Raw genomic sequence first — 72,089 nt, forward strand, 5'->3', positions numbered from 1 at the left:
TGGAGCGGGATCTCTTCCCTCGGGATCTTATCATTTGTTCAATTCACTGACGTCCGGCCGTTCACAAACAATGTCAGGGACAGAACGTTCCGGGAATGTCAGTTATAGAATGTCGGGGACAGAACGTTCCGGGGAATGACAGTTATAGGATGTTGGGGACAGAACGTTCTAGCTAACCCCTTGACCTGTCCATGACCTTTCCCCCCTACCCACCCCACCAACATGATGTCCTGTGCCTGGACACACTGTAACATTAATGGGGTGAGTGACGGAGGATGCAATCACAGGAATGGGAACTAAAGGCATTGCCAGATCAGCTGAAATGGTTAGATATACCACATTCTCAATCCACCTCCCAGAACCAGCCCGGACACCATACACCCAGAGGAGATATCTGTTCACCGTGGTTCACTGTACAGACCAGGCCAGTGTACTGCTCAGTACAACCCAGCAATCTGTCCAGATTCCCCCATTACACTGGTCAATACAATCCAGCAATCTGTCCAGAGTGGAACACTGCACACAGATCATGTCAGGGCACTTATCTTCAAACGCAGGCTCGACATCTGTCCAGTTTGGGAAGCTGTGATAGAGAGAGAAAAGCTGCAGACGCTGGAGTCCAAAGTAGACAGGCAGGAAGCTGTGAGAACACAGCAATGCTGACAGCATCAGGAGGTGTAACCATTCTGTAAGGATCCTGAAGGAGGGCTACACCTGAAACATCAAATTCTATATCTCCTGATGCTGCCTGGATTGCGGTGTTCCTTCAGCGAGTATTCAGCATGGGAAGCAACGCAGACCACAGCAGTGCATTGATCTATAAACCCGGACTAGATATCTGTCCAGGACGGGGAGCTGTGCAGACCACAGCAGTGCATTGATCTATAAACCCGGACTAGATATCTGTCCAGGACGGGGAGCTGTGCAGACCACAGCAGTGCATTGATCTATAAACCCGGACTAGATATCTGTCCAGAGCTGAATATGTGTTGCTGGAAAAGCACAGCAGGTCAGGCAGCAGCCAAGGAACAGGAGAATCGACGTTTCAGGCATAAGCCCTTCTTCAGCAACCGGCTATCTGTCCAGTACGGGGAGCTGTGTAAACCACAGCAGTGCATTGATATATAAACTCGGACTAGATATCTGTCCAGGACAGGGAGCTGTGCAGACCACAGCAGTGCATTGATCTATAACCCCGGACAAGATATCTGTCCAGGACGGGGAGCTGTGCAGACCACAGCAGTGCATTGATCTATAAACCCGGACTAGATATCTGTCCAGTACGGGGAGCTGTGTAAACCACAGCAGTGCATTGATATATAAACTCGGACTAGATATCTGTCCAGTACGGGGAGCTGTGTAAACCACAGCAGTGCATTGATATATAAACTCGGACTAGATATCTGTCCAGGACAGGGAGTTGTGCAGACCACAGCAGTGCATTGATCTATAACCCCGGACAAGATATCTGTCCAGCACTGAGAGCTGTGCAGAACACAACAGGGCACTAATGTCTAAACCTGAAACAAATATCCATCCAACATTGGGAGCTGCACAAACCACATCATTGTATTATCTATAAACCTCAACTAGATAGTCTGACCAGCACAGCGACCTGTGCAGTGATCACCCATGCATTCATCTGTAAACCAGGAGCAGCTACCCTCCCAGAATGTAGGATTATGCACACCTCCGCATTGCATAAATCTGTAACCCAGGAGCAGTTACCCTCCCAGCGTGTAGAGCTGTGTACCCCACCCCAGTGCATTAATCTGTAACCCAGGAGCAGTTACCCTCCCAGCATGTAGGACTGTGTGTACCACCCCAGTGCATTGATCTGTAACCCAGGAGCAGTTACCCTCCCAGCATGTAGGACTGTGTATACCACCCCAGTGCATTCCTCAGTAACACTGAGATTCCTGCCCAGTGTGGGGAAACTTGCAGCCCGGGCTGGAAGTGTCAGGATGTGCAGCTCCCACCCATTTACAGCTCGAAGTCTCCATTGTGCCCTGACAAGGGGGTGCTGTGTGTGTGAACATCACTGCCACAGAGACACGGCGGGGGAATCAGTTTAAATATCATCACATGGGACGGGTTTGGTGTATAGACAAAGATGGGGAGACTGAGACACAGTGTCATGGAAGGATGTGTTCCCAGGTTGCAGAATGCTGAAATATAGACACTTCGATAGCATCCTGTAACATGAGCCTGTCTTCCCAGGAAAGATGGGAAAAAAGGATTTTGGTGTGAGGTCAGATGAAACAACAGCTGCTGTGTGGGTTTGAAATTACGTTTATGTAATTGCTGTAGAGTTGGAATGGGGAAATAAGCAGTTTAGAGAAATGGGGTCTCAGAGTTGTGAATAGTTGATGAAATTTGTTCACTTTCAGAGTTAAAAAATAAATTGATATTTTTGTTTAAACAGTGGAATTTGGGAGTTTTCTGTCACTCATATTTTAACAGTTTACAAAGCCAATTGACCATTTCTTTATGTTTAGTTTATATTACCAGATGAACTCACTGTTGTGTCCTAACAATTGCTGTGTGTATCTGTGTGTCTCTGTGTGGGGCAGGTCTGCCAGTCTCTGTGGTGCCTAAAGTGATGCAATGCCACCCTCTGCTGGCCTCCCCACGCCACTGCACAGGCATTTGCAGAGGGTGAAAACCAACAGGGATACATTCAGAGAGGGGGAGGGAAAGGGCAGCTGCTCACACACCATCCAAACTGATGTATTATCCATGGACTGATCTAAATGTCCTTTAAACGTTGTAACTGTTCCTGCTTTCACCACTTCATCTGGAAGTTCATTCCACACACAAGCCAGATTCTGTCTTACATAATGTCTTACCTCTCCTGACTTTTGTAAATCTTTTTCCTCGCACCTTAAAATATCCCTCAGTTTTGAATCCCCAACTCTAGGGAAAAGACATCAGCCCTTCGGCTTATCTGTACCCCTCAATATTTTATAAACCTCCGTAAAGTTACCGCTTAATTTCATATTCTTCAGTGAAAAAATCCCAGCCTACACAGCCTCTCCTTATAGCTCAATCCCTCCTTTCCCAGCAACATCCAGGTTAAACTCTTCTGAACCCTCTCCAGTTTAATAATATCAAGGTCAGTAATATTAAAGTGAAGAGTCAAGGTATTTTCTTAGGGCACAGGGAGTCCAAAACTAGAGGACATAGACTTAAGGTGAGAGGGGAAACATTTAAAAGTGATCTTAGGGGCAGCTTTTTCACCCAGAGGGAGGTGTGCCTATGGAATGGGCGGGCAGGATGACCAGACTGGACACAGTATTCCAGAAGAGGTCTCACTAATGTCCTGTACAACCACAAGATTTGACGTCCTAATTCCGATACTGAAAGGTCTGACCAATGAAGACAAGTGTGTTAAACACCTCCTTAATCGCACTATCTATATGCGATGAAAATTTTAAAGAATTAAACCTGACAGCCTAGGTCTCTGTTCCACAACACTGCCAAAGGCCCTGCTTTTAATTGTATAGGTCCTGTTCTTGTTTGATTTACCAAATCCAATGCCTCGCATTAATCCAAACTAAACTCCATCTGCCACCCCTCAGCCCAGTGAGTGATATTACTGCCACCTCCCCCTCCCCCTTCAATTTTAAAGTGCCCATCCCTCTCCAGGAGGCCTGCACACTCCAGCCTTGATTGTCACAAAGACCCTGAGCTTGGGTTGTCTTGTGTGGTTAGGGGGAGGAGGGACAGATTGCAGACACAGTCAGTGGGGAGGAGAGGCTGGACAGTAATCAGCGGCCTGGTGTCGCTTCATGGTTTTAGGAAGAGGGCAGTCACACGTTAGAGGTGGGTAAGAGTGATCGGTGTTTTGGGACCAGAAATTAAACTCTACCTTCGTCTCTGGTGTTCAGTAATAAATATCTATTTGAGACCCTTCATTGGGCAGAGTGTGTCTGCAGGATTTCTTTCCTTAATATTGCAGACTACAGATAATAGTGATTAAAGATGTTTATAGCAATGGTAACCTGATTATAATAAATCCACACTGAACTGAAAGTGGGCACTAAAATATGACCCAAAATCTGGGTATGATAGTGTGGTGGGTAGTGTCCCTGTCTCTGAGCCAGAGCTCTGGATTTCATTTCAATTCCTGAACTTGTGTGGGAGTATTCCTAGCTCTGGACTAGAAGGCCCGGATTCAAATCCTACCTGTTGCAGAGGTATGTCCCAGCATGACAGAACAGTCTGATGAACAAACACACAGGAGAATACTGTTCCAGCTTTATGGGTATTGTCGAGTGATGCTAGTGTCCCTTTCTCTGGGCACAAAGGTCTCGGTTTAAAGCCCACAGAAGTGTCTCATGATACATCTGAACAAACTGATTAAAATGGATTTAGAATTGTGACTTGATGGAGAAGGAAGAGGTGTCAGTATTGAATTTCAGAATTTAGGCCCAGGATGACGGAAAGTACAGCTATTCGTGTTGATTGGAGTCACATTTCGCAGCAGTAAAGGTTAATAAAATCAAAATAGCCATGGATAGGGTGAGTAGTCAGGGGTTTTTCCCCAGGTTTGGGGCGTCCAAAACTAGAGGGCATTGGTGGAAATTGAGAGGGAAAAGGTTTTGATGCGGCCGAAAGGGCACCATTTCACACAGAGGGTGGTGTGCTTATGGAATGAGCTGCCAGAGGAAGTGGTGGAGGCTGGTACAACTACAGCATGTAAAAGGCATCTGGATGCTGACAGACCTGCCGAGCTTTTCCAGCAATTTCTGTATTTCTCTTAAAAATGCATTCAGTTTAACACAAGTATTCTGAATAACTTAAACAATTTTAATTTTTAATGACGCAGCGTTATATAAACATATCTTCAAATCGACCAAGATCATTTTCTGCTACGGGTCTGTCTCTGTGTATGACAGCAGCAATGATGCACCTACATGGAACAGGGAATGTGATGGAGACATAGTTTGGACAATGTACAAGGAGACCTCACATGGTCCAGTTTGGGAGAGGATGACATTACTGTGTGATTCAACTCAGAGAGGGAGAAACTGTAATCTGCCTGAGAAGGAATACCGATTGCACTCTCTCTCCTTCAATGTTCCTCATCACAGCAATGTGTGCGAGCTAAAAAAATACTCTAAACTCATCGTTACCATTCTTATTTTTATGGAATCCCTGCAGTGTTGAAACAGGTCCTTCGGCCCAACAAGTCCATACTAACCTTCCCAAAAAATTCCCCTACATTTACCCCTGACTAATGCACCGAACCTAGAAATCCTTGATCACTACAACAATTTAGCATGACCAATCAACCTAACCTACACACTTTGAGCTGTGGTAGGAAACTGGAGCACCTACTAGAAGCTCACACAGACACGGGGAGAACGTACAAACTCCACACACCCAGGCTAGAGTCGAACCAAAGTCCCTGGTGTTGTGAGGCAGCAGTGCTAACCATCGTGCAACCCTTTGGGTGCTCCCTGACCAGAATTCATTGGAATCTACTCACTGCCTAAAGCAAAGGGAATTCAGCCAAATTCAATTCTCCCAGGATGAAATCCCATTGCTAGCAGCTGTGTGAGTACAATATCTTCAGAAGCAGAATACTGTTTTGAACAATCTTGCAATTTTTCCTTTGTCGTGAGTTCCATGAATATCTGGACAACGTTCTTTCCAGTTAAAATTGGAGTGTGTGTGTGTGTGTGTGTGTGTAATATTGATTATATTATGGCAATACACAAACGGTTTACCATTCATCTGTTAAAATTGCCCATGGTATTCAGGGATGTGTATGTTAGGTGCATTAGTCAGGGGTAAATGTGGGGAAATGGGTCTGGATGGGTTATTCTTCTGTGTGTCAGTGTGGTCTTGTTGGGCTAAAGGGCTTGTTTCCCCACTGTCGGGATTATATGAATCACCCGGAACCCTCTCGATTCGATTCCAACGTGTAACTCACTTCCATGTATGTGTGACTGGCATGTTTCAAAAACACCCCAAAACCTTCACTTCTATTCCACTTGATGGAGTTCAATTTAGATAAACATGAGGTGCTGCATTTTGGGAAAGCAAATTTGAGCAGGACTTATACACTTAATGGTCAGGTCTGAGGGAGTGTTGCTGAACAAAGATACTTTGAAGTGCAGGTTCGTAGCTCCGTGAGAGTAGAGTGGCAGGTGGATAAGATAATGGAGGCAGCGTTTGGTATGCTTTCCTTTATTGGTCAGAGTTTTGAGTATAGACATTGAGAGGTCATGTTGTGGCTGGACTGGACCTGGGTTAGGCCACTGTTGGAATATGGCATGCAATTCAGGTCTCCTTCCTATCGGAAGGATGTTGTGAAATTTGGAAGGGTTCAGAAAAGATTTACAAGGAGGTTGCCAGGATTGGAGGATTTGAGCCACAGGGAGAGGCTGAACAGGCTGGGGCTGTTTTCCCTGGAGCATCAGAGGCTGAGGGGTGACTTTATCAAGGTTTATAAAATCATGACGGGCATGGATAGGATAAATAGACAAAGTGTTTTCCTTGGGTAGGGAGTCCAGAACTAGAGGGCAGAGGTTTAGTGTGAGAGGGGAAAGATATGGAAGAGACCTAAGGGGCAACTTGTTCACTCAGAGGGTGGTCCATGAATGGAATGAACTGTCAGAGGAAGTGGTGGAGGGTAGTACAATTGCAACATTTAAAATTCAGCTCGATGGGTATATGAATGGGAAGGTTTGGAGGGAGATGGGCCAAGTGCTTGAAAAAGAGACTAGAGTCGGTTAGGATATCTGGTCTGCATAGACGGGTTGGACCAAAGGGTCTGTTTCCATGATGTACATCTCTATGACTGTATAACTCTGCGATTTTGTGACTCACGACTTGTTATCTGTTATTCTGTATGTAAACCACCCTGAACCCCTCAATTCGATTCCAGTCGGTCCCTCACTCCTGGGTATCTCATATGCTGTATGTAAACCCTAAACCCCTCAATTAGATTCCAGTCTGGAACTCACTCCTGGGGATCTGTTATTGATCTGTGTAGTGATCCTTGTTGGATGTTTGACCGAAGACAAGATAAACTAAATGGTCAAATGTTACATTGGGAGCAGGAACACAGAAAGCTGCTGTACATTTGTGTCCTGTTACATATCTCCAAGTTTCAGATTGGGTCTGAATTCCTGTCACAATGGGGAAAGTCTCAAAAGCTGTTTCTTGTCCTGCATGAATGCATCATTATAACATGAATTCCATTGTAAGGTAGGAAATGGAGACAGCTTCTGGAAGGAGTCTGTATCTCTCTGTGTGTGATTCTGTGTGTCTGTGTTTGCACGTTTATGTGTGATTTTGTGTGCGTGTTCAATGTTTTATGTTGTTGTGGTTCTGGTCGCTGAGCTGGGAATTTGTCTTACAAACGTTTTGTCCCCTGTCTAGGTGACATCCTCAGTGCTTGGGAGCCTTCTGTGAAGCGCTTCTGTGCTGTTTCCTCCGGCATTTATTGTGGCCTGTCTCTGCTGCTTCCGGTTGTCAGTTCCAGCTGTCCGCTGCAGTGGCCGGTATATTGGGTCCAGGTCGATGTGTTTGTTGATAGAGTCTGTGGATGAGTGCCATGCCTCTAGGAATTCCCTGGCTGTTCTCTGTTTGGCTTGCCCTATAATAGTAGTGTTGTCCCAGTCAAATTCATGTTGCTTGTCCTCTGTGTGTGTGGCTACTAAGGATAGCTGGTCGTGTCGTTTTGTGGCTAGTTGGTGTTCATGTATACGGATCGTTAACTGTCTTTTTGTGCAGTTGTTTTGTGCAGTCCTTGCATAGGATTTTGTACACTACAGTAGTTTTGCTCATGTTGGGTATCGGGTCCTTCGGTCTGGTGAGTTGTTGTCTGAGAGTGGCTGTTGGTTTGTGTGCTGTTATGAGTCCTAGTGATCGCAGTAGTCTGGCTGTCAGTTCAGAAATGCTCCTGATGTATGGTAGTGTGGCTAGTCCTTTGGGTTGCGGCATGTCCTCATTCTGTTGTCTCTCCCTTAGGCATCTGTTGATGAAATTGCGAGGGTGTCCGTTTTTGGTGAATACTTTGTATAGGTGTTCCTCTTCCTCTTTTTGTCGTTCTGGTGTGCTGCAGTGTGTTGTGGTCCTTTTGAATAGTGTCCTGATGCAACTTCGTTTGTGTGTGTTTGGGTGGTTGCTTTCATAGTTTAGGACTTGGTGAATTCTCCGTTCGGTGTTCTCTGTACCATCACGTCTAGGAATCGGAGTTGGTTGTCCTTTTCTTCCTCTCTAGTGAATCGTTTTATGTATTTTCGAACTGTATTGATGTTGCCAGTCTCTCTTGCTTTTCCTAATTTATAAACTCAGTGTCATCGTTTTGCTGATATAAAATGGTGGCTGTGGACAAATCTAAAATGACTGCCTGACTGATTTGTGTCCGGAATACTTTCAGCAAGGGAGAGGGGGCAATGTGTCAAAAGTCATTTCCATTCATTGATGCTAGCAGAGATAGGAAATGGAGACAGCTCTTTGAAGGTGCTTAAAATGTAAATCCCAGAACCTGTTTACAGTGAATGCGGAGAGACAATGTGACATTCCAGTAAGGTCTGCCTTACTTTCCAAGCTCCTAATGTATGAAGAAACATAATATACAAAACCTGATAGAGCTTAGTCACTGAATTGTAGATTTGCAGATTTGGATCAGAAGCCTGCCTGGCTAGGCCTCATCCCAAAGTGAAGAGTTTCTCAAATCCCACACTGAACTTCTATGGGTTCAAATTGTGTGTTGTCGACAAATCAAAGAAAGTAATGCACCTGCAATTGAACAAAACTCTTTCTGGAACTTTGTGTTTTTATTTGGTTTACGTATCTTTCAACAGGATTGAAGATAAATGAGACAGTGAGAGATAGGTGGCACTGTAACCAGAATGGCAGTGCAGTATAAAAGGTATATTAATACTTTCAGTGAAAGGGGAAAACAGAGGAGGATAGTCCTCAAACAAGGAAAGTTGGGAGTCAGTAAAGTTGTGTAGTTTGTGACTGCATTCTGTTTATGTGAGTCAAGATTTGAAACCACTTGGCCAATAGTGCACTTTGTGAGTCACTCCCAGTTACAAGTTATTTCATATAAAAAGGTGAACATATCCCTCGATTAGATTCCAGGCTGTAACTCACTCCGGGCTCTCTGTTATTCTGTATATAAACGACCCTGAACTCCTCGATTAGATTCCAGTCTGTAACTCACTCCGGGCTATCTGTTATTCTGTATCTAAAACTCTCTGAACCCCTCGATTAGATTCCAGGCTGGAACTCACTGTGGGCTCTCTGTTATTCTGTATATAAACGACCCTGAACTCCTCGATTAGATTCCAGTCTGTAACTCACTCCGGGCTCTCTGTTATTCTGTATCTAAAACTCCCTGAACCCCTCGATTAGATTCCAGGCTGGAACTAACTCCAAGGCATCTGTTATTCTGTACATAAACCATGCTAAACCCCTCGACTAGGTTCCAACCTGTAACACATTCCAGGCTATCTGTTATTCTGCAAATAATCCACCCTGAATCCCTCGATTAGATTCAGGCTTTAACTCACACTGGACTATCTGTTATTCTGTATATAAACCACCCTGAACCCTGCAATTAGATTCCAGGCTGTAACTCACTGCGGGCTACCTGTTATTCCGCATATAAACCACTCTGAAACCCGAGATTAGATTCTATGCTGTAACTCACTCTGAAATATCTGTTATTCGTACATAAACCACGCTGAACCCCTAGATTAGATTCCAGATTGTAACTCGCTCCGGGGTATCTGGTATTCTGTATATTAATCACCCGAACCCCTCCATTAGATTCCAGTCTGTAAATCACTCCGGGCTATCTGTTATTTTGTGTATTAACTACCCTGAACCCATTGATTTGATTTCACTTCCTGACATGTTAAGCTCATGTTCCCAACACAATCTAATCTCAATAATGATTAATGTATCACTGGTCCTCCTATCTGCTGGCACTACCATCATGTTAACTTTCTGATGTTTACGTACATGATTACCTGTAGCAGTGAGTCGCAGGTAGACAGAATGGTGCTGAACACATTTGGCACATCTGCCTAAATCAGTCAGAGCATTGAATATAGGAGTTGTGGTGGTATGGTGCATCTGTACAGGACGTTGTGAGGCCACTTTCAGAATACTGCGTACAACTCGGTTTTCTGTAGAAATGACTTACACGAATGTTCCAGGACTGGAGGCTTGAGCTTTAGGGAGAGGTTGATTAGGTTGAGGTGTTTCCCCCTGGAGTGTGAGAGGTTGAGAGGCAACATTATAGAGGTTTATAAAATCATCAGGGGCATGGATATTCTGAACAGCCACGTTCTGCTCCAAAGGATAGGGGAGTCCAGAATAAGACAGCATAGGTTGGAGGGGAGAGGGCGAATGATTTAGAAGGGACCTGAAGTTAAATATTTCACACAGAGAGTGGTGTGTGGACCGAAAGAGCAGTCAGAGGAAGTGGTCAAGGCGGATACAATCACAGGAGGAATATTGGCCAAATGCTGGCAAATGGGACTAAATCAGATTTGATATCTGATCGGAGAGAACAGATTGGATTAATGGGTCTGTTTCCGTTCTGCATGACTCTCTGATTCTATAAGATGGATGACGAATAATTCTGAAAGGACTTTTCAAGTCGGAATTCTTTTCAGTGGAAGGTTATCGTGTCTCTATGTTCACATTGATTGAAAGCTGCGTTAGTTAAATATTTGACAGAGAAGTGAGTCATGCACAATGGGACGCAGACAGGAAAGTGGGGCTGAGACCACAACCTGATCGGCTACAATTTTAGTGCCTGGTGGAGAAGGCTCAAAGTATCTAATGACCCACTCCTGCTCCTCAGTCCCATGTTCCTGTGTTCCATTCAGCCCCTCAAACCTGCTAGACAGGAGCAGTTGGAGGTTACTTACTCCTATAACCTGTTGCGCAGAAACACAGGAGACATTTCAGCCCCCTCTGTACTGTCCCACACGGTTTGAAGTGAATTGGGAATGTAATTGGAAAACCCAGGCTGGGTATGAAAGAGGCCCCTCATCTCTCTTCACAGAGCTTTCCCTCTCTGCAACTTGTGCTTCATTTGTTGGTCATGTTGTAGACCCAGATTCACTGTGAATACAGCCCCCATACCTCACTCAGGGATGCCTCACAAAATCCTCTGGTCTCCCTGTCTGCAACATTCAATAACAGAACATTAATGAAAATAACACCCACCAACTTTCCAATAACAGAATGGGAGAACATCAGAAACAGGGGCATGTTGTTCACCCCCCAAGCCTGCCTTGCCCTTCTTTAAGATCATGACTGATCTGCTCTTGGTCTCAAATCCTCTTTCATATCCAATTCTTCATAGCCCTCAACTCTCTGACAGGTCAATTTCCATCTACCTCATCTTCAAATACGTTCAGTCATCTAGCTCCCCGAACACCCTTGAGGAGAGAAATCCTGACATTCAATCCCACCTGTTTGAAGAAAACTCTTGCTGCTCCTATATCATGGCTTATTGATATGAACAAAAGAGATTGAGACAAGGGTTCAGGTAAAAATGACTGGCCCTGATATCAAGGCAGTGGTTGACATCTGTTGACATCAAGGAACTGGACTTATTGGGAATCAGATCAAACTCTCCAGTGTTTGGTGTCAAACATGGCACAAAGCAAGATGTTCATCATCTCTGTCCTGGGTCACCTCTGTGGGAGATTCTCAGGGTAGCTTCATCTTCACAAATATCTTCAGCTGCTTCATCAATGTCTCCCCGCCCCCACCCTCCCCACCATAAGATCCGAAGTGAGGATGGTCACTGAAGATTCAACAATGTTCAGAACGTTTTGTCCCCCGTCAGCTCCTGAATTGGTCTGTGTCCATGTGCAGCAAGACCCAGGCTCCATTGAGACTTGTGCTGTTAAAGTATCAGTAACATTCATGTAACAGCACTGCCTGACACTGCACATTGCCACAGTAAAATAAGAATTCATTCATCACCTAACACTGGTTTCACAGGAATATGAGGAAGCCATTCAGCCCATTGACACTATTGGAGAAGAACAGGGACAGCCCATTCAGTGCCTCCAGCCTATTACTCAGGAAGAGAAGGAGTCTAGTGTGATGGACCACACCAGAGCCCCTCGAAAATATTTGACGGCAATAGCCTAGACTCGAATGTTTTCTTATTTTAAAGGAAATGTAAAGTGTCTGTTCCAGATGCAATGTGACTGGTCAGACTACTCGGTGTGAAGCAAAACACCATCTATTTAAATACGAAAGAAGAAATAAAACCACAGAAAGAGGAATTTAGAATAACGTAATTCTATTGGATAGTTTAACAGAATAATAGATCTAGGAACTATTACTAATGAACTGTTCCAATATAGGGAAATCCCATAAACACAGCCCTTGGCAAAAAGGAATATTCAGACACAGAATGTCACAAATATTTCTCCAATCCAGGAATTAAAAACAGCATCAAGAGAACTTTCAGACAGGGTAGCAACCAGGAAACATTCACTGAAGTTTCCAACTCTGTGGCGACCCCAATAGTTTCTGATGTCACTGAGAAACCAAAACCCAAAGATCCTAATCTGTGAGAGCTGGCCACACTCATTCAGGCTGCATTAAAATTAACACAAGGCCTCCCTCGCTGTTTACTCAAGTGGTCTTAACTACCCAGCTTGGTAATGATCGTTCAATCTCTCTCATAAAAGAAACCCCGACCAAATAACCTCTTAAAGCTGCAGTATTGTCATACTAGTCAGTACAATGAGCTGTCAAACAGGAACCAGGGGTAACCCAGTCAGGCCCTTGGCCCTATCCAATTGGACGAGGAAGAAGCCAGTCAGTCCCTTGAGTCACTTACACAGGAACAGTAGGAGGCCATTCCCACCTCAATACACTTACACGGGGGCAGAATGAGGAAATTGATGCTGATTCCTGATGAATGTCTTATGCCCAATACGTCGATTCCCCTGCTTCAAGGATGCTGCCTGACCTGCTGTGCTTTTCCAGCAATCGACTCTCTCCTCTGATCTCCAGCATCGGCAGTCCTCACTGTCTCCTAATTGATGCTCTAACATGATGAACAAGTGGGGCAGAGGCTGCACAGACAGACTGCTCCACGTTGTTCCTCCTGGCTCCGTTGCTCATGATACACATGTGGGACTTTAACATGGTTTTCTAGTGGTGAGGAGGGAAGCCATATGCCTAGTGCAAAGTCTCAAGAATGCATCTTCCATCTCCAAGAAGACAGCCTGGTGTTCTCTATGTAGGGCGGAAGCTGGTGGGACTGGCTACCTGTTTCAGATGGAAGGTATTGTGGCTGCTGTTGGGGATTATGAATAACTTGATGTTCAGTACAGGGTTCACACGCCGACTGCACAATAACGTGGGGAGAGTTAGTAAAGGCATATAAACTATTAGGAAGGTCACGTTAGACTGATGAATGGACTCTCTCAGTTCAAATAATGGTGATCTTCTTCATGTTGATCTTGTCTAGTGCATGTCCTGTTCAGTGTAACCTGTATGCCTTACTCTGTCCAAGTATATTTCCACCCTATGATCTGTCTGACCATGCTTACTATGATCTGTCTCCACTGCTCATAAACAACGTGTTTCCCTGTACTGAGGTACACGTGACAATAAATCAAACCAATTAATCCTGGGTAAAGTATGGAATTTCTCTCCCTGTCAATGTCTTTTTTGGAAATAAGTGATCACTGCCACTCCTCGTGTTTCAGCGTCACCATTTCTTCATCTCTAACAGCACTACAGATTAAACACTCAGCTTCTTCACTCTATCCTCATACAACCATCACCCGTGTCTGTGGTAAGGAGATCATTCCTTACAAAGGAGATCAAATCTGTAGAGGGTGCCCCAAATGCTCTCTCAGCAAGGCTCTACAACAGCAGGAAGATGGCTTTACTTATGTACTCGAATCATCTTACAATGAAGCACAGCATACCATTGACTGCACCCATTACTTACACAGGGTTTGATTCAGAGCAGTCAGCATAGACTTGTGATTGGGAGATGAATTCCCAAATTTCTTAGAGTCCACTGGTGAAGTGACCAAGAATGTTGAGGAGGACAGTGCGGTAAATGTAGTCTCTATGGATTTCAGTAAGGCCTTTGATAATGTTTCACATGGCAGGCTGCTCTGGAATGTTCCATCACGTAGAATATTGGGGGAACTGGCCAATTGGATACACAGTTGCCTTGTTGATGGGAAGCAGAGGGTTTAGTGGAAGGATGCTTGTTAGACTGGAGGTTGGGTTCATAGCTGTTTGTTATCTATGATTTGGTTGAGAATGTACAAGGTATGATTAGTAAGTTTGCAGATGACACTAAAATAAGTGGGAGCATGATCAGTGAGGAAGTTTCTCAGAAATTGCAGCAGGACCTTAATCAGGTGGGCAAGTGGGCTGAGAAATGGCAAATGGAATTTAATATAGATGTGTGAGGTCTTGCAGCGAGGAATCTCAAATCAAGGTAGGAGTCTCATGGTGAATGGGCGGGCCTTATGGGGTGTAGTGGGCAGAGAGACCTTGGAATTCAGGTGCAAAGTTCCCTGAGAGTGGAGTCACAGGTAGACAGGCCAGTGAAGAAGGCTTTTGACACACTGGCCTTCATCAGGCAGGACATTGAGTATAGAAGTTGGGAATTTATGTTACAGTTACACAGGACTTTGGTAAGGCCGCACTTGGAGTATTGTGTTCAGTTTTGTCAACTTGTTATAGGGAGGATATAATGAAATTAGAGAGAGTGTAGAAGAAATTTACAAAGACGTTGCCAGGACCCAATGGTCTGAGTTAAAGGGAGAGGTTGGACAAGCTCGGAACTTTTCTTCAGAGTGTAGGAGACTGAGGGGGGACCTTATAGAGCTGTATAAGATCATGAGGGACATGGATAGGGTGAATGCTCTCAGTCTTTCTCCAAAGGTTAGAGAATCGAGGGGAGATCAGTTTAAGGTTAAAGCGGAAGGAATAAAAGGGAACCTGAGGGGCCACTTCTTTACACAGAGGGCTGGGTTGTGGATGAGTTGCCAGCAGATGTGGCTGAGGGGGGGGGGGGTGTATTAACAACATTTCAAAAGCATAGAACATAGAACATAGAAAAGTACAGCGCAGTACAGGCCCTTCGGCCCTCGATGTTGCGCCGACCGAAGCCTACCTAACCTACACTTGCCCAATAACCTCCATATGCTTGTCCAATGCCCGCTTAAATGACCATAAAGAGGGAGAGTCCACCACTGCTACTGGCAGGATATTCCATGAACTCACACCCCGCTGAGTAAAAAATCTACCCCTAACATCTGTCCCATACCTACCACCCCTTAATTTAATGCTGTGTCCCCTAGTAACAGCTGACTTCATTAGCGGAAAAAGGTTCTCACTGTCAACCCTATCTAAACCCCTAATCATCTTGTACACCTCTATCAAATCACCCCAAAACCTTCTTTTCTCCAATGAGAACAGCCCCAAGTGCCTCAGCCTTTCCTCATACGATCTTCCTACCATACCAGGCAACATCCTGGTAAACCTCCTCTGCACTCGTTCCAATGCCTCCACATCCTTCCTATAGTATGGCGACCAAAACTGCACACAATACTCCAGATGAGGCCGCACCAGAGTCTTATACAACTGCAACATGACCTCAGGACTCCGGAACTCAATTCCTCTACCAATAAAGCCCAGTACACCATATGCCTTCTTCACTGCACTATTTACCTGGGTGGCAACTTTCAGAGATCTGTGTACATGGACACCAAGATCCCTCTTCTCATCCACACTACCAAGTAGTCTACCATTAGCCCAGTAATCCATGTTCTTGTTACTCCTACCAAAGTGAATGACTTCACACTTAGCTACATTGAATTCCATTTGCCACCTTACTGCCCAGCTCTGCAACTTATCTATATCCCGCTGTAACCTGCCACATCCTTCTTCACTGTCCTCCACTCCACCGACTTTCATATCATCCGCAAACTTGCTCACCCAGCCTTCAAGCCCCTCCTCCAGGTCATTTATAAAAATGACAAACAGCAATGGTCCCAAAACAGATCCTTGTGGAACACCGCTAGTAACTGCGCTCCAAGATGAACCTATACCATCAACTACTACACTCTGTCTCCTTCCAGCCAGCCAATTCCTAATCCAAACCTCTAATGCACCCTCAATGCCATAACTCCGTCGTTTTTGCTTTAGCCTGCCATGGGGTACCTTATCGAACGCCTTGCTAAAATCCATATACACCACATCTACTGCTTTCCCCTCGTCCACCTCCTTAGTCACCTTCTCGAAGAATTCAATAAAGTTTGTGAGGCACGACCTGCCGTTCACAAAACCATGCTGGCTATCCTTGATCACATTATTCCTATCCAGATGTTCATAAATCCTATCCCTTACAATTCTCTCTAAGACTTTCCCCACAACAGAAGTGAGACTCACTGGCCTATAGTTACTCGGTCTGTCCCTGCTCCCCTTCTTGAACAAGGGGACCACATTCGCTATCCTCCAGTCTTCTGGCACTATTCCCGTAGACAACGACGACATAAAAATCAAGGCCAATGGCTCCGCTATCTCCTCCCGAGCTTCCCAGAGGATCCTAGGATAAATGCCATCAGGCCCAGGGGACTTATCTATTTTCATCCTTTCCAGTATTCCCCAGACCTCTTCCCTACGTACCTCAAGGCCATCCCTTCTAATCACTTGCGACTCAATATTCACATCAGCAACAGTGTCCTTTGGATAAATATGTGGATAGGAAAGGACTTGAAGCATATGGGCCAACTGCAGGGAAATGGGGTTAGTGTGAATGGACATTTACAAGGTGGAATCAAATCCCTTTGTTAATTAAAACCAAACACCCAGAAAAGCTCGCCTCACATCGTAATCTGTTAAAATATGAGTGACACAGATCTCCTACATTCCACTATTTAAACAAATATTAGCAAGTTAGTTTCTTAACTTTAATAGTGAACACTAAACAACAACTATTCACAAATACAAGCCCCTCTTTTCTTAACTACTTACTATCTGACTCCAACTCTTTAAAAAAAATACTGTTCTAACAACCTACATATTAAACGTTACAATCTCAAGACCACACAGTCTCTATCTTCCCCGCTGTGTTCACTCTTTCAGCTGCTGGTGTCCCTTTATCATGTTTTATTTTTAATGTAAGTATGTTTTACATGAACATGTGTCTTTGATAGAGAGTGTTTGAGATGGTCAGTTAGCATTCCTGCTCTACAGCAGTTGCTCTATGTTGGATGGCAGCGGCTCTCCCTCTATTTTCAAAATGCTGGGTTTATTTACTTCCCATGATACAATAATTCTCATAATTTGATTGATTTCCAGGTGTACGAACAATAATATTCAAATTCCATTGGCTTCTGATATTATGAGCATTATTTAAAGTCTTTGATTGCAGTTGATTGCTGTCAAAACAGCAACCTAAACTCAGGCTTCCATTTCCCAGTTAATTGTTACATTTGGAACAGTCTGACCATTAGCTGGCATCTGTGGCTGTACTTTCGATTCAGCAAAATCCGTCCTATCTTAAAGTGAACAGACATTGATTAGATTCCAGGCAGTAACACACGCCGGGCTACCTGTTATTCTGTATACTAACCTCCTTGAACCCCTCGATTAGATTCCAGGCCGTAACTCACTCTGAGCTATCTGTTATTCTGTATATAACTCACCCTGAACACCTCAATTCGATTCCAGGCTGAAAATCACTCCGGGGTATCCGCTATTCTGTTTATAAACCACTCTGAACCCCTCAATTAGATTCCAGGCTGTAACTCAGTCCAGAGTATCTGTTATTCTGCATATAAACCACCCTGAAACCCTCAATTAGATTCCAGGCTGTAACTCAGTCCGGGGTATCCGATATTCTGCATATAAACCTCCCTGAACCCCTCAATTCGATTCCAGGCTGTAACTCACTCTGGGCTACCTGTTGTTCTGTGTATAAACCTCCCTGAACCCCTCAATTCGATTCCAGGCTGTAACTCACTCTGGGCTACCTGTTATTCTGTATATAAACCACTCTGAACCCCTTGATTCGATTCCAGGCAGTAACTTCCTGTCAGGGTTGAAAGGGAAGCCTGGTAGTTATAGGGAATGCTGGCTGACTAAAGAAATTGACGGTTTGGTTCAGAAAAAGAAGGAAGCATATGCCAGGTATAGACAGGATAGATCCTAACCCATGTCCATGGATTCCAGGCTGTAACACACTCCAGGCTATCTGTTATTCTGAATATAAACCACCCTGAACCCCTTGATTAGATTCCAGATTGTAACTCACTCTGGGGTATCTGGTATTCTGTATATTAACCACCCGAAACTCTAGATTAGATTCCAGTCTGGAACTCACTCCGGGCTATCTGTTATTTTGTATATAACCCACCCTGAACGAATTGATTTGATTTCACTTCCTGACATGTTAAGCTCATGTTTCCAACACAATCTAATCTCAATAAGGATCAATGTATCACTGGTCCTCCTATCTGCTAGCACTACCATCATGTTAACTTTCTGATGTTTATGTACATGATTACCTGTAGCAGTGAGGCGCAGGTAGACAGAGTGGTGCTGAACACATTTGGCACATTTGCCTAAATCAGTCAGAGCATTCAGTATAGGAGTTGTGGTGGTATGGTGCATCTGTACAGGATGTTGGTGAGACCACTTTAAGAATACTGCGTACAACTCGGTTTTCTGCAGAAATGACTTACACGGATGTTCCAGGACTGGAGGCTTGAGCTATTGGGAGAGGCTGATTACGTTGAGGTGTTGCCCCCTGGAGTGTCAGAGGTTGAGAGGCAACATTATAGAGGTTTATAAAATCATCAGGGGCATGGATATTCTGAACAGCCATGTTCTGCTCCCAAGGATAGGGGAATCCAGAACAAGACAGCATAGGTTGGAGGGGAGAGGGCAAATGATTTAGAAGGGACCTGAAGGTAAATATTTCACGCAGAGACTGATGTGTGTACAGAAAGTGCAGTCAGAGGAAGTGGTCAAGGCGGGTACAATCACAGGAGGATTATTGGCCAAAAACTGGCAAATGGGACGAAATCAGATTTGATAACTGATCGGAGTGAACAGAATGGATTAATGGGTCTGTTTCCATTCTGCCTGACTCTCTGATTCTATAAGAGGGATGACAAATAATTCTGAAAGGACCTTTCCAGTCAGAATTCTCTTCAGTGGAAGGTTATCGTTTCTCTATGTTCACATTGATTGAAAGCTGCGTTAGTTAAATATTTGACAAAGAAGTGAGTCATGCATAATGGGATACAGACAGGAAAGTGGGGCTGAGACCACAACCTGATCATCCACGAACTTAGTGCCTGGTGGAGAAGGTTCAAAGTATCTAATGACACACTCCTGCTCCTCAGTCCAATGTTCCTGTGTTCCATTCAGCCCCTCAAACCTGCTAGACAGGAGCAGTTGGAGGTTACTTACTCCTATAAGATGTTGCACAGAAACACAGGAGACCATTCAGCCCCTCAGTACTGTCCCACGCAGTTTGAAGTGAGTTGGGAAATGTAATTGGAAAACCCAGGTTGGGTACGAAAGAGACCCCTCATCTCTCTTCACAGAGCTTCTCTTCTCTGTAACTTGTGCTTCATTTGTTAGTCATGTTGTACACTCAGGTTCAGTGTGAATACAGCCGCCCCCCGCCTCCCCCATACCTCACTCAGGGATGGCTCACAAAATCCTCTGGTCTCCCTGTCTGCAACATTCAATACCAGAACATTAATGAAAATAACACCCACTAACTTTCCAATAACAGAATGGGAGAACATCAGAAACAGGGGCATGTTGTTCACCCCCCAAGCCTGCCTTGCCCTTCTTTAAGATCGTGACTGATCTGCTCTTCGTCTCAAATTTTCTTTCATATCCAATTCTTCATAGCCCTCAACTCTCTGACAGGTTAATGTCCATACACCTCCTCTTCAAATACGTTCAGTCATCTATCTCCCTGAACACCCTTGAGGAGAGAAATCCTGACATTCAATCCCACCTGTTTGAAGAAAACACTTGCTGCTCCTATATCATGGCCTATTGATGTGAACAAAAGAGATTGAGACAAGGGTTCAGGTAATAATGACTGACCCCGATATGAAGGCAGTGGTTGACTTCTGTTGACATCAAGGAGCTTAACAAATCTGAACTTAATGTGAATCAGAGTAACCTCTCCAGTGTTTGGGGTCAAACATGGCACAAAGGAAGATGGTCATCATCTCAGTCCTGGGTCACCTCTGTGGGAGATCCTCAGGGGAGCTTCCTCTTCACAAACACCTTCAGCTGCTTCATCAATGTCTCCCCGCTCCTACCTTCCCCACCATAAGATCAGAACTGGGGATGGTCGCTGAAGATTCCACAATGTTCAGAACATTTTGTCCCCCGTCAACTCCTGAACTGGTCTTTTTCCATGTGTAGCAGGATCCAGACTCCATTGAGACTTGTGTTGTTAAATGGTCCGTAACATTCATGTAACAGCACTGGCGGGCACTGCACATTGCCACAGTAAAATAAGAGTTCATTCAATACCTCACGCTGGTTTCACAGTAATATGAGGAAGTCATTCAGCCATAGACACTATTGGAGATGAACAGGGACAGCCCATTCAGTGCCTCCAACCTATTACTCAGGAAGAGAAGGAGTCTAGTGTGAAGGGCCACACCAGAGGTCCTCGAAAGTATTTGACGGCAATAGCCTAGAGTCCAATGTTTTCACATTTTAAAGGAAATGCAAAGTGTCTGTTCCAGATGCAATGTGAATGGTCAAACTACTCGGTGAAGCAAAACACTATCTACTTAAACACGAAAGAGAATATGAAACCAAAGAAAGAGGAATTTAGCATAACGTAATACTATTGGATAGTTTAACAGAATAATAGATCTAGGAACTATTACTAATGAACTGTTCCAATATAGGGAAATCCCATAAACACAGCCCTTGGCAAAAAGGAATATTCAGACACAGAATGTCACAAATATTTCTCCAATCCAGGAATTAAAAACAGCATCAAGAGAAATTTCAGAGAGGGTAGCAACCAGGAGACCTTCACTGAAGCTTCCAACTCTGTGGAGACCCCAATAATTTCTGATGTCACTGAGAAACCAAAACCCAGAGATCCTAATCTGTGAGAGCTGGCCACACCCATTCAGGCTGCATTAAAATAAACACAAGGCCTCCCTAGCTGTTACTCAAGTGGTCTTTACTACCCAGCTTGGTAACGATCGTTCAATCTCTCTCTTAAAAGAAACACGGACAAAATAACCTCTTAAAGATGCAACATTGTCATACTAGTCAGTACAATGAGCTGTCAAACAGGAACCAGGGGTAACCCAGTCAGGCCCTTGGCCCTGTCCAATCGGACGAGGTTGAAGCCAATCTCTCCCTTGAGCCCCTTATACAGGAACAGTAGGAGGCCATTCCCACCTCAATGCACTTACACAGGGGCAGAATGACGTAATTTTTGCTGATTCCTGATGCTGCCTGACCCGCTGTGCTTTTCCAGCAATTGATGCTCTACTCTGATCTCCAGCATCGGCAGTCTTATGTGTCTCCTAATTGATGCTCTAACATGATGAACAAGTGGGGCAGAGGCTGCACAGACAGACTGCTCCACATTGTTCCTCTTGGCTCTGTTGCTCATGATACACATGTGGGACTTTAATGTGGTTTTCTAGTGGTGAAGAGGGAAGCCATATATCTTGTGTGAAGTCTCAAGAAGGCATCTTCGATCTCCGAGAAGCCAGCCTGGTGTTCTCTATGTAGGGCGGAAGTTATTGGGAATGGATACCTGTTTTAGACGGAGGTATTCTGGCTGCTGTTGGGGATTGTAATTAACCTGACGTTCAGTACAGGGTTCACTCACCGACTGCACAGTGACGTGGGGAGAGTTAATTAAGACATATAAACTATTAGGAAAGTCACGTTAGACTGATGAATGGACTCTCTAAGTTCAAATAATGCTGATCTTGTTCATGTTGACATTGTCTAGGGCACGTCCTGTTCAGTGTAACCTGTATGCCTTACTCTGTCCAAGTCTATTTCCACCCTATGATCTGTCTGGCCAAGCTTACTATGATCTGCCTCCACTGCTCATAAATAAAGTGTTTCCCTGTACTGGGGTACACGTGACAATAAATCAAACCAATCAATCCTGGGTAAAGTATGGAATTTCTCTCCCTGTCAATGTCTATTTTGGAAATAAGTGATCGCTGCCACTCCTCGTGTCTCAGCGTCACCATTTCTTCATCTCTCACAGCTCTACAGATTAAACACTCAGCTTCTTCACTCTATCCTCATGTTACCATCACCCGTGTCTGTGGTAAGGAGATCATTCCTTACAAAGGAGATCAAATCTGTAGAGAGTGCACCAAATATTGTCTCAGCAAGGTTCTACAACAGCAGGAAGATGGATTTACTTATGTACTTGAATCATCTTACAATGAAGGACAGCATACCATTGACTGCACCCATTACGTACACAGGATTTGATTCGAAGCAGTCAGCATAGACTTGCGAGTGGCAGATCATGCTTCCCAAATTTCTTAAAGTCCTTTGATGAAGTTACCAGGATGTTTGATGAGGGCAGAATGGTAGATGTAGTCTCTGTGGATTTCAGTAAGGCCTTTGATAAGGTTCCACATGGCAGCTGCTCAGGAAGGTAACATCTCGTAGAATGCGGGGGGGAACTGGCCAATTGGATACACAGTTGGCTTGATGGTAGGAAGCAGAGGGTTGAGTGGAATGTTGTTTGTCAGACCGGAGGCTTGGTCCATTGCTGTTTGTTATCTATGATTTGGTTGAGAATGTACAAGTTATGATTAGTAAGTTTGCAGAAGACACTAAAGTAAGTGGGAGCATGGTCAGTGAGGAAGTTTATCAGAAATTGCAGCAGGACCTTAATCAGGTGGGAAAGTGGGCCGAGAAATGGCAAATGGAATTTAATATCGATACGTGATGTCTTACATTTTGGGAACTCAAATCAAGGTAGGAGTCTCATGTTGAATGGGAGGATCTTCAAGGGTGTAATGGGCAGAGAGACCTTGGAGTTCAGGTGCACGGTTCTCTGAGAGTGGAGTCACAGGTAGACAGGGCAGTGAAGAAGGCTTTTGGCCCATTGGCCTTCGTCAGGCAGGACATTGAGTATAGAAGTTGGGAATTTATGTTGCAGTTACACAGGACTTTGGTAAGTCCGCACTTGGAGTATTGTGTTCAGTTTTGTCACGTTGTTATAGGGAGGATGCTATTAAATTAGAAAGAATGCAGAAGAAATTTACAAAGACGTTGCCAGGACCCAATGGTCTGAGTTATAGGGAGAGGTTGGACAAGCTAGGACCTTTTCTTGAGCATGTAGGAAACTGAGGGAGTCCTTATAGAGCTGAATCAGATCATGATGGTGGGGTTAATGCTCTCAGTCTTTTTCCAAGGTTTAGAGAATCGAGGACGAGAGAGGATCAGTTTAAGGTTAAAGGGGAAGGAATAAAAGGGAACTTGAGGGGCCAGTTCTTTACACAGAGGCTGGTACGTGGATGAGCTGCCCGCAGGTGTGATTGAAGGAGATACATTAACAACATTTCAAAAGCATTTGGATAAATATGTTGATAGGAAAGGACTGGAAGGATATGGGCCAACTGCAGGGAATTGGGGTTAGCGTGGATGGACATTTACAAGGTAGAGTGGAAACCCCTCTGTAAATTAAACCCAAACACCCAGAAAAGCTCGCCCCACCTTGTAATCTGTTAAAATATGAGTGATACAGATCTCCTACATTCCACTATTTAAACAAAAATTAACAAGTTAGTGTCTTAACCTTAATAGTGAACACTAAACAACAACTATTCACAATTACAAGCTCCTCTTTTCTTACCTACTTACTATCTGACTCCAACTCTGTAAAAATATTCTGTTCCAACAGCCCACATATTAAACATTACAATCTCAAGACCACACAGTCTCTATCTTCCCCGCTGTGTTCACTCTTCCAGCTGCTGATCTCCCTGGGTCATGTTTTTTCTATTGCAAGTAGGTTTACATGAACATGTATCTTTGATAGAGAGTGTTTGAGATGGTCAGTTATCACTCCTGCTCTACAGCAGTTACTCTGCTGTTGGATGGCAATGGCTCTCCCTCTAGTGTTCAAATGCTGGGTTTATATAGTCCCCATGATACAACAATTCTCATAACTTGATTGCTTTCCAGATGTCCAAACAATAATATTCAAGTTCCGTTGGCTTCTGATATCCTGATCATTATTTAAACTCTTTGGTTGTATTTGAATTATTGTGAAAACAGCAACCAAAACTCAGGTCTCCATTTCCCAGCTAATTGTGACATATGGAACAATCTGACATTTAGCTGGCATCGGTGCTGTACTTTGTATTCAACAAAACCCGTTCTATTTTAAAGTGCCCATACATACTTTCGGCTTCATAAGACCTCCCTTCTTCAGAAAAAAAAAATTAACCATCAGAATGAAACGATGGCTTCGTTTCTTTTCCTCTAATTCTTAATCCCATTATGATGAAATACAAAAGTATTAATCTCAGTTATGTCATTGATATTAATTTTGTACACCTATTTAAACTGGAATAAGTCAAATCTTATCTAAACTTTTTCCTTTAAATCCGCGATAACACATCTGCTATCACATTTTAGGGTCCACAGCATGTACATTTTGTAAATTTAAAGTTGGTGTAATACGACCCCAATGAAATCCTCTCATATTCTGGTCTTTAAATATTCCAAAAAACGTGAGAGGTTTGTCGTTGTCCACAACCATCTCCGACAATTTATTTGTCACATAAACATTGAAATATTGTCAGGTCAGTGCAAAACTTAATCATTATTTTTCAATAATGGAGAATGTTGTATTTTTCTTTCTGGTGGATATTGTGTTTTTTCGACAAGTAGCCAATTAGCCATTCAAATCCATCATAACCTTTCTGTATCAATACATCTCCAAGCCCTATATCCCTAGAAGCAAATAGAACTTTCAAAGGGTTTCAAAATATTTGGAGTATCTAAAACTGGTGCGGTGATTAATCCTGCTTTAAAATTCTCAAATGCCTCCTGGCATTGTTCTGTCCACCACAATTCTGTGTTCTCCTTTAATAAATCCATCAGTGGTGCCAATACGCTGCTGAAGTTTGGAACAAACTTCCGATAGAATCCACTCAGTTCCAAAAATCGAAGCATCTCTATCTTCGAGGATGGTTGTGGAAATTCCTCAAAGCCCTTTGTCTTTGTGTTCCATGGGGTCAATCTTCCATTTCCAATATAATGTCCCTAGAACGTCACCTCTGCCTTTGCGAATTCTGTTTTCTTTAAGTTTATTACCAAGTTTGCTTCTTGTAATCGTTCAACATGCTCTGCCAACTGTAACATGTGAGCTTTCAATCACTTGCTAATGATCACTACATCATATAGATAAACTACACAATTTGTTCATCTGACCAGCACTCTGTTCCTGAGTCACGAAACATGGCTGTGAAGGGAATTCCTATCACTGGTGGCAATACTAATATGTCATCCCCACAGGAAATCGTCAAAATTTCAGAGTTTGTATCTGCCACATGCTTCATTCTATGCTGTGCCCTTCAGGTGCTGTTCAGCTAACTCACCTCCTCCATCTAATCTCTCCCTCACCTCACATACATAATCCGAGTGTGAGATCTCTGACTTCGGTCCTGTCAATTTATATTCAATTAATTCCAAAGGACCTCTCACTTCAAATATTAACTCAAAGGAAGTAAACTGAGTAGATTTATTTGGGACAAATAATTTTTGTCTAATGGCAAACAATTCAATGAGACACCTTCATTCCAATCATTCCGGTAATCCTGACAGTACACTGTTAATATGGTCTTCAGCGTCTGATGCTAACTTTCCAAGGCTCCCTGGGATTCAGGATGGGATGCCCTTGATTTAAACTGCTGTATGCCTAAGGTATCCCTGACTTCTTTAAACAACTGAGCGGTAAAATGAGACCTTGGTCTGACTGAATCTCTCTGCGGAGCCCACAGTGAGTAAAGAAAGCTACCAACTCCTCCACCTCCCTTTTATCTTCACACTCCATAATAGAATTGCCTTTGGAAATCTGGTAGACACATCCATTATGGCTGGCATTTCCACTTTTATTTTAGATAGGGGAGCTACACAACTCATCATAACCTACGTGAAATGTTCTTCGAATTCAGGAATTGGTAACAAAGGTGCTGGCTTTATTACTGCCTGTGACTTACCTACCATTTAGAATGTTTGACATGTACATCAAAAAATAACCACGTTCGTGTGCATTCCAGGCCACTAGAAATGCCTCTGTACCTTAACCTGATTCTTCTGTACACCAAGGTGACCCCCTGCCGTTAGTTTATGTGCTACCCGTAACACTGTACGCTACCTCTAACACAATCTGGTGCACTTCGGCCCATTTCCCTTCTGCAATAACCTATCGGGGTCGCCATTTTAATTTTAGCATTCTATCTTTAAGTTAATAATGTTCGACAATATATTGTGATTCCTTTTCTGTGTATATGCATGTGTATGTGTGTGTGTATGTGTGTGTATATATCTGTTGTAAGTCCATTAGCCTTTCTGGACTAAACACCTCTGCCTGATCCTCTGCCTGTTCAGGTTTTTCCTGCAAACAGGGTGTCAGTTCACTGAGCATCAACTCCTTTGGCTTTTTATTTCGGTTTTCCTTCCTGCTCTAACTTATGACAGTGGAATCTTGTTACTATATAGTCTGGAAAAATCCTGGGTATTTTTCTTTTAACTCCCCAATTCCCTAGTTTTCCTTTTGCCTTCTCCAATACAAGGGGTGCCATTTCCACCTTGGATCCTGTTAAATCGTTCACAAGAATAAACTATATTCCTGGAAATGACACTCTGTTACTCACTGTCACTGTTACTTCCCCAACCTTGATTTGTCATTCCATCCTGATGTTACACAAGGGAATACTTAATTTCTAACCCCATTCCACAAATTGTCACGATCTTGATTAATATGACAGAAAGAGTGAAAATACTTTCAATTCTCACTATTCGAGGCCGAGAGAAAGTGAGGGCTGCAGATGCTGGAGATGAGAGTTGAAAAGTGTGGGGCTGGAAAAGCATAGCCAACCAGGCAGCATCTGAGGGGCAGAAGAGTTGACGTTTCAGGCATAAATCCTTCATCAGGAAAGTAGGGGTGGGGTAAGGGAGGGGGAAGGGGGCCGAGAAATAAATAGGAGGGTGGGGGTGGAACTGGGTGGAAGATAGCTTGGAAGGCGGTAGGTAGACGAAGGTGGGGTGTGATGGTGATAGGTCGGAGAGGAGGGTGTTGTGGATAGGACAACTAGAACCCTCAAACTAGAACCATCATCAACGTTGACTTCACCAAATTCCAAATCTCCTCTCCACCAACCTCTCGCAGATCCAACCATTCAACCTAGCACTGCCCTCGTGAACCGCCCTAACTGGCCAGCTTCCTTCCCACCTACCGACTCCACCCTCCCCTCTGATATATCACTATTACTCCCACCGACATCTTCTTATTGCCTTCCCAGTGACCCTCCCACCAGCTCAGCTACTACCCTCATATTTATCCTTCAGCCCCATTGTCCCCCTACCATGTTCCTGACGATGGGTTACTGCCTGATATTCGATTGTCCTGCTGTTTGGATGCTGCCTGATCTGTTGTGCTTTTCTGGCGCCTCACTTATCAACTATTACAGACTGAGCAGATCCCGTATCTCACAAAATTATAACTTCTTGTCCTTCTCCCCCTGTTCTTTCTGAGTAAACTTTATCTACAGCGGTGAATTCTTTCAGAGATAAGGTACCGACTCCATACCCAGACCCTGCCTCGGCTGTGCACTCTCCTGCAGCTCCTCGGCTCCACTTGGGGTCCCCTTTACCAGTTTCACTAATGCCACTGGGCTTAGCCTCTTCTGCGACATCTTTCCCAAAGTTCCTTCCTTCAACGACCATCACAGTGTGTCCCAGCTTACTTCAATGAAAACACCTTTTCCTCGTGCCCTTCTTAAACCATCGGCACTGTCATATTATGTGTTCCACTCCCTTATACTGAGAACACCTGAGGCTTTTCACCTCCTTTCAACCCCTTTGGGCTTCTTTTTTCACCTGTGGTAAACTATTGTGCGCTACTGTTTGCTTTGTAATGTGTGAACTTCCCTTCACCCAATTTCTATCCCTCATTGCATATAAATTCTCCCGGAAGCTAAATTTCATCTCATGCACCAATGCATATTTACCTGCCATTTCTGCCACGCTTCTCGCTTCTTGAACTTTCTGTTCGTGCACATGAATTCTTACCATCTCTGGAAGTGAGTCTTTAAACTTCTCCAGCAGATTAATCTCCCTTCGAGCCTCACAGGTCTTATCTATTTTTAAGTCCAACACCCATCTAACAAAATGACTGTAGTTAATTCTTTCAAACTTAACATAAGTCTGACCTGGTTCCATCACTATTTTTATGAATCTCTGTCTATATGCTTCTGATACCAATTCATAGCCAATCAAAATAGCCAATTTGACATCTGCATAATCTCTTGATCCCTCATCTGACAGCGCTGTACATACCTCACCAGCTGTGCCCACCAGCTTAGTCTGAACGAGCATTACCCACAAGTTCACTGGACACGTCATCTGCCGAGTCATTTTTTTCAAATGAAATAAAAAAGGTTTTGACATTTTTCTCATCGAAATATGGCAAGGCACTAACATAGTTGTATACATCCCGACGTTCTCCCTTCATCTCAATCCTGTTAATTTAACTTTCTTGTCTAATTCCCAAATTCGGAATCTCAAATTCTCTCTCTCTTTCTTTTTCCTCTCCTTCTCTTTTTTCTCTTTCTGTTTCCGTCTCTTTCTTTATCTTCTAACTTCAGTTGCCATATCTGCAATTTAAGTTTTTTCTAACTCGACTGCAGTTGTCTGTTTCTTTGATACATCAAAGTGCTTGACCAAGTCCATTATAATTTCTGGTTTCCTTTCGTCCCTGGTTAAACCCAATTCCAACCTATTTGCTAATTCTAAAAAATGTCCTGCTTCTGTTTTTCTAAACTTTCTTGGCAAATCTGGGAACCTCTTTAGTAATGTTAAAAGCCATTTCCCTCACTTTTAATTTAAACAACCACAAGTAAACAAAATTAAACAGATTTTCCGACTGGTTTTATTTGAAGATCTAGGTCACTAATTGCAACGTGTTGGAATTTACTGGGACAGTTTGTACCCGAAATCTGTTCAAATCTGTCCAAGTCCCTTACAGCAGGGCCCCAAACTGTAAAGACATCTATTTAGAGCCCTTCTGTTAATTAAAACCACAAACCCAAAAAAGCTCACCTCACCTCGTAATCTGTTAATACATAAGTGACAAAGAACTCCCAAATTCCATTAATAAAAGAAAAATAACAGTTTTTATATATGCAAATTAGATCGCTGTGCTTGAAGGTTTGTTTTCTGATGATTCGATACTATGACTAGGTAACATCATCAGTGAGAGTCTCTGAGTCTCTGCTGAAGTGCTGGTGGTATGTCGCGCCTCTCTATTTATAGGTCTTGGATTCTTAAGATGGGGGATGTCATTTCCAGTTCTTTTGTTTACAAGAGAATGTAGACAGGATTTAAATTGATGCGTTTATTGATGGACTTCTGTTCAGACTGCTATTCCTCTAAGAACATCCTTGCGTGTCTTAGTATGTGTGTGTGCATTGTCCCAATCAAAGTGGTGCCCTTTTTTGTCTGTGTGTATGGAACATAGTGATAATGGGTCATGTCTTTTGGTGGACAGCTGGTGTTCGTGTATCCTGGTAACATGACAACAGGACCAGTTCAATGCCGGAAAATGATTTTATATACACTGTTTAAAGAATGTGTGTGCGCAGATATGTAACATTTTTCATATGTGCACAACACATTCTAAATGAAAAACGGAGACACACGAAAAGTGATGCATATGATGTATAAAATTTATAAAACATTATTGGATCCTCATCTAAAGTGATATGTTTCCCCTTCTCTCAACGTTCCCTTCTTTTCTAGAATTCTCTACTCCAATCTCTCCTTCTTATCAGGATGTGTGTTATAAATTCTTGCTTCTGGTGTCCCAAATTATTTCAGTTAATCCCCTTTCTATCAGAATTCAATATATTGGCCTGTTGGGTTCTATTCAAAGCTAGTGTCTGTCATATTATTGGAGATAAAAAGTCTGGCATCAGAGCCAGCATTTGAACACATTACTCTGTTGTCCATGCACTGTACAAAGGACCACAGCACACAGGAATTGGCAAAACATTGAGGGATGTACATCTAATTCTTTCAATGATCTAGTTTTCTCATTTTTCACATTTCCTCATCTATGTTGTCGCACTCTTTCTCTCTTTGTATCTAGTTAAGAAATTTACCAATTATTCTTTGCGTCCCTTCTCTCAAAGCTCCTTTTTTTGGTTTATGTCTATTGCTCTCTTCCAGATGTAATGCGGTTATAATTGAGCAATGTAACTGCAAAGGCATTCAGGAGGAGCTGGCCAGAGTTAATTGGAAAGGGAGCTGAGCAGGGCAGACCATGGAGCAGCAAAAGCAGAAATTTCTGGGGATATTTCGGAGGATATCAGAAATTCTCCCAAAGGAGATGAAACATACTCATGGGAGGACAAGGCAGCCATGAGTGATAAGGCATCAAACCAAAAGAGGAAACATACAATATGGTGAAGATGATTGGGAATCCAGAGAATTCATTGGCTCGGAAACTACATAAGGCTGGCATCACTGACACGACAGAGCTCTTAATCATGGTCAGGGAGAGAAACAGAGGAAAAACATTCACTTTAAACACAGAAGATGTTATTACTCAAGGAAAAAAATTGAGGTGAATTAAACAATTGAACTAAAATCAGTTACTTGGTTTTGCAGAATGTGTCAGATTGAAAGCCTGATCCGGGGAGAGACCCTCAGGAGAATGAAAGTATGAAAATGGAAGTGTTACCACACCAGAAACCAGAGTAGGTCACTGAGTACATGACTGATGGGTGAATGGGTCTCGATGTGAACTAAGGGACAGACAGCAGAATTGCATTGCAGATATTGCAGCTCAAAACTGCATATTTATGTAGTGCTGTAGACTACATCAGCATTCAACCACAACCTGTAACTTTTAGCCTCGAATAACTCCCTCAGTCTGCCATTACCATCAATACGGTCTATTGACTGTGTAATGACTGTGGGTGAACATGACTGGGTCAGAACCACGTGAACCTAAACCTGATGCTAACCGATTAATGCTACCACATTTGACCAACAGACCTGATCGAAGCTCCACAATCCTGTTACATTCTGTCATAAATGGTGATGGATGATTAAACAAATGATGGTGGAAAGGGCTCCACAAATATCCCCATCCTAAATAATTGAACAGTCCTGTACATCAGTGTAAAAGACCAGGATGTGGTATCTGCACCACCCTCAGCCAGAAGTGTGGAGTTGATGATCCACCTCACCCTCGCCATGATAGCCACAGAATCACAGATGCCCGTCTTCAACCAATTCAATTTGATGTTCGTGACATGAAGAAACAGTTGAACACAGTACGTACAAAAAAGGCAATGGTCCCTGACCCCATTCCTGTAATAGGACTGAAGACTTGTGCTGCACAACAAGCCGTGTCCCTGGGGAAGCTCTTTCATTCCAGATCCAACTCTGACATCTCCCTGGTAATGTGGAAAATTACTCAACTATGTCCAGTTCCTAAAAGGATTATAATTACAATCTGGCCAGTTACCTCCCCCTCAGTCCCACCTCGACAGTCAAATTGGTGGGAGTTCTTTTTGACAGAGTTATCAAACAGCACAGAAATAACCTGCTCAGTATGATTTCTGATAGGTCCCAATGTATAGATGGTGCTGCTGTGGAAAGGTCACTGGATTACTAATCCAGACCAGGCTAATGCTCTGGCAGCTGGTGTAAGTTAAACACAATTGACAAAATATTAAGATGCAAAATCTGGTGTCCGTAAATAGTGACCTTCAAGCCAATGTCGATTGTACACACCAATTTTGCTTCACAAATGTCCTTTCAGGAAGTGAATCTCCCGTGTTTTCCTGGTCTGGCCTAAACGTGACTGCAGACACAGAGACATGTGATAAACTTTGCAATGGTCTCTGAATCCGCCAAACAAGACATTCTATTGTATCAAACTGTTCCGAGGTCTAAAGGATAAAACCAGACAGGACACCCGGCCCCAGCCTCAGTATCGGAAAAAGGGAATGAGAAACACAGTCATGTTGACCCTGCAGAGACCTCCATCCTAACATCTGAGAGCTTGTGATTAACCTTGGGAAGCTATAAAGTAGGAAGTGCAGTAGTCCATTTGGTCTGTCGAGTTTGCTACCCAATTCAATATAATGATACCTGACCCTTTATTTCCACACCGTTTTCCTCCTCTCTCACCATTCCTTTACTGTCTCTAAATCCTTATTTATATTCAGTGTTTTGGCTTTCAGGTTCGAGTGCATTCCTCAGGTTCACCAGTCACTGAGTGCAGACATTTATTGTCATCTCATTGCAGAATGGTCTGTCTGTACCTAATACTGTGGGCCCTTGTTTTAGACACCACAGCCAGGGGCATTATTATCCCTGCTTCCAATCCATCTCACCCTGTCAGAGCTTTATATATCTCACTGAGATCTCCACCCATTTTCCTAAACCCCATGGAATACAGGCTCAGTCGCCCCAAACTCTGCTCCCACAACAAGCCTGTCATCCCAGAGATCAGTCTTGTCATCCTTCACTGCTCTCCCTCAATGTCAGGTTTGTCCTTTATTATGTACTGAGACCAAATCTGCACAGAATACTGCACAGTGTTTGAGATAGGGTCTCACCAAAGCCCTCTACAGCTGCAGTAAGACACGTTTACCCCTGGACTCAAATCCCCCTAAAATGAAGGTCAGTTGATCTTCCTAACTGCATTCTGCTCCTGCAATATTGCTTTCAGTGACTGGTCTACAGGGAGATCCAGATCCTTTGCAATGTTACAGCTCCCCACTTGGTAGGTCTATGTGCACTGGGCAGCGTGTGAATGCCATTCCCAGTATTGCATTGTCGGTTCAGACCTCACTGTGCTGCAGGGACCTCGGAGGGCCGCGCAGAAAGAAAAACAAAAAGGCCCATACGTTGCTTTTCAGATCAACATGTTTCAAAAATCCCTTTTCAAACGAAAAGCTGCCAATCTCTTGTTCCCACCAATGGGCACACTGTCACCTCAACCCACCTTGCTCTCCATCTGCCACGTATTTGCCCATTCACTCCACTTGTCTTAGTCACCTTGAAGCTTTTTTACAATCTCCTCACCCACTCACAATCCAACATCCTTTAGTTCTGTCAGCAGGTTGGGATATATTGTATTTGATTCCTGCAACCAAATGTTTAATGGGCATTGTGAACAACTGGGACCTGAGCACCGATCTCTGTGATATCCCAGAAACCTTCCTCTGTTATTTTTTTAAAATGATATTTATTTCCTGAATCTGGGTGTGACTGGCTGGGCCAGCATTTATTGCCTGTCCCTAGTTGCCCCTTGAGAAGGTGGTGGTGAGCTGCCTTGTTGAACCGCTGCAGTCCACTGTGGATTCAGTGACAGTAACACCATTGAATGCCAAGGTGCAGGTTAGATTGTATTTTAGTGGCGATGTTCACGGTCTGGCATTTGTGTGACGTGACTATTACTTGCCACTTGTCAGCCTGGATACTGTCCAGATCTTGTTGTATTTGAACATGGACTGTTTCAGTATCTGAGGAGCCACAAATGTTGCAGAAGATTGTGCAATCATTGGCAAACATCTCCACTGCTGACCTTAAAATGGAGGCAAGGTCATTGATGAAGCAGCCCTGAAGATGTATGGGCCTAGGCCACTGCCCGAGGGACTCCTACAGATTTATCCTGGAGCTGAGTTGACTGACCTTTATCAACCATGACCATCTTCCTCGGTGTCAGGTATGATTCTAACCAGCGGGGAGTTTGCCCCTGATACCCATTGATTCCAGATTTGCTAAGGCCCCTTGATAACACACTTGGGCGAAGGCAGCCTTGATTTAAAGGGCTATCGCTCTCACCCCACCTCTGGAATTCAGCTCTTTTCACCATGTTTAAACCACGGTAATGAGGCCAGGAGCTGCGTGGCCCTGGTGGAGCCCAAACTGGGTGTCATTGACCAGGGTATTGCTGGGCAGGTGCTGCTTGAAAGCACTGAGACCTTCCACCACTTTACTGATGATCGAGAGTAGACTGATGAGGTGGTATTGGCCGGATTGGATTTGGTCTGCTTTTTATGTACAGGAGATACTTGGGGTAATTTTCCATGTAATCGGGGAAATGTTGTTGTAACGGTATTGGAACAGCTTGGTGAGGGCAGTGACAAGGCCTGGAGAACAACTTTTCAGTACTATTGCCAGAATGTTGTCAGGTTATGTACCCTCTGGGGTATCCAGTGTCTCCAACTGAATATGGATATCGCGTGGAGTGAATCAAATTGGCTGATGACTGGTAACTGAATTGTTGAGGACCACTAGAGGAGGCCGAGGTGCATCATCCACTCAGCACTTCTGACTGAAGATTGTTGCGAATGCGTGAATGTTAACTTTTGCACTGAAGTGTTGGGCTCTTCCATCATGAAGGATGGGGATACTTATGGAATGTCCTCCTCTGTTGACTTGTTTAATTATCCATAATTATTCTCTACTAGAAGTAGAAGGACTGCAGAGCTTAGATCTGATCCGTTGCTTGTGGGATCACTTTGCTCTGTCTATGACTAACTGCTTATGCTGTTTGGCACACAGGTAGTCATGGTTGGTGACTTCATCAGGCAGACACCTCATTTTCAGGTATTCCCAGTGCTGCTCCTGCCCTCCTGCACACTCCATTGAATCAAGGTTGATCCTCTGGCTTGATTGTAATTGTTGTGAGGGGGATATGCCAGGCCATGAGGTTGTGCTGGAGTACAATTCTGCTGCTATTGATGACGCACAACATATTATCGAAACCCAGACTTGAGCTGCTAGATCTGTTCAAAGTCTGTCCTATTTAGCATGGTGACAGTGCCACCTAAAATGGTGGAGGTTATTCGCAATACGCAAATGTGACTTTATCTCCACAATGACTATGCGGTGGTTACTCTTACCCGATACTGTCATGGACAGATACTTCTGCAGCTGGCAGATTAGTAAGGCTGTGGTCAAATATGGCTTTTCCCTCTTGTGGGTTCCTTCACCACCTGCCGCAGACAGAGTCGAGAAGTTATATCCTTTCGGACCCAACCAGCTCAATCAGTAATGCTGCTGCTGAACCACTCTTTTTGTGGACATTGACATCCCTAACCCAGAGTACATTTTGTGCCTTTGCCACCCTCAGCGCTTCCTCCAAGTGTTGTTCAGCCTGGAGGAGTACTGACTCATCAGTTGGAAGAGGCTGGTACATGGTAATCAGCAGGAGGTTTCCTTTCCATGTGTAAACTAACGACATGAGAGTTCATGGGATACAGAGTCACTGTTGAGGACTCCCAGAGCAATTCCCTTCAAACTGTATCCCACGGTGCCACCACTTCTGCTTTGTCTGTCCTGCTGGTGAGAGAGGAGATATCCGGGGAAGGTGATGGGGTGTCAGGGATATAGTCATACTCACAGAATCAGACCTTACAGACAGTGTCAGGCTGTTGCTTCACAAGTCTGTTTATTTCTATTCACTGTCTCCTGCCAGCTGTCCCATTCTAGAAGCATGGCCATATATTCTCCCCAATCCACGAAGATTTGAATTTGCAAACTAGGCTTGGAGCTTTACCAAAATCTTTCTGAAAATTCACGTTTTACATCCATTGCTTCTCTTTCATTTGTCTCCCAGTCTGTTTCTCAAACATAATTCCCATTTCATAAATCTGTGTTAGTGTTGTCTAAGACCATTATTTTCAGTCCCAATAATTTCTCCCAAACCATTTACTTACTATGTTCTATGTTCCATGTACTATTTCGTTTTCCACGCCAGACTTGGTTTTCCTGGTATTGTCTGTGTACTGTGAAGACAGAACTGAAGTAGTGGATTCATAGTTTTGCCATTTCCCTGTTTCCCATTCTCCATTCTCTGGTTTCAAACTGGAAAAAAACTGCACTTCTTTTTCATACTTCTCACATTGACATAATTTGACAAGCTATAACAGTTCACTCATATAACCTTTGTGAACATTATCTTCAGAAACCCATCAATTCTTGTGTAAAGCTGCTCAATCATTGACCTTCCACATCATATACTCACAGGAGCATAGTCTCTGTGCCAACAGAAATACAGCACGATCTATATTAGTCCCACTTTCCGACAAAAGGCTCATAGCCTGGAATGTTATGGCACTTCCAAGTGCTTGTCCAAGTACTTTTAACAGTTGAGAGGTTAACCTTGATAACCCCCCTCTCAGAAAGTACTTTCCAGACCCCAACACCCTCCGGGTGATGAAAAAGTCATCTTTAAATCCTCTCTGAACCTCAAACCCTTCACTTTAAAAGTGTGCTCCCTTGTTCTTGACCCTCTGTCTAAAAGGAACAGTTGCTGTCTGTCCACCCTGTCGATGCCCCTTGTTAACTTATCCTTCTGAATCACATCCCCCTCAGCCTCTCTGTCAAAGGTAAACAACCTGCGCTTATCCAGCCTCTCTCCAGAGCTGATATGCTCCATCCCAGGGAACATCCTGGTGAATCTCCTCTGCAACCCCCTCCAGTACAATCACATCCTTCCTTATAATTTGGCTCCCAGAACGACATACAGTACTCCATCATGGACTAAACCAAGCCCTGTATAATACTTATAAACTACTCCCTGATTAATAAACGTTCCACCCAAGGTTAAATTCTTAACTAGTCCATTACCCTGTTCAGTCACATTCAGGGATGTGTGGAGAAATACCCTCTGAGCTCTCTAGTGTGCTGCCAATCATTGTGTACACCCCATGTCTGGTTCCTCCTTCCAAAGTTCATCACCTCATATTTATCAGGATCACATTCCATCTGCCATTGATCTGCCCATCTGATCATTCCACTTGTATTTTCCTGCAAAATCAGAACTTCCTGCTCACTACCAACCACCCGGCCAATCTTTGTGCCAAACACAAACTTACTTAGCACAATTCCCACCCCTCCCCCCACTCCCCCTCCAGATTCACATCTATATCATTTATGAATGCTACAAACAATAAGGGACACAGCACTGATCCCTGTGGTACACCAGGGGACTCTGGTCTCCAATCACACAAACAGCCTTCTCCCACCACCCTCTGCCTCCTGACACTAAGACAATTTTAGCTGTAACTTTTCAAGTTATCCTTGATACTCTGAGATTTTACTTTATTTTTTTCAGTTTCCCATGCGGAACTTTGTCAAAGGCATTGCATCAAAACTAAATAAGCGACCTCCTCAAACTAATTGAATCAACTCCATTAGTGTGACTTCACTCTGATAAAGTTATGATGATTATCCCTGATCAAGCCTTGCCATTCTGATTGGAGTTCAATTTTCTCCTTCTCTATTTTCTCCAGTAGTTTCCCGAACAGTGATTTTAATACTCGCTCGTCTATAGTTTCCTGGTCTATCTCTACCACCCTTACTGTGAAGTGCAATCATAACAGCTGTTCTCCAGTCCCCTGGCACCTCCCCTATTGTCAGATTCTAATTGAAATTTCCAGTCAGCGTCTTTCCTCCCTTGACTCAACAGTATCCAGACCTGCAGATTGGTCCAATTTTATACCAGACAAAGCCTCAAACCGCCGCTCGTATTTTACATCAATCTCTTTCCAAGAGCTTTCCAGTCCATCTTCTCGAATTCTGTACCTGCATCCTCCTTCTCCCAAGTAAAACAGCTGTGATGTTTACATGTAACAATCTATCAATGTTCTCTGGGTTGACACACTGGTTGCCCCTTTGGTTTCTAATGGACACTAACTGTTGCTGATTATTCTGTTCTACTTGTCCTTGTAGAATGTCATGGTATTCTCCCTCATCTCTCCTGCTTGCACTTCTCCATGTCCCTCGGTTATTCTCTCCCCTCTATGTTTCTAAGTTTCACTAAAATCACCTCTCATCTTTTGAAACTCGAGATCACAGGCTGAGTTTCCACATCAGAAAATCTTGCCATTTTTGGGATTAATCTGGAGAATACCTTTTGCAGTTCGTCTGTAGTATATTCTATCTTAGATTGGGACTCCAAACTGTACACAATACTCTCAGTGTAGTCTCAGCAGCACTCTGTGCAGCTGGCGCATGGCATCTTCTACATTTCAATTACATTCACATGAATGTAAACCTAATTTTTCGTTTCCTATTTGCTTGTGTTTAGATTACATTGCGTTACAGTGTGGAAACAGGCCCTTCGGCCCAACAAGTCCACACCGACCCGCCGAAGCGCAACGCACCCATACCCCTACATTGACACCATACCTAACACTACGGGCAATTTCGCATGGCCAATTCACCTGACCTGCACATCTTTGGACTGTGGGAGGAAACCGGAACACCCGGAGGAAACCCACACAGACACGGGGAGAATGTGCAAACTCCACACAGTGAGTCACCTGAGGCGGGAGTTGAATCCGTGTCTCGGGCGCTGTGAGGTAGCAGTGCTAACCACTATGCCACTGTGCCGCCCAATTCTTCCCAATTCCTTTTACTTTAACTTTTGTTATGATGTTAGTTGGAGAGTTCTTTAAAAAGATCCTCTTGAATATCCAACGATACGTTATCCATTAGCTCCTCATTGCCTACGTCCACAAGAATCATCTTCAAACCATTCCAAAAAATGTTTGCCACTTATGGTTTTCGTTTCATCGATGCATTATCATCCTCCCCAGTTTTCCCATTACCTTCTATATATCCAGGAACACGTTCTTTATAATCCAGCCCAACAGACACCTGACCGCAGATGACAAGATACTGATCTGTCGTTCACCACTCTCCATCTTCATCCTTTCTTAAACTGTTGGATAATATTTATCACCTTTGCCTTATCCAGATTGGCTGAATATCTTTCGGGAATGTATTGGAAAACAATGTGATAATCTGCGATGCAATCAATATGCCTATTGCTGCTTCCTCTGAAATTCTTGTATGAAGTACATCTGATCTGTCAGATTTATAAATATTCAATCCAGCTTTCTTTTAAAACATAACCTCAACACTGAAAAGAATGATCTTAGACTTTATTTACACAAGCCCCATGGTCACTTGGTATTTCTGGGAGAATTTCTGGATATTCTACCTTGAAGATAGACACAAATAACCTGTTTCTTTTCTCTGTGATTTCTCTGTTCTCTTCAATAAATTACCCTGTCCGCACACCTACTGTTCCACATTTGACCTTGTTTTCACTTTTGTTTCATACACTGATGTACTTTTTTTCAGCAGTCTTTGTTTTTCTTTTGTTTGCATGCTTTTTCGCTTTTTGATTTTCTTTTCTTGGACATCCGTTGCTGGGTCCTATATTTCTCCGAATCCACTGGCTTACTACAGTACTTGGCATTTTTCTAAGCTACTTCCTGTGATCTAATAGATAGTTGAAGGTGAGGCTGAAAGGGTTAGGTCGGAGAGGCGGGTGGACCAGATTGATCGGAAGGAAGATGAACACATAGGAACGTTCAAAAGTGGAGAGGATGCTGAGTTGGAAGATTGGACTGGGATAAGGTGGAGTTAGGGGAAATGGGGAAACTGATGAAAACTACATTAATCCCCTGTGGTTGGAGGGTCCCAAGGTAGAAGAGGAAACTTTCTTCATCCATGCTTCGGGTGGTTAGGGTTTGGTGATGGAGCAGGCCCAGGACTCTCACGTCCTTGGCAGAGTGGAAAGGGGAGTTAAAGTGTTCAGCCACAAGGTGTTGGAGTTGGTCAATGTGGCTCTCCCAGATATGTTCTCTGAAATGATCCACCTGCCTTACCAATGTAGAGAAGACCACACTGGCTTTAACGTATGTAGTAGATGAGGCGTTCTGTCTCCCTTCATCACCTTTCACTTTCAACCCCACCTTCATCTACCTATCGCTTTCCTAGCTACCTCCCTCCTGCCACACCGCCTTCTCATTTATCTCTCAGCCCCCTTCATACATAAGCCTCATTCCTGATGAAGGGCTTATGCCCAAAACGTCAATTCTCCTGCTCCTAGTACGCTGCCTGACTGTGCTTTTCCAGGACCACACTCTTTGACTCTGATCTTCAAGCACCACCCTCCTCGACTCTGATCTCCAGCACCACACTCTTCGACTCTGATCTCCAGCATCTGCAGTCCCCAATTTCTCCTCACACCTTCAGGACTTGCATGATTCAGATTTATGACAGTGACTTCAAATAAAACAAAAACTACCGTGTACTCAAACAGCATAAAAGAAAACTAATGTATTGTGGTCACTGTTCCCAAAAGGTCCTTTACAGCAAAGTTTTCAATTAGTTCTTTTGATCATCCAACACCAATTCCTAAATAACCTGACCTCGAGCTCAGTGCTCGACATAATGTTCATGTAAACCATCTCGCACGTGGTCATGAGATCCATTTTTCCCAGCATTAGCATTCAGTTGGGTTAACACAGTTTAGATATAATGTAAACAGTACATTATTACTGCAGTACCCACAAATGTGTATATCTCATTTCCCGTTTAATAACATGTCCAACATTTGTATTGCAGCTTTCACTTTGATATATTACTCCCATCAATGTTTCCTTCTCCTTGCTGTTTTTGCGTTCCAGATTATAAGAATCTGAGCGACGTGGGATTTGGGGAGATTAATGGTAGAGATCATCTCGCCACGTCATTTATGATCTTTTTAAGCATCATTGTGACATTTTCTCCAGATCTCCCGTGATGCTGATGGAGTAGAGAAGGATAATGATCGTTCATAAATGCTCTGTATTCCCCCAGAGAACTGAGACTGCTCTAACCTGGTTGGGAACCTTACAGCAGGCTGGTAAAGCATTGCTGCTGCTGTACAGGATCTTAGTGAGATCACATCTGGAGTAGTGTGTACAGATTTAGTCTCTTCAATGAAGAAAGGATGTTGTTATATTGGAAGCAGCTAGAGATGGTTCCCTCAGCTGATTCCTGCAATGAAGGTGCTAGCTTATAACGAAAGGATGATCAGGTTGATCCAATAGCCATTGGAGTTTGCAAAAATAAAGGATGATCTTATTTCAACATAGATGGCAGGAAGGAGTCAACAACTGAAGAGAATTACACAGATAGTGGAGGAATCCATTCCGTTCTCCAGCCTGTTACACAGGAACAACAGAAGGATATTCAGGCCTTTGACCCTGTTACATGAGAATAGGACGACGCTATTCACCCCCTCAAGCCCGATGTATATTTACAGGAGGAGGCCAATCAGCCCCTCGAATCTATAACACTGAACCCAGAGTAGGCCGTGCTGCACCAGTATCCTGTTACACAGCAACAGGATCAGTCCATTCAGTCTCCTCAAGTCCATAACATAGGAACTGGAAGCGGTCACACAGTGACTGGAGGTTTGTTACACTGGGATAACAGGAGGCCATTCAAACCCACCGAGTCTGTTGCAAGGGAAATGTGTTAGGATAAAAACTATCTGAGACATATTTCATGAGAAAGGAGGAAGTAATTCTCTTGTATGGGGACAAGAGAAGACCAATCGCTCCCTTCGTCCCATCTCTGGGATACATGACGAGACCGTTCAGTATCTTCACCTTTTATGGAGAAATATGAGAAGACCCATCAGCCCCTCAAAATGTTACACAGCAACGGGAAGATTCCATAATCCTCCACCCCTCTAACGCATCAACAGGAGGTGGTCATTCTGGCATTGGAGATGACAACATGGGAATACCAGAAAGACTTCATCCTATCGATTTTGTACACCAGAAGGATGATGAGTCCAGTCAGCCACACATACCGCTTATGTAGCAATTGGAGCACATCTCTTAAAACCCTTTTGCCCATTAAACAGGAATTCAAAGAAAACGTAAATGTTTTTGAAAGGGAAGAACTTATAATAACTGAATACATTAGGGAGTAAAATGTCACAATAAAGTATTGTAATTTAAGGCAAATTTTAGAATCCATTGTTGAGGACATTTGCAAACATAAACCACAATCCATCGGACTCACATGGTTTTACAAAAGATAAACCATGATTGAAGTGCTTTCTTGAGTTATTTAAAGATGTGACAAACAAGGTGGATAGTGGGAATCCTGGAGATGGAGTATATCTGGTCTTCGTGAAAGCATCGGATATGTCACTTCTCCAAAGAGTGAGTGGTAAGATCAGACAGCATCCGTTTAGGAGTAATTTATTAGCTTGGATGGAGGCTTGGTTAACCAACAAAATGCAGTCAGATGAATTATATGTATCATTTTTTATTGGAAAATGCAATTTGTTGGGTGCCATAGATTTCAGTTCTCATGCCTCGACCATTTGGGATTGATATTATTACTCGGTTGACGGGATAGAAAATACTATAGCTACATTTTCAGATGACACTAACATTGGTGGGAAATTACTTCGGAATGATGATGCGAAAGATTAAAAAACTATATGGATAGATTGGGTGAATGGACAAATATTTGGCAATGAAAATTAAAGTGGATAAATATGGGGTTATGCAAGTTGGCCAGCCTAATGAAAAGGCAAATTATTATCTAAATGGAGAGAAACTTCAAAGTGCTTAAGTGCAGAGGGATCTGGGTGCCCGCTTGCATATCACAGAAAACTTGCTTGCGGGTACTTCAAATAATGAGAAATGCAAGCATAACTTCATCGTTTATTTGTAAAAGGATAGAGTAGAAAGGTAGGGAGTGTTGCTGTAGCTATGCAAGGCATTAGTGAGGTTGCAACTAGAGTACAGATTGTGTGTCCTACAGAATGAGGTATTTCCATTGGAGGCAATTCAGAAGAGCTTCATTAGATTGATTCCATATTTGAAGTGTTTGTCTTATGAAGAGAAATTGAGCAGTTCAGGCCTTTATTCTCGATTTTATAAGAACGATAGGAGAGCTCATTGAGGTCTGTAAAATGCTAAATATAATTGAAAGAGTAGATGTGGAGTGGATATTTTTTTCATCAGCCGCAATCTCCAACAAGAGACTAGAGTTTGACGATCGAGAGATAGCAGGGATGTGGAATAGAGGCCGCGATGACATCAGCCATGATTGTATTCCATGGCGGAGCAGATTCGAGAGGTTGGATTCCTGACTGATTCTCCTCGTCCATATTCAGCTTTTCGACTGTGTTACACAGTAATGGGAGAGGACTGTGTATCAAACAAAAAGCAGGCACTCCGGAAAAATCAGTCTTAATCAGTTTGACCGAACGTCACCAGTGGAGTCACACAGTGACCAGTGCTGGGTCCTCAACTATTTACAATCTATATCAACGATCAGGAGGATGGAACGGATATACAGATATTGAGTTTGGTCATGTTGCTGTGATAAGCAAGAGATTAATTTATCAAGAGAGGGTGGAGGGTCTACAGATAGATGCAGAGAGGTAAAAGCAATGGATAATAATTTGGCAGCTGCATTATAACATGATATAACCTGTCATTTCATTTACAGGAATAATGGAAGGCAGTATGTTACTGAAATGGAGAGGGATTACAGGGATTAATGATACTGTGTACTGGGGGGGTCACTCAGACCTGTTCAGACATGGGAGGTTTTGCTCCATCCCTGATCGTCTGCTCCTTCACACTCCAAGTGACCCCATTGCTCTCCGTACCCATGGAATGTTTTGAAGTGTTTGGTTGGTGATGGGGATGCTGTTTTCAAACATGTATTAAGGGGACGGCCATTATCCAAGATACATTCATTCATTTCTACATGGAGACCCGAATACGATGGGAATGCTGTGTGCTTGTGAATGAAGGAACTGTGGCTGCTGTCAGGACAAGAGATATTCACCAACATAGTGTACTGTGCATAGACACACGGTAACATTAACAGAGAGAGAGCTCCTTCAGTTCCTCTACCTCTCCCCATTGACATGGGTACTCTGCAGATGCCATGTACACCATCGGGAATCCCATTATAATGGATACACCCGGCAGATCCCTCCTGTGGGGGAAACAATGTATTTACCTCATCCACCATATATATCTTCCATCACCAAATGGTTACATTTATGGCAACATACTGGGAGATGATGGCTATGTCACCCAGTCCTGTTTGGAAAGTTCCAGAACATAGAAGCTGAATGAAACTGTGACCCGAACAACTACTGGCAGCACTGTCCTTTCCCCTGGGGTGAAGCTGCAGGACGCGTTAAAGGAGGTGACACCGCTCTGTGACCAGCTCCTTGTTCAATCAGTGTCCCCTCACATTCTGCTCCTGGATTAAGTGTAGCTTGCGAGGCTGTTAATGGAAAACTCGGGTGGGTCCAACAGATCCCTTTCCACACACACACTAACTCTGTGTTTTCAGAGTTTCCCCACTCTGTAACCTTTGCTCCATTTGTTGTTCATGTTACAGACCCAGATGCTGTAACTACAGTCCCCAGGCTCCACCCTAAGTTGGGTCATCAAATCCTCATGTCTCCCTGAATGTCTCAGGCAGCTCACAGCACAACCTCCAGCAAACCATCCCCAACCCCTCCACTAAATTATCAATAAGAGGAGTCAGTCAGAAACTCCTCATCTATAAGTGTTGGTGACAGACCAGACCCCTGCAAAACATTTTAAGAAGGTCGCTTCGACCCGACCCTTTCCTTATTTTAAAAATAGATGTGAAGTGTGCGTTCCAGATATGTTGTGACTGGTCAAACCACTCGACATTAAACAAAAAATAATCTATTCAAATGCTTTAGCTAAAATACAATCAAAGAAAAGAACATTTTGAGATAGCTTATATGTTTGAACACTTACACAAACAATAGATGACGTGCCTTCTCGGTATACACTGCTTGGCACAAAGATATATTCAAATGCAGATCCTTACATGCAGTTTTCCGATCGAAGAGATATCAACATCAACAGAGATCTCAGAGAGAAAAGCAGCTGGGGATCATGTATTGAAACTTCCAACCATTCTGGGATTCCTAACAGCTTCTGAAGGCTGCAGTTAAAAACAAACCGAGAAAACCTGGTCTGGGAGAGCTGGCCGCTGCCCTTCCATTGTTACCAATGTTTTAATAAAACCTAAAGGCTTTCTCAATTATATACTTAAACTGTTTTCAGACAGCAGTTCTTCATCTCTGCCTTTATAACCTCTCTTCAAAAAAAAATCCCAAGATAAAATAACCTTTGTGATAGTATACTCACAACTCCACCTTTAATAAAATGATCCATCAATATACAAAAGGAGATTCATTTTAGACCTCCTAACCTTCCTCTATGTGTAGACTGGCAGGAATGGCAGGATTACCTTACACTGAAAGACTGAAGTGACTGGGCTTGTATACCCTTGAGTTTAGAAGATTAAGAGGGGATCTGAGTGAGACATATAAGATTATGAAAGGATTGGACACTCTGGCAGCAGGAAACATGTTTCCGCTGATGGGTGAGTGCCGAATCAGAGGACACAGCTTAAAAATACGGGGTAGACCATTTTGGACAGAGATGGGGAGAAACTTCTTCACCCAGAGAGTGGTGGCTGTGTGGAATGCTCTGTCCCAGAGGGCAGTGGAGGCCCAGTCTCTGGATTCATTTAAGAAAGACTTGGTTAGAGCTCTCAACGATAGTGGAATCAAGGGTTATGGAGATAAGGCAGGAGGAGGATACTGATTAGGAATGATCAGCCATGATCATATTGAATGTTGGTGCAGGCTCGAAGTGCAGAATGGCCTACTCCTGCACCTATTGTCTATTGTTTATTGACTGCAATGCATATATATTACATTGACTCTGAGCATACAAATGTTCACAACGAGATTCGATTTCAGTCATTTTACTCCTGCCACAGAATGCCTTTGAGTTTCTTCACTCAAGTTTCCACAACGTGTCAAAACTTAGGTTTTCTAACCCTGTCACATGCATAATTTCATATTGAATGGTGGAAATAATAAGCTCAGTCGACACAGACTGGTATTTTTCTCCCAAAACCTCTCCAAAAACTTTAAGGGGTCACGATCAGTGAAAACGATTTGTCTCAGATAAGTTATTTGCAATTTAAATGCTGAAATGTTTTAACGCCAACACCAAGCTCAAGGCCTCCTTCCCCATTGTGGAATAAATCTGTTGATGTTTCCATTAGACACTCCAATCACACGTTACATAATGGAGCACTTGTCATCTCTCCAATCGTCCCTCTGAATGACATAGGTCCTCATGTCTCAGCACAAAAGAATTACATCCTTCTTTACCTCTTAATGCTGTAACCACTTTACCTGCTACTCCTGGCCTATGCCAGTAAACCTTTCTCTCACAGGGATATGTTCTAAGAAAATCTCACACATTCTTCTCAATCTCTCACAGAAACCAAACTTTGATTTCTGAACTAAATCATCATCATCAGCCATTTTAGCTTCGAACCTTCCCATTGTTACTCTCTGCTCTTCCACATGAGGTTCTCATGACTGCAGGAAGTAAATTGTTGAACTTCTCGAAAATAAGAATCTCTCTAAGGGTCATAGGTTTGCTCTGTTTTAATACCCTTCCCCACCTTTCAAAATTTGTTTGATCCTTTCAAACACAACGTGCGTTTAACCAGGCATGCTATTTTAGATTCCTGAAACACTGTCTGTCAGCTTCTGGCACAAGCTCATATGCACTTCAAACTGCTTTCTTCACCTCGTCATACTCAGCAGATACCTCCTCTGATAGGGATACAAATGCCTATCAGCTTTGTTTGAATCAACTAAATCCACATGTTCCCTGGCAACTGCATTTGTTTAGCCACTTTCTGAAATGATATTAAAAAGGCTCCCTCCATCATTCTCATCAAATTTAGATAATACCTGGATGTATTTAAACAGATCCCCATCAGACCTTTGGCTATATAGGGTTGCTCATCCTCACTATCCTCCTTATCCAGCCGACTGTCCGCCTTCATCTCCACCTTCCATGTCAACTTTCCTCTCTAATTACTATCTTTTGAAGTTGAAACTCTCTGCTTTTCCTCTCTCTTTTTCTTTCTTTCTTCTTCATTTCCTTTTCTTTTATTTCTACTTTTCATCATAATTCAAACAGTTTCAATTCCTTCTCATGTTCAATGCGCCTCATTTGAAATTGAATTCCAGCCATTCCAAAAACTCTGATGGCATTTCCACCAAATGTAATTGCCGAGCTATAGCTGTAATTATCTCTCATTTTCTCACAGACAAACACAACCCCAACTCCAGCTTGTCTGCCAATTCCTACACCTTTGCCTTCATTACCTTTTATAAAACCCCCAACTTCACTTCTTCCACACCCAGAGAACTCTGAATGACTGAAATAATCTTTATACATATAACACTGTTTAAACCAACCGAATTCAACATCCGGAACCAAAGACACGAACAACTACCATACGCGAACTTTGAACCCAATAGTCTCTCGGTGCATACTCTCCAGTGTCTGCATGAGCTTATTTTGGATGCTCTGGTTTCCTCCCATAACCCAAAGATGTGCATGTCAGGTGAATTGGTCATGGTTAGTTGTTCATAGCTTTCAGGGATGTGTGGGTTAGGTGTCTTAGTCGGTGTAAATGTGTAATAATAGGGTAGAGGAATGGGTCTGGGTAGGTTACTCCTCGGAGCGTCAGTGTGGACTTGTTGGGTCGAATGGCCTGTTTGCGGACTGTAGGGATTGGAATTCTAAACCCAATTTGGTATCATCGATGTATAACGAGACAAGAGCCCCCAGTTTGCTATAGACCAACCAGGTTGCCTCAAACTAGTTTAAGAAGGTAGCTTGGATGCCAACCTTTCCTTATTTTAAAGGTAGATGTGAAGTGGGAGTTCCAGATGCGATGCTACTCGTCAAACCACTCACCATTAAGCAAAACATAACATACTTAAAGACTCTAATGAAAATCCATACAAAATGAAGAGGAATTTAGAATGATTTAACTATTGGACACCATAACCGAATAATGGATACAGTACCTTCTACAAATGAACTGTTCCAATATACCAACATCCCATAAACACATCCCTTGGAAAAATGGAACATTTAGACATACATTCTTGCATACAGTTCTCCAATTCAGAAGGAAACAGCATCAAGTCAGGTTTCAGAGAGAGTAGCAGCTGGGGATAAGTATTATAAACACTAAAAGCATCGTAAGTCATTTACTTGTGCCGTTTGAAGTAGGCAGTTTGGCCTTTAAGATCTCTTATTTAAAGAAATGATAAAACAATCTTTTTTTTTAAGTGACAGCATTGTCACACACTTTAGATCCCTGGCCCGTTACTTGAGGGACTTCCTTGTTCGGAAGATCACCTGAGAGGGACAAATACAGGTACAGACCAAGTTACAAGGTTGTATCTCATAACTTCTGAAACACCCCTGTCCATGGACTTTCACATGGGACATATAGGGAAGTGAACAACAGCCTGGCACACACCATTTCAGTATTTCTGAGCTACACAATGTCAGCACTCGATACACTAGGGAGCAATAAACCCATAAACAAAGGCCAGGGAAAGATACAGAGGGACAGAAAGATTCACATGAAAGACAGAAACAGACAATTAATTGACTGAAAAGATGTTGTGGAAATATGCTGAAACAGACAGGGCAGTGGGAACAACTGGAGAAGTGAGAATCTTCGATTGTAAACTTACAAGAATGAGAACATTGAATAAAGGCATTGTCAGATCAGTGGAAATGGTTTGTTAGATCAAATTCTCAATCTGCTTGACAGAACACCACAAACAACATAAACTGGGACAAGATGACAGGCCAGCATGGAGATCTGTGCAGACCATGCTAGTGTGTTGCTCAGTAAACTGCACTCTCTGCTCAGCATGGAGAGTATTGCAAACTTTCCTTTCATATGCTAACTATACTCGCAGTAGATTACTACAATGTGGACAATGAGAAGATTTGCTGTGTGTGTGTTCATCAGAGACTGAGGGAGAGTGCGTGTGCGATTGGTCTGGTTAAATGTGAAACTTATCGTTTGAGAAGGAACGCACATGGAGGAAATTATTTTAAATTTGAACAACTGGCAGGATTTTTGTTAATCGACAGAGAGAGAACGAGAGAAGTTTCATGGACAGATGAGATAAAGTGTTTGAGAATGTCAGAATAAAGGTATTGCCAGACAAAACAGCAAGATACATCGGCATGCACATGAATGACAGATGAATGCGAGTTTGGTGTGAGCTCGAATCAGATTTGCTTCAGCAGGTTTGAAGTCGGGAGAGTCAGTAGCAGATTATTGGCTTCCTTAAGACTGTATTTCACAGCTCAAGTATCAAACAGCAGATGGAATAAACCAGTGAGATATATTCTGGAGTGGTGAGCATTTCAAGTTAGAAATGGTCAGGATATGGTGTCATGAATCAGCTCATGGTCAACGGGATCTCCCACAGTTTTGACTTATCTGCTTCAGCTGCAGATATTGGCCAGGGATGGGATGGAAACAGTGGAAGGAAGTGGAGTTTGTAACCAGAACAGTAGAGAGTGACCTCCCTGCTCTTAATATTTAAATAACAAAGGCAATGATACAATAAATTGTAGTTCTCCGCTGAAACTGAGTAGGTCAACATAGAGAGCAAAGAGGGAGACAGTAATTGAACACATTCATTGATGTAGTTAGTAATGGGCTGTAGTGTGATATATGGATTGAGAGTTTCAACAGGAAAATAATAGTGACAAGAAATGTAACCTATATAAAAGAACAGTAATAGAGTCATAACCGGTTTGTAGAACAAAAAAATCTGGACAGTGACACTTACCAGGAACACCAACGATAGCCAGGAAAGGATAATGAAAATATTGTATAATGAGAACATTATAATAGATCCGCAATGATAATGGCCAACAATAAAATGCAGAAAGACGCCAAACATAACTGGATAAACTCCTATGTATTGTTGGAACATGCCAGTCTAATGTTCCCAGATTCAGATACATTTTTGGAACATTCCAGTCTAATGTTCTCAGATTCTGATCTCTCCGCTCCCTCTCTAAATCTGCTGATCCCTATCAGTGCTGTCGGTGATGCTCCTGCTCATGTTATGGGATAACACATTGAACGGCGCCCATTTATCATTAAAAGATGGAAACCCTCAACTGGGATAATTAGCATCCATGGAGATTGGCATTAATCACAATCACTGAACAAACACTGGGAAACTGAGCAAAGGCTACAACAACGGATGAATGGGCTCCACACAACAATCAACAGACAGCAGTGTTCCCTCCCAGTTCTGGAACACTCCAGTGGTCCAGGACATTCAACCTCGGACCTTCTGGTGACCATCCATCAAGATGGGACTTCGGGACAGGCAGCAGCGAACAGTGGCCGAGCAGAGGCTCATAGCTAATTTCGGTACCCATAGGGAGAGCCTCAACCGGGACCATGGGTTCATGTCACATTACAAGTGACAACCATTGCACTGTACACACACACACACACACTCACACACACTCACACACACACACACACACTCACACACACACACACACACACACACACACACAGACACACACACATACACACACATAGGCACTCCTATACACGCACATACAGACGGACACAAATGTACACAGACACGCACACAAACACTCACACACAAACTTACAGACACCCACACTCACACAGGCATCCGATCAGAGACTTAGACCACTATACACTCATGCACATAGCTATACACTCTCTCCCAATGATACTCAACACCCCCCACCCAGACACGCACACACTACCACACTCACACATGCACCCCCTCACAGACTTAAGAAACTCTACATCACTACACACACAAATACACTCCCTCTCACACTCACAACCCCCAACCAAGACAAACCCACACACAGACAATGACCCACATGCACACCTATATATTTTGCGAGTTGAATTTGTACTTGCAGAGTTACATTGTACTTTGCTCAAAAACTGCATTAATTCATGTAAAGCTCTGAGCTCAAAAACTGCATGAATTCATGAAAAACTCTGTTATCTCACCTTTCAGATTATAATCAATCTAAGCATCACGGTATAGACAGAGAACACAGGGGGCGAACACCTTCAACATATTGTCTAGCTATCACTCATTGTTACAGCTAACCTGAGAATGCAACTTTAAAAGAAAAAGGTTTTGTGATTTACACATGTTGGAAATGAAACTATCATGGTGTTCAAACAGATGAAATACTCAACAGACAATCATGGTATTTTTCAATGTCTAATTTCCGTTACATCACACTGTAAATTTTTGCGATAAATTCTGTGCCCGAGAAGTGTGTCCTCCACTATCACCTGATGAAGGAGCGTCGCTCTGAAAGCTAGTGTGCTTCCAATTAAACCTGTTGGACGACAACCTGGTGTTGTGTGATTTTTAACTTTGTACACCCCAGTCCAACACCGGCATCTCCAATTCATGACTGAACAAATAGGCTCAATTAACCAGTTCCACACATCACTTTTCATATCACTATAAAAGGGAACATTTCCCGGGTTTGGATGGAATGGATGAGGGTTGCTGAGGGATGGACCATAAATCTTCAAATCTTTTAAGTCTTTTTTTTTAACTTGTATATGAAAGTATTAACAGGACACTACAGGGGTCTATATATGTTCCCCTCTGTTTATGAAAGGAGGCAATTATAAAATAACAGACCGGTTGCATAAAAAAAATTAGGTGGGCAAGTTTCGAGATACCTTAACCCAAAGTATAATACTTATTGACCACTGTGAAGCTCCTCCTGGTTTTAAGTGACCTGTTATCAAATTCTTTCATAACCTTGCGACAGAGCATTGAGATTATTGATCAGCAACTGGCCGAAGCAATTCTGTCAATATGGGCCTCTTACAAACGGATAAGAGAAAGCCATTCAGCCCATATTAGCGTGTTGCTACTTGAAAAGGTAGAAATCTAGAATATTGGCACATTTTGCCAACAGAATCGTTCAAAATGAAGAGAGGTGTCGCTGCTGCTCTATGAAGTGCTACTGAGAGGCCACCTGGAGTACATTGTGTTGTTTGTGTTTCTGGGAAGGAATGGACCTCCATCAGATACAGTTTAACGGCTGCTCGTAATCCACGAGTTGTTGTCTCATTTAATGTCTCGGGTCTGTTACACAGGGACAGGAGAGGAGGCCATTCAGCTTTTCCAGTCTATTACAGAGGGCCACGACTCTCGAGTCTGTTACAGAGGGGGAAGTGTTTCTTTAACTTTCTGTTACACATAAATATTAGTTTTAAATTAGTTTGGGAATAGGAAAGACCTGATGTAAACATTAAAGTTCTAACTTTGAACAAGGCTAATTTTGAAAGTGTTAGGCGAGCCCTGTGAAAGGCTGATTGGAATACCCTATTCACAGGTAAAGGGATGGTTGGAAAATACAAGGCCATCAAAACTTGCTTTCAGAGAGTCCAGAACCAACGTGTTCCCATTAGTGAGAGGGGCAAGGCTGGTGGGTGCAGGGAGTGCTGGATGGCTTGATATATTGATGCTCTGATCAAGATAAAGAAGGAGGCATATCTCAGGTAAACAGAGCTGAGATCAACTGAAACCCGAGAGGTGTATAAGACAACAAGTGTATAGTAAATGGGGAAATCGGGCCAGAAAACTGTGGACATGAGATGGCTTTAGAAATAGGGTTAACGAGGGATTGAAGAAATTCTACAAATCCTTTAATGGCAATAGATTAACTAGGGGGAGAACAGGGCCCCTTAAAGATCAGTAAGGGTACCTTTGTGTGGAACCACAGCAGATTGGAGGGATACTAAACCAGTATTTCTCCTCAGAATTTAATGTGGAGGAGGTAACAAGAGCGAGAGAATGAAGAAATATATAGTGATACCTTGAAAGTGTCTATATTACAAGGAGGTGTTGGACATTTTAAAACATATAAAGGTGAACAAATCTCTGGGACCTGAGCAGTTGTATCCCAGATGTTTGTGGGAAGCTAGGAAAGAGATTACTCAGCATTTTGCTGACACATTTGTTACATTGATTTCCACAGCTGAGGTGGCAACAGACTGGAGGGCTGCTAACATAGTGTCATTATGTAAGAAAACATGGTAGACTGGTTAGCAAGGTTAGACTTTCTGGAATCCAGGGAGAGCTCGCCATTTAGATCCAAACTTCTCTTGAATATTGGAGACAGGGCGTGACAGTGACATTTGTTCATTAAACTTGGAGGCCTGTGACCAGTGGCGTGCCGCAAAGATCAATAGGGGGTCCACTGCCTTTTGTCATTTATACAAATCATTTACATTTGAGGATATGAAGTATGGGCAGTAAGGTTGTAGATAATTCCAAATTAGTAGGTTTAGTCGACAGTGAAGAATATCTCTCAGACTGTAATGGGACTTTGCTGAGGTGAACCGAGGAGTGGCAGATGGAGCTTATTTTAGTTAAATGTGAGGTGTTGCATTTTGGAAAGACAAATCAAGGCAATACATGTAGTTAGGGTCCTGTCGAAAGCTGCCAATCAAGGAGAACTCCGTAGAAAGTATCGAATCCCTGCATTGAGGAAACAGGCTATTCGACCCATGGAGGCCACACCGAACCTCTAAACAGTATCCCACTGGACAAACCCAGACCTTATCCCTCTGAGCCTGCATTTCCCATAACAAATCCACCTCGCCTACACATGCCTGGGTACTTTACGCAATTTAGCATGGCCAATCTACCCTTATCTGTGTATCTTTATACTGTGGGAGGAAAACATAACATCCGGAGGAAACTCATGCAGACACGGGGAGAATGTGCAAACTCCACACAGGCTGTCATTCAAGGATGGAGATAAACCCCGATCGCTGCGCTCTGAAGCAGCAATGCTAGTCACTGAGGTACTGTGTCACCTTGTGGTGCAGGTTCTCCGTTCCTTGAAAGTGCCGTCACAGGTAGACAGTGCAGTGAAGACGGCACTCGGTGATCTTCCCTTTATTGGTAAGTGCTTTGAGTCTAAGTGTTTGCATGACATGTTGCATCTGTACAGGACATTGGTTTGGCCACTTTTGTAATATTGCCTTTCATCCTGGTTCCCTGCTGTCGGAAAGATGTTGTCAAATTTGAAAGGGTACAGAAGAGATTTAAAAGAATGTTGCAGGTGTTGGAGAGTTCGAGTTACAGGGAGAGTTTGAATAGGCTGGGGCTATTTTCAAGTGTTGAGGCTGAGGGGTGACCTTAAAGAGGTTTATAAAATAATGAGGGGCAAAGATAAGGCAAACAGTCCACGTATTTTACCCAGGATAGTCCAAAATTAGAAGTCAAAGATTTAAGGTGAGACGGAAAGATGTAAAAAGAGACATGAGGGACAACATTTTCACACAGAGACTGCTGTGTGTATGGATTGAACAGACAAATGAGGTGGTGGAGGCAGGTACAGTTAGACCATTTAAACGGCATTTGGATAGATACATGCATGAGAGATGTTTAGAGGGAGATGGGCCAAGTGTTGGCAAGGGAGACGAGATTAATTTAGGATATTTGGTCGGTATGGACGATCAGATTGAAAGGTATTTTTCGGTGCTGTACATCTCTGAGACTCTATTCCCTCTTGAGTGTATAACACAGGAACAGGAAGAGGCAATTCAGCTTCTGAATTCTGTCAGTCAGCTTGTTTATTAAATTACTGAGAGTAAAATACAAAAATACATCATTCAGATTTGATGATATTTCACAGAAACAGGGGAAAGGCTTTTAGTTAAGAAAAGCTGTACAGAATGTGAAGAGGCCATTCAGTCCCTCACCTCCATTCCACAGGAGCAGCAGGTGAGCCCAGAGCTGTTGGAGCCTGTTACTCAGGAGCAGGAGGAGGACATCTACTTTCTCAAACCTTGGATCAGGAGGGAGTCATTCAGCTGCCCAAGATTGGGACACATAACAGGACACAGTCATTCAACTCCTTGAGATTGGGGCACAGGGAAACGTGGGAGTCACTCAGAGCTCGAGACTGGGACACAGGAACAGGAGGCAGTTACTCAATTGCTTGAGACTATGACACAGGAACAGGGCGCATTCATTGAACTGCTTGAGACTGGGACACAGGGACAGGAGGGAGTCACTCAGAGCTCAGAACTGGGGCACAGGGAAATCTGGAGGTTAGTGAGGCCCCAGCATCCTGTTATGCAAGGACAGCAGGAGGTGACTCACTCCCCACCAGTATGGGACACTGGGAGAGAAGGGGAGTTTGCTTGAAACAAACTGAAATATATGAGTTGCATTATTGGTCCGTTCAATCCTGCCCCAACATTCACTGTGACCATGGCTGATCTGATGGTGATTCCCTCATTCCATTATACAGAGACTCCCCTCTCTGCATCCTCTGCTCCGTTTCTTGGTCATGTTGCAGACTCAGATGCTGCAACAACACTCACCATGTCTCATCCAGAAGGATGGGACTAACAGGATGATTCAGGATTTGAAGAGTCCAATCACAAGAATGAAAACTCAAAATAAAGGCATTGCCAGATGTTTAGTACTCTCACATTCGCTATCCAACTCACATAACCAGCCCATCCATTATACTTTCAGGATGGAGCACTGTGTAGATCCGGCTAGTGTACTGCTGAATGCAACCCAGCAATGTCCAGAATGGACCTCTGTGCAACCCACACCAAACTTGATCTATAATCCTGGGCTAAATGTCCAGCGTGGGGGGCTGTGCAGTCCGCGCTGGTTCATTCGTATATAAACTCAGGCTGTTGCATTGTTCGGTAACACTGTGTTAGATCACTGCCCAGTGTGGGGAAGCATGTAACCAATGCTGAAAGTGACAGGATGTGCAGCTCCCATCCGTTTACTGCTCCATATATCCACTGTAACTTGACAAGGTGTGCTGCGAATGTGAAAATCACTGCGAGGAAGAGATGTAAATGGAAACAATTTAAATACCAATAGTTCTAATTAAGGCGCATATCACTCTAGTATTTAAAGTTGAAATAACTGAGATAATATCCAATGAGGTTTTGTGAATGGTGCAAAGAAGTAAGAGAGAGATGGTGATGTTATAGTGGTTGCACTATAAACCTCCAAATAATCAATGGGAATTAGAGGAACAAATATTCAGAGAGACTGGCTCTACTTGCAGGAGCAATAGGGTTGTCATAATAGGTGATTTTAATTTTCCTAACATAGACTGGGGCTTCCAGAGGGTTAAGAACTTAGATGGAACGTAATTTGTTAAGTATGTTCAGGAAAGCTTCCACAAGCAGCATGTACTCGGGAAGTGGTTAGAGCTTTATTAAATATAAAGTAGTTATGGCAGGGACAAAATTGGTCCACAGATTCAAGTTCTAAATTGGGGCAAGGCGTATTTTGTTGGAATTAGACAGGGGATTGCAGGGGATGATTGGAGTAGTTTGTATCGAGGTAAAAGGATCCCGGGCAAGTGGGAGGGCTTCAAAAGTGAGATAGCTCGAGGTCAAGGTTTATATGTTCCTGTGAGAGTGAAGGGAAAGTGAGGCTTGAAGAGAGAACCGTGGATGACAAGAGATATTGAGGTTCTGAACAGGAAAAAAACGTGTGGCTCAGGTACAGGCAGCTCGGACCAAGGGAATCCCTGGAGGTACACAGCGGATAAAGGAGTTTAATGAAGAAGGAAATCAGCAAGGCGAAAAGCGGGTATGAGATAGCCTTGGCTGAGCAGAATAATGTGAATCCAAATTCAGTATAGGAAAGAAAAAGAACAACTACAGAGAGATAGGACACCTTAAAATCCAAAATGGGCATGCATGTGTAAAATCTCAAGAGATGGGTGAGGTCCTCAATTTCCCCTGTGTGTTTACCATGAAGAAGGACATGAAGACCTGTGACCTTTGTGAGGTTAGTTGGCATATCTTGGTACCGCTCGTATCACAGTAGAGGTGCAGATGGACAAATTAGAATGCATAAACTCAGATAAAACTCTTGGTCCTGACCAGATATATCTAGAGCACTGCAAGAGGCGAGAGAAGACAGTTCAGGGGCCAAGGTCCCGGAAGACTGGTGGTGGTGGGCGGGGGGGGGGGGGGGGGTGTAACAAATGTGCCCTTATTCAAGAACGGCTGCAAAGAAAAGCCTGGGAAATATAGACCAGTAAGCTTCACATCTGTTTCGGGAACCACTTGAGAAGGTTTGGAAATATAAGATATGGATGCATTTGGGAAGAAAGTGTTTGACTTGGAGCAGTCAGCATAGCTTTGTGCGTGGCAGATCATGCCTGACAAATTTTGTTAGAGTTTTTGAGGAAGTGACTAGGAAGGTTGACAAGGGCAGGCTGGTGTACATAGTCTATATAAAATTCAGTAGGGCCTTTGATAAGGTTCCACATGGTAGGCTGCTCTGGAAGGTTAGATCGCATGGACTCCAATGTAAACTGGCAAATTGGTGACACAGTTGGCTTGACGTTATGAAGCAAATGGTGGAGGGATGCTTGTTGGACTGGAGGCCTGTGACTAGTGGAGTGCCTCAGTGGTCCGTCCTGGGCCCATTGCTGTTTGTTCTCTATACCAATGATTAGGATCAGAGTGCTCAATGCAAGGTTAGTAAGTTTGCAGATGACTCTAAATTAGGAGGCATTATTTATAGTGAGGAACATGATCAGGAATTGCAGAATTACCTTGGTCAGCTGAGGAAGTGGGCTGAGAAATAGCAAATGGCGTTTAATATAGATAAGTGGGACATCTTGTATTTTGGAAAGTCAAATCCAGGTATGAGTTTAATGATGAATGAGAGGGCCTTAAGGCGTATAGTGGAACAAAAGGACGTTGGAGATCAGGTGCACGGTTGCCTGAAATTTGAGTCACAGATACACAGGACAGTGAAGAAGGCTGTGACTAGTGGACACTGGCCTTCATCAGGGCATTGAGTATAGACGTTGGGACGTTATGTTGCAGTTGTACAGGATGTTGGTAAGGCTGCAGATGGAGTATTGTGTTCAGTTTTGTTCATCTTGCTCTAGAAAGGAGATTATTGAACGAGAAAGAGCGTAGAAGAAATTTACAAAGCTGTTTCGTGGGCTAAAGGCTCTAAGTTATAAGCAGAGGTTGGACAGGTTAGAACTTATTTCTTTACAGCGTAGGAAACTGAGAGGGTTCTTATAGAAGTGTAGTTCTTATAAAATCATGAGAGGTGTGCATGGGGTGAATACTTCGAATTTTTTCCTAAGGTTGGGGAATTGAGGACTGGAGGACATCCATGAATGTTTGGAAAGGAAAAAAAATGTAAAGAGGAACCTGAGGGGCAACGTTTTTACACAGAATGTAGTACGCATACAGACTGAGCTGCCAGTGGAAGTGGTTGAGGTGGGTACAATAACATTGAAAAAACATTTGGACAAATACACAGATAAGAAAGGATTAGAGGGATACAGAGCAATGGCAGGGAAATGGGGTGAGTGTGGATGAACATTTTGGTTGGCATGGACCAGCTGGGCCAAATGGCCAGTCATACTGGCAGTCTCGTGCAGTATGACTGTAAATGAGTGTGTTTTGTAGTGGAGGCAGAGTGGGGGAGACTGAGAAAAAATGTCATGGAAGGATATGTTCACAGGTTTCAGAATGCTGAAATGAAGACATTTCGATAGTATCATGCAACACGGGTCAGTATTATGAAGAATTATGAGTGAAAGGGATATTGCTGTGAGTTCAGGCGATGGAGAGTTTTGGATGAGCATTTGTTCTGCAGCTTTGTAACCGGGAGTGAGGACAGCAGAGTCTTCGCCTCACTGGGCTGAATCAAACAAAAAACTGTCTCAGTGACATTTTCATTGAGTGTGACAGAGGGGTTGTCTGTACAAGGCCGAGCTAGTTTCCTGGTGCTATCTTATCGAACTCACCTCATTAACTACCCACCCCACTCCATGGTGTCCCTCTCATTCAACGCCAGCCCGATTCTCCCACCCATCATGACTGGAGGTACTCAAAGTCGCCCGGATGCCTCTGGATTTTCCATTATCCCTGACACTGGTGCCATCTTTATAAGCTGAAAATGTGTTGTTGGAAAGATGTTTTGCCGTCTTTATAAGGCCAATGGGCACACGGTTGCGCTTTCTCAGTTTGGAGCTGTCCTGCACATTTTCCCCAAGCATGGCAGCTAAGGGGAAATTACACTACGGTTTGTCGGCAGCAGCACGGAGGTCCTGATGGATGGTCTAGTACAAAAGAGGACCATTCTCTTCCCAGAGGGATCACATTACCAGACCCACCGAGCCTGGTCTGAGCTCACCACCCAACTCAGTGCAGTATCTGCAGTCTGAAGAAATGTCCAGCAAAACAGGACAAGCATCAATAACCTTCCCCACTCTGTCAAGATAAGGGTCACCAAATTTTTTTCTCTGCTCCCTCACACTCACTGTGTATCTGTTATAGCACCGGCCCCCGAACAAGGCTCATGCTCCACCACTCTCACTATTTCATACAACCACTTCCCTCTCTTTCTCTCTTGCCTTTCTAATGCCCCCCGCCCCCCCCCCCCCCCCCCCCCCCCCCACCTCCACATAGTTATTGAATATTCTGGAGAATGCCAATTATGGAATGTTCCAGATAATGTTCCAACTTATTCCCAGTTTCCCAGTTTTCATCACGGATGTAAACAATTTTGATGTGATTATCGGAGGCACGGTTAGTAAGCTTACAGATAACATCACCAACGTGGTGCAGTGGACAGTGAAGAATATAACGGGATCCTTGACGATCAATGAGCCTAGGACTGGCAGATGGAGTTTAATTTAGATATTTGTGAGCTTTTGCATTTTGGTAAGCTAAAGCAGGGTAGTGCCCTGGGGAATGTTGCTGAACAAAGAGACCTACGGGTGAAGATTCATAGTTCCTTGAAAGTGGAGTTTAGGTCAGTAGAGTGGTGAGGAATGTAGTTGGCATGCTTGCCTTAAACGGTCAGAACATTGAGTATAGGAGTAGGGGTAGCGTGTTGTTCTTGTACAGGACGTAGGTGAGGCCACTTTAAGAATACTGCATACGTGTCAGTTGACTCTGCTAAAGGATGAATGTTGTTAAGCTTGAACGGGTGCAGAAAAGATTTACAAGGATTTTCTGGAACCTGAGGGTTTAAGCTACAGGGAGATGATGAACAGGTTGAGGCTTTTTCCCACTAGACTGTCAGAGACTGAATGGTGATATGACAGATGTTTATAAACGACCTGAGGGGCATGGATAGTCTGAATGGGCAGAGGCGTACAGAACTTGACCGCATAGTGTGAAGGTGAAATGGCAAAGACTTAGAAGGGACCTGAGGTGAAACATTTTCATACAGAGGCTGGTGGGTGTACTGTCAGAGGAAGTGGTGAAAGCGGTTACTATTACACGTTTAAAATATATCTGGAAAGGTACATAAATAGGAATGGTTAAGAGGGATGTGGGCCAAATGCTGACAAGTGGAACGAGATCCGATTAAGATGCCAGATTGGCGTGGACAATTTGGACAAAACGATCTGTGTCCATGCTGTATGACTCTCTTATTCTCCCAATGCGATGACGGAACATTCTTAAAGGGCCATTCGAATGGGAATTCTCTTCCCCAGAAGTTTGTGGTGTCTCTCTGATTACAAGTATTCACAGCTGAGTTAGTTAAAGATTTGACAGAGAAGTGTTTCACGGATAATGGGACACAGGCAGGAAAATGAGGCTGAGACCACAATCTGATCAGCCACAATCTTAATGCCTGGTGGAGAAGGCTCAAATTCTCTAATGACCCACTCTTGTTTCTCAGTACCATGTTTCTGTGTTCCATTCAACCCCTCAAACCAGCTAGACAGGAGCTATTGGAGTCCACTAACTGTTATAGCATGGTGCACATAAACAAAGGAGACCATTCCGTCCCTCCAGACTGTCCCACACGGTTTGGGAGCTTTGGAAAATGTAACTGGAAGACACAGGCTAGATTTAAAAGAGGCCCCTCATCTCTCTTTACAGGACTTCCGCTCTCTGTAACTTGTCCTTCATTTATTGATCATGTTGTAGACCCAGATTCACTGTGAATATAGCCCCAAAGGCTCACCCAGCGATGCCTCACAAAATCCATTGGTCTCCCTGATTGCAATATTCCATAAAAGACCTTCCAGGAAAATAACACCAACTAACTTTCCAGTAACAGAATGGGAGAACATCAGAAACAGGGGCAGGTCATTTACATCCCAAGCCTGCCTTGCCCTTCACTAAGATCAAGGCTGACCTGCTCCAAGTCTCAAATATTCCTCAATGTCCAAGTCTTCATGAGCACTTCCATGGAATACAGAACAAGGAACAGTATTGATTTGGAGATGTCGGTGTTGGACTGGGGTGTACAAAGTTAAAAAGCACAAAACACCAGGTTATAGTCCAACAGATTTAATTGGAAGCACACTAGCTTTCCTTCATCAGGTGATGGTGGAGGGCTCAATCCTAACACAGAATTTATATCAGATATTTGCAGTGAGATGTAACTGAAATTATACATTGGAAAATTGATTGCTAAGCCTTTCATCTGTTAGAATACCATGATAGTTTCACTTCCTTCATATGTAAATCACAAAAACCTTTTTTAAAAGTTGCATTCTCAGGTTAGCTGCTATCAATGGTGATAGCTAGACAATATGGTTAAGGTGTTGCCCCTGTGCTCTCTGTCTAGGCCATCATGTTTAGTTTGATTCTAATCTAAAAAGTGAGATAACGCAGTTTTACAAGAATTCATGCAGTTTTTGAGCTCAGAGTTCTACATGAATGCATGCAGTTAGGACCTTCAGCCCTCGACGTTGTGCTGTATATCCTACTCTAAGATCAGACTAACCTACATGCTTCCGTTCACTTTGTTCCATGTGCCGATCCAAGAGTATCTTAAGTTTCCCTCACGTATTTGACGCTACTACCACCGCTGGCAGTGCATTCGACACACCCACCACTCTCTGTGTTAAAACTCTATCGCTGATATCTCCCCTAAACCTTCCTCCAATTGCATTAAAATTATGCCACTTAGTCACAGACATTTTTGCCCTGGGAAAATGCTTCTGGCTATTCACTTTCTATGCCTCTCATCATCTTGTACACCTCCAGTGAGAAAAGCCCTCGCTCTCTCATGGTTTCTTCATAAGACCTGCCCTCGAGACCAGGCAGCATCCTGATAAATCTCCTCCTGGTCAATCGCACTTAATGAGAATTAACTAAGACCTCTACACTTTTTGGAGTCATTCATTGCACAAGGGAAGATGATTATCATTGGTGGGCATCAATCATCTCAGCCGTGGGACGCATCTGCAGGAGATCCTCAGCGTAGCTTCCTCAGCCCAGGCATCTCCAGTTTGTCATCATAGAATCCCTACAGTGTGGAAGAAGTCTATTCAGCCCACTGAATCCAAACTGAGCAGATTAGATTCCCTACAGTGTGGAAACAGGCACTTCGGCCCAACCAGTCCATACCGACCCTCCGAAGAGTAACCCACCCAGACACATTTCCCTCTCACTAATGCACCTAGCATATTGGACAAATTAGCATGGCCAATTGACCCGTCCTGAACATCTTCGGGCTGTGGGAGAAAACCGGAGTACCCGGAGGAAACTCATGCAGACAAGTGGGGAATGTGCAAACTCTACACAGACAGTTGCCCAAGGCTGGAATCGAACCTGGGACCCTGGCACTGTGAATCAGCAGTGTAAGCTACTGAGCCACCGTGCCAGCAGAAGAGGGGGCATTCACTGAAGTTTACAAAGTTTTCAGGACAAGTTGTCCCTCTTCAGCTCTTGAAACAATCTGTGACCATGTGCAGCAAGACTTGGATAACATTCAAGATCGTGCTGTTAAAGTCTGGGTAACTTTATGTAACAGCACAGTACATTTACACAGTAAGAGGAGGAGTTTATTCTGCACCTCAATCTGGTTTCACAAGAATGTGAGGAAGCCATTCATCCCATCCCATCTAAACTACTGGACAAGAAGAAGGACAGACCACTCAGTCTCTCTTGCCTGTTGCACAGGAAGTCAGGGAGTCTACTCTCTCCCACATGTCACATACATGGGAACAGACAGAACCATTTCACACCCGGAGTCACTTACAAAGGAACAGGAAGAGGTTATTCAGCTTGTCAAGCCACTAACGCAGGAGCAGGAAAGTGTCAGAGATGCTCCAACATCACAAACAAATGGAGCAGGGGCTACACAGACAGACTGCTCCAAATTGATCCAAATGGCTTAATTGCTCATGGTACATATGTGTTACTTTAACATGGGTTTTCTGGCAGTCAGAATGAAGCCAACATTTTTTAGCCATTCTCCAAGTTATCTTCCATCTCCAAGAAGGCAGACCCATGGTCTCCGTGGAGGTCAGAAACCGTTAGGGAATAAATAACTGTTTCAGAATGAAGGTATTTTGGCTGCTGACAGGATTGTGTACAAAGTGACATTCAATGCAGTGTCACACAGTAACTGTGCATTAAAGTGCTGAGAGTTCATTCAGAGCCGGTACCTCGCTGTCAATCGACATGGCGGCTCTGCAGATGCACATAAACTGTCGTGAATCAAACATCCAATGAAAAGTATGAAATTTTCACCCTTTTCAGCTGTTTGTTACATAATGAATTTCTGTCCATATCCATCAAGCTTCAACTTCTTATTCTCTCACAGCGCTACAGATTAAACACAGTTACTGCACCCTCTCCTCATGGTAACATCATGCCAGTGTTTAGTCTGGTCAAAATACTTTCCACTCTCTCAGTGACAAAGGGATCATTGTTTATAAAGCAGACCAAATCTTTACAAAATGCACCAAATACTCTCTCAAAAAACACGATCTGTTGGAAAGATATTATAACTTTGGTACTTCGATCATTTTGCATGAAGAACCACATATAATTTACTTCCTGCCTCCGAATGAATTCTGTCAGGACATCCAGGTCCTTTTCAACAAAAGCACTCGCCCACCTCTCTATCATTCAATAAATATAAATGTACATGATGATATCGGTTGTTCACATCTGAATCATTTTTATACCTTGTGAACAGCTATTGCCCAAACACTGATCCTACTGCCACCCATCAGTCCTTCAGTCCAGGGAAAAACAGTATTCTTCTCGTATCTCCATTACCCAATTTTGAATCCATGTGGTATATATTCCACGCCTACCTACCCATGGACTCTAACATTCCCCACTCACCTGTATTTAGACATGTCAACCGTCTTCTAAAAATACAAATACTCCAATCCCATTGGTTCTCAAATGTTAATGTCACAACGGACAATGTCCACAAACAGGTTTATCAAAGATCATTTCCCTTTCCTGAATCTAGGCCGAATGAACCAAATCAAATCATTATTCTCCAAGTATGTAGTTGTCACTTTCCTTATAAAACGTTCCAATATTTTTACTCACAGCTGACATCAAGCTATTTAGTTTTCTGTTTTCCCTCTCCATCCTGTTTGAAATATTTAAGTTTACAATAGTTGTTTTCCAGTCGTCGGCATCCTTTCCAGAATCTAACTAGCTTTGAAGAATAATCAGTAATTCTTTCACTAGCTCTGTTCTGATCTCAATCACTTTGGGATGGAGCTCATCAGATGCAGCAACTTATGAAACTTCAATTCAATTGGAATTTCAGTAACATACTCTTCATTATTTCTGATTTCCTGCAGTTTCCCATTTTTACCAATCACTCTGTTCCTTAATATTTCTGCAAGTTAGTTTCTGTATCCTCCCCTGTGGAGATGGAACCAATGTATTCCTCTCAACAGGCAGGTGGTTTCTGACTGCTTGTGAATACATTGGAGGACTGCACTTCGGAGATGGATATATTACCCACTGCTGCCTGCAAAGTTCCAGAATCAATCCAGTTTAATTCATCGTGAGTGTCAGCACAGTCCTGTCCCTGGTGTGAGACGACAGGTTATACTGAAGGACGGGATACAGCTCAATGACCACCTCAATTTTGAGACAAGCTGGTATGACACTTTACACCTGAATAGGCGCAGCATAGACAAATTTTCCTGGAAATCCCAGAGAGTATAGTACAGTGCCCTGCTCCTTCCTGTTTACACAGCTTCCCTTCTTTGTAGTCATAGCTCTATTTGTTTACCATGGACCCAGACACACTGTAAATGCAGTATTCAGAGTGGGGTCCCCAGACTCTCGGGGTTCCCTGAATGAACCCAGTAGTTGACATCACAATCCTGAGAGCACCATTCACAGACCCTCCACTGACTTTCTAGATGACAGCAGCAAGTCAATTCCCCACACCCACAGTGCATTCACTCAGTGTTGAAAATGCCTCGGTCTCCTCAGTTTCTTTTCCTGGCTGAGAAAGCTGTTACATCTCCAAACAGTCGCACAGTAACAGTTCCTCTCTCCAAAGAAGCAGTTGACAATGGAACATTACGTTTCTCTCTATCTCAGTGACTATAAGTATTGCTAATGAAGTTGATCACCACACTCAGAGAGGAGAGATAGAGGAACATAACTCACGGTAAGCATGGACATCCCATAATAAATATGATATTCAGGAATATGTGAAAAGGGGAATTGTTAGAATAACATCCCATTCTATTTTCCTTCCAATCCATCATCAGCAATCCTTTTCCTTACTTTTCCTTTCTCTCTCTCTCTCTTGCTGCACATCATCCCCTCAACACAAACCGCCCGCTCACCCTTCCTACCATCCCTGATATCATAATATTATTTCTCAGTTGCATTCAGTTTTGATAGGTTCACTGAACTCGAAACACTATTTGTGATTCTTCAGACAGACTGCCATACCTGCTGAGATTCTCCAACATTCTTTCAGATGGTGGAGAATTTTATTTCTGATCGCCAGCATTCACATTTCCTTGGTTATTTCACCTTTAATGTTGTTGTTTCGCGGGATGCCAGCATCACTGGCAAGGGCAGCATTTTTGTCCATCCTAACTGCCCTTGACCATGCGGCCATTAGTCAAGGCAATATGGAGACAACCAGATTGTTGTGGATCTGAGGTGACACTTAGTTCAGAGAGGGCAAACATGTTAGGTTTCTTTACCAAAGTTTATTAATAAAATAAGAAAAGAAATCCTGATGGTTTATGGTTGCCATGAGTGAAATTAGGTTTCATTCCAATTTTTGTCATTGGAATTTAAATTTAGTCATCGACTGTGGTAGGATTTCAGACAATGCTTTTAGAGTCATAACCCGTGCCTCTGAATTACACAGTCAGTGATATTATTACTCTATTTAAGAGTCCCTGTTGTGAAGTGACTGTATAGACAAGAACAAGTTTGTGGTCAAACTATTTGTAACTGGAAGGGAGGTCAGAAGTGAACTGGGGCCAAAACATCTGTCGTTAACGAAGGGGTAGGTGATGGCAAAGTCAGCAACAGAACTCAGGCAGAGCTGGAAATTGTGGATATTATGAAGGGGGTGTCAGCAGGTTTGATGACAGAGAGAATATGGAGACATAAAACAGTTCACGGTAAATGGAGATTCAAGGTTCCGAACAGTCTTGTTCCTTCTCAGATGTTTATGAGTAAGTACTTTGGAAATGCATGAGAAGGAAGTGGCGTTTGTGACTGAAAGTTTATGTATTTGTTAAATATAATCAACCAGAATAGCAATAACATTCATCATCATTTATAGAATTGACAGAGATAGACTTACCAGGAACACCAATAATAGCGAGGATGGGATAGTACCCAGCTTGAATAATGTAAAGTACAGATCGTATCCGCAACTCTAACCATGCCCAATCCTGAAAAAGATAGTAAAGACCCCAGGATAAAGCCCTGTCCATTGATGGAACATTCCAGTCTAATGTTCTCAGATTCTGATCCATTGTTGGAACATTCCAGTCTAATGTTCTCAGATTCTGATCCATTGTTGGAACATTCAAGTCTAATGTTCTCAGATTCTGGTCCATTGTTGGAACATTCCAGTCTAATGTTCTCAGATTCTGATCCATTGTTGGTAAATTTCAGTCTAATGTTCTCAGATTCTGATCCATTGTTGGAACATTCCAGCCTAATGTTCTCACATTAAAATCCATTGTTGGACCATTATAATGTTCTCAGATTCTGATTTTTCTCTCTTTCTCTGTAGCTGCTGATCCCAATCTTGTTGAGGTTGCTCTGCGCCGAATAATATGGCATAACAAGGTGAAAGACGTCCCTAATTATGGAAGAGGGAAATCCTCCAGTGACCCAGTTAGGTCCAGGAAGACTGATATTAATCACAGTCACTGAACAAACAGCTCCAGTTAACCCATTTCACGGCAACTCTGATATATCACAATAATATTTGGTGTGGGTGGGATTTTGATATTACTGATTATTGGTCTAATGGCATATCTCCAGTTGTAAACATAGAGGTGAGGGAGCGACATAATTCTTTCTCTTCACAAGCTCGACAATTCTACTGTGTTTTGGCAGTGTAGGAATTGCTGGGCTCCTGAGGCCATCTGTGTCTGATCACCAGGCCCGCTGCATCTTTTTGTTTTACTTATTTATGGTTAACTTTGACTTTTGTCTTTCCAGCATTTAACGGCTTAGGTGGGTTTAGGCATTTTTGAGAGACACCTACAGAGCCATAGACGATGTAGATACAGTCCATTCCTTGTGTTCTTGCAGCCATGGCCTTGTCCTGTGGAGTGATGGTCAAACTCTCACAGAACCAAGATTCTTAGTTTTACCTTTTGGTAGTTATTGCTGGGGTCTCAGCAGAGTTGGAAGGCATGAAATCTCTCCCGGGTGCTACACACTGTCTGTGTGATTTCTCTCGGAACTGCCTTTTGATGTTCTTTCCTCCTGGATTGAGGAACTGCATGTGAAACAATCTGTTTCCTGCATTTGTTTTTTGACATTTGTGTGCTTATTGAACGATACCATATTGGAGCAGTTACTGTATAGCTATTAAGTAAACTATTATTCTGCTAAGTTTTCGAACAGAATTAAGTTATTGGAAGTTCCTCTTCCTTTTGCTGTCTTTTATGGACAGTATTCGAATAAATTGTGTTTTGCTTAATGTTGAATATTTTGACCAAGTAAATTTTATTTGAAAAATATCACCTCACATTTACTAGCGGAATGGCCAAGCTGGAGGAGTGATAGTCATGTCAGGAATTATATCAGATACTCAATCCATCTCTCAGATCCAGCCCGGACACGTATAAGCCCAGATGAGGAACCTGCTCAGCATGAAGCACTGCGTAGACCAGGCTGATGCACTGCTAACCAATCCGTCGAGGGTCGAACACTGTTTAGAACTCTCCAGTTCACTACTTATCGGTCCAACAGTGCACTGATCTATAAACTTGGAGATAATCTTTTCAGCACAGGGCGTTGTGCAGGACACACAAAGGCATTGTTCTATACACATGGACTGGATATCTTTGCAATATGGGGAGCTGTGCAGTGAATTTATCTATTAATCTAGAGCAGTTACCTACCCAGCATACTCAGCTGTGTACACCAATCACTGCATTGCTCAGTAACACTGTGTTAGATCACTGCCCAGCGTGGGGAAACTTGCAGCTCAGAGATAGTTGGCGGGGGAATCAGTTTTAATACCAACTAATGGGAGGAGCTTGGTTTAAAGCAAGGGGGAGATTGAGAGAGAATTTCAGAGAAGGATCTGATGGTAGGTTTAAAAATTGTGAAATGAAAACATTTCGATAGCATCTTGCAAATAGGTCACTGTTTCCAGGAATGATGGGTGAGCAGGATATTGGTGTAAGTTAAGATGATGGAGAGTTTTGGATAAGCATTTGTCCTGCAGCTTTGTAACTGGGAGTCGGATTAGCAGAGTCTTCGACTCATTGGACTAAATCGAACAATAATTTGTCTCAGTGCCATTTTCATTGAGTGCGACAGAAGGAATGTCTGCACGAGGCAGAGCTACTTTCCTGGTGTTATCTTATCGAACTCACCTCATTAACTACCCACCGTATCCCATGGTGTCCCTCTCATTCAATACCAGCCCGACACTGTGGGGCACTGCTGCCATCGTTAAAAGGACAATGGGCACACGGTTGAACTCTCTCAGTTTGGAGCTGCCCTGCACAGTTTACCCCGAGCATGGCAGATTAGGGAAATTACACCACAGCTTGTCGACAGGGGCACGGAGGGCTGGGTGAATGGTCTGGTAGAAAGCGGGACCATTCTCTTCCCAGAGGGATCCGCACCACCAGACTCATCGAGCATGATCTGAGCACACCACTCAGCTCAGTGCAGTACCTGTGGTCTGAAGAAATGTCCAGCAATACAGGACAAGCATCAATAACCTTCCCCACTCTGTCAGGATAAGGGTCCCCATATTCACTCCACTCTCTCACACTCATTGTATATCTGTTAGCGCCTTCCCCAGAATAAGGCTCCAGCACTCTCACCACTGCAATGCAGCACCTTTTCTCTCTCTCTCTCTCTCTGTCTCTCACCTACGCAATACACCCACATGGTTGTAAAATGTTCTTATGAGTGCAGTTTCTAGAATTCTCTGGATGATGTCATTTGTACAATGTTCCAGATAATTTTCAAAATAATTCAACTTTAGCAAACTGTTCATCCCCCAGTATGTAACCCATCAGAGGAAGGTGCAGAGTTTTACTTTTTTTGAATCACTCAGGATGAAAGTGCCTCATGAGGCCATTAAGCCTCTTAAATATGCTCCGCTATTCAGACAAAGAGAGCACTTAGACACTTGAAGACTCACTCTCTTCTTGAAGACAGGCGCCATTCTGGAGTTTCGCCAGTTTCACTGGAACACTCCTGTAATCATGAGAGTTATGGAATATTTCACACAGTGCCACCAGTCACTCTGTAACCACTTCCATTAAAGCAAGCTATTAATTGCTGGTGAGCTGTTTACCCTTGGTCTTTTCTGTTTGAGAAAGGCCTTGTACGTTTTGTTAGAGACAATGCAAAACTTTCATCTGACTACAATTTTGTTTACAATGTTGAGACTCTTTGTGCCTTCCCCTGTGAGGAACAATGTAAAATAATGTTTTAAATTCTCTGCCTGTTTCCTGAAACCAGTTCCCCAGTCACAAGCTCCCGTTGTCCCACATATTCTTTCCTGCCTTTCTTCCAAGGGTCACACATACATCATAAACGCTTTTTTATTTGATATGGGAAAACTCTTGCGGTTAGTTTCTTTTCATATTTCTTGCCAGTTTTGGAATATTTTTCTTTGTATTTGGTTTTATACAATCTGCTTTTGGTTCCAAAAGTAATCTTCCCAAATGTGGCCAACGCCAGAGTGCCCCAATCTGCATTCTTCTTTGTGATTGATTAGCATACTTCACAGTCTTTGTACATCATGGGTGGTTCATCTTCGCATCTTCATATCATCTTCTTTTTGATAGGAGTCAATCGTTACTGAGCATTATTAAACAGTACCTGCTTAAATGTTTCCCCCCCACCACACACACACACACACACACACACACACACACACACACACACACACACACACACACACATCTGCTGACCTTCACCTATGTCTGTTTTCACACTCCGGGTTTGACCAGATATATGACAAATATCTGCATTTGAAATGCCTGGCTCTTTTCAATCATTGAGGGGAACCTACTATGTGGCTGAACACATGATCATCTGAGGGTGTCTCCATTCTCCCAGTTTCCCTGCCTCTGTCATTTCTGTAATATGATGCTGCATTCCTTTGGGAAGGTTCATACATGTCATCCTTTTCACTCAAACGAGAAATCCCTTCACTCTGATGTACTGAGCTTTCGGCTGTGTCTGTTTCGTCTCCCTCACTTCTGCCCTCACTCCGTCCCCTCCTTTGCAGAACAATGATAGATCTCCCTTGTCCTCACTTCCTTCTGCACTAGAATCTACATTCACTGAATCATCCTCCGCCGCTTCCACCACCTCCAGCAAGACAGCACCATCAAACACATCTTCCCCTCTCGTCCACTATCAGCATTTCACAGGGACCACTCCTTCTGTGGCACCCTCCATCATCCCGAACACTTCCCCACACCCCCATGGCACCTTCCATGTAAATGCAGGAGCTGCAACATTTGCCCATTCAACTCTTCCCTCCTCACTGTCCAAGGCCCTAAACACACCTTCCAGGTAAAGCAGCATTTCACGTGTACACTTTCAATCCAGTTTCCTGTCATTGCTGCTCACAATGCAGTCTCCTTTACACTAGTGAGCCAAAGAGAAACTGTTTTGAGAAACATCTCCTCTCTGTCTGTAGAAATGACCCTGGCCTTCTGATTGCACCCCATTTCAATAACCTACGTTGCTCTCAAGATTATGAAATTCTTTGAGAAGTTAATGATGGGTTGGACCAGAGAGAGATACCTATCTGAACTTCCAGAAGGCCTCTGATATGGTACCGCACACAAGGCTGCAGAGTCAGCTAAGGACCCATGGCATCAGAGGCCAGGTACTAGGATGGATAAAAGGTTGGCTCTCTGGCAGGAGTTTATGGGGTGGGTTAGTAAATTTGCTGATGACACAAAGGTTGGAGGTTTCGTCGATAGTATAGAGGGCCATTGTTGGCTGCAGCGCGATATAAACAGGATGCAGAACAGGGCTGAGAAATGGCAGATGGAGTTCAACCTGGGTAAATGCGAAGTGATGCATTTTGGAATGTCAAATTCGAATCCTGAATATAGCATTAAATACAGGATTCTTGGCAGTGTGGAGGAACAGAGGGATCTGGGTGCGCAAGTGCATAGATCCTTCCAAGTTGCCACCCAAGTAATAGGGTATCAAGAAAGCATATGGTGTTTTGTCATTGATTAACAGGGGGATAGAGTTTAAGAGCAGTGAGGTTTTGCTGTAGCTCTACAAGTTCCTGGTGAGACCACACTTGGAATATTATGCTCACTTGTGGATCCCATACTATAGGAAAGATACAGAGGCTTTGGAGAGGGTGCAAAGAAAGTTTACCAGAATGCTGCCTGGACTGGAGGGCTTGCTTTATGAAGAAAGGTTTAACAAGCTTGGACCTTTCTCTCTGGAGACAAAGAAGAGAGAGGAGATCTGATCGAGGTGTCCAAAATAATGAGAGGAATAGAGAGAGTCAATAC

The sequence above is a fragment of the Chiloscyllium punctatum genome, unplaced genomic scaffold (genome assembly GCF_047496795.1).
Source record: "Chiloscyllium punctatum isolate Juve2018m unplaced genomic scaffold, sChiPun1.3 scaffold_167, whole genome shotgun sequence".
NCBI lineage: Eukaryota > Metazoa > Chordata > Chondrichthyes > Orectolobiformes > Hemiscylliidae > Chiloscyllium > Chiloscyllium punctatum.